At 49.4% G+C, this 71,707-nt stretch overlaps 1 protein-coding gene and 1 long non-coding RNA gene across 5 annotated transcripts in view; one reads left to right on the top strand and one right to left on the bottom strand.

Moving 5' to 3' along the window:
* LOC135973260 (mediator of RNA polymerase II transcription subunit 15-like) overlaps nucleotides 1-5,105 on the top strand; it is a 43,977-nt gene extending 38,872 nt beyond the window's left edge. For all 4 annotated transcript variants that reach the window (XM_065555858.1, XM_065555859.1, XM_065555861.1 and 1 more), the window contains 2 exons: nucleotides 1-3,798; nucleotides 4,395-5,105. The exon at nucleotides 1-3,798 is cut by the window's left edge. In XM_065555858.1, the coding sequence (XP_065411930.1) occupies nucleotides 3,261-3,798; nucleotides 4,395-4,897 (1,041 nt within the window). In that variant the 5' untranslated portion in view covers nucleotides 1-3,260 and the 3' untranslated portion in view covers nucleotides 4,898-5,105. The remainder of the gene's footprint in view (nucleotides 3,799-4,394) is intronic.
* A 32,347-nt stretch (nucleotides 5,106-37,452) lies between these two features.
* On the bottom strand, nucleotides 37,453-67,983 carry LOC135973259 (uncharacterized). The gene is made up of 3 exons (XR_010590070.1): nucleotides 67,848-67,983; nucleotides 37,973-38,119; nucleotides 37,453-37,895 (listed from the first exon to the last, which is right to left on the bottom strand). It is a non-coding gene; the product is annotated as an uncharacterized LOC135973259 (long non-coding RNA).
* Between the last annotated feature and the right edge of the window lie 3,724 nt (nucleotides 67,984-71,707).

Below are 71,707 nucleotides of genomic sequence, written 5' to 3'. Positions count from 1 at the left end.
CCTGCTGTGCTTGGGGCAGCAAAAAAGCTAAAGCTGCCAGCCCCCTAATCATTTTTGTTGCCCTCCTCTGGTCTCTTTTCAATTTTTCCACATCCTTCTTGTAGTGTGGGGCCCAAAACTGAATACAGTACTCCAGATGAGGCCTCACCAATGCTGAATAAAGGGGAATGATCACGTCCCTCGATCTGCTGGCAATGCCCCCACTTATACAGCCCAAAATGCCATTAGCCTTCTTGGCAACAAGGGCCCACTGTTGACTCATAGCCAGCTTCTCATCCACCGTAACCCCTAGGTCCTTTTCTGCAGAACTGCTGCGTAGCCACTCAGGCCCTAGTCTGTAGCAGTGCATGGGATTCTTCCGTCCTAAGTGCAGGACTCTGCACTTGTCCTTGTTGAACCTCATCAGATTTCTTTTGGCCCAATCCTCTAATTTGGCTAGGTCCCTCTGTATCCTGTCCCTACCCTCCAGTGTATCTACCACTCCTCCCAGTTTAGTGTTATCTGCAAACTTGCTGAGGGTGCAATCCACGCTATCCTCCAGATCACTAATGAAGACATTGAACAAAACCAGCCCCAGGACCAACCCTTAGGGCACTCTGCTTGATACCGGCTGCCAACTAGACATGGAGCCATTGATCACTACCCATTGAGCCTGATGATCTAGCCAGCTTTCTATCCACCTTATAGTCCATTCATCCAGCCCATACTTCTTTAACTTGCTGGCAAAAATACTGTGGGAGACCGTATCAAAAGCTTTGCTTAAGTCAAAGAATAACACGTCCACTGCTTTCCCCTCACCTATGGAGCCAGGTATCTCGTCATAGAAGGCAATTAGGTTAGTCCAGCATGACTTGCCCTTGGTGAATCCATGCTGACTGTTCCTGATCACTTTCCTCTACTCTAAGTGCTTCAAAATTGATTCCTTGAGGACCTGCTCCATGATTTTTCCAGGGACTGAGGTGAGGCTGACTGGCCTGTAGTTCCCTGGATCCTCCTCGTTCACTTTTTTAAAGATGGGAACTACATTAGCCTTTTTCCAGTCATCTGGGACCTCCCCCGATCGCCATGAGTTTTCAAAGATAAACTTCCTTGAATGTTAAATACTGATTCAATCTTTTCTAGGTGGGGCTGGGAGGAGGAAGGACTAAGCTAACCCCTGGCCATGTTGCAACCCCATGGGGAAAAACCAAGAATAGAAAACAAAACCGGTGCCTTAACCCAATAGCCATGTTGAGCAATCACTCCCAGTCCATCCCAACAAACTAGAGCAGAAGCCTGTGCCTTCACAACCAGATATGTGCTAATGAAACAAAACAGCGGCTTCCATCCCAGTGACTACCAATAATGAAGTAAAACAGCAGTGGTCGGGTGGCCATGGAGAGAAGGAGGGCAAAAGGCTAGCAGTGAGCACAACAGCAGTGAGACTGCTTCTATGCACCCTCCCTGCTAAGATGTTATGTCCCACAGGACGCACTGGGTTGTAGCACCAGCTGGGAAATAGGGCCTGTTTTAATGAAGAATAGTAGTTGTTTCCAAATAGTTATTGTAGATAAATATTTTACAGACATGAAAATGACAGCCACATGAAGGAATGATCAGCTCAACCATTCATTAATGTTCATGAGTCTCTCAATAGTACATTACCAATCCATTGTATCTATTATTCTCTTTATAGAGAGGGTTTTTGCCCAGTTAAGCACAGGCTCCTATATTGTGGCAACCCACAACTGCATGGTCAACATGTAGATTATTTATCTTAATGAGCCTATTGATAATTCCACCAGATCAGAAGGAGAATCTATTTTTGGTATTCAATCTTCTATTCTTGGGAGCGAAGTATTTTGATTTTAATATATTACAATCTATGTTTACTATAGGTGAGAATTAGCCTTTCCAACAGTAAACCCTTCCTTCAACCTTTGTCACATTGCCTGTGATAAACTGCCACTGAAAACCAAATTTTAAATAAGCGTAGTTAGCGTGCAAACAGGAGCAAGGAACATGCCACTTCTAGTTTACCTCTAAAAAGAAAGGTCAGGAGAAAATTTTTAACAATAAGAAATTTCATATCAAAAACAATAATAAACACGGGGCAGTAGTATAGCTCTTTAGAATTTCAAAGCCCTTGGCTTTTCAGCAATAAATCCGCACAACATCTCTCTGAGTTCAGTAAGTATCTCCATTTCACCAATGGGGAAACTGAGGCAAAGAGAGGTTGAATTACTTGTCCAAAACCACCCAGTGAGTTATGGGCACAGCTAGAAATACAGTCTGGGAGCTTCCAATTCCCTGGTCAATGTATTATGCCAAAACTAGAGTTGCTTTTTGAAAAAAAACTTACCTTTTTTTTTTTTTAAAGTTTCAGGAAGGGGGGAAAGGGTAAACTGACTTTTTTTTTAATCTTGTATCATTCACAAAGTAAGATCTCTAGTTTCTCCAACATCTGAAATAGTCACTATAGCTAGTAAAGGGATTGTCTCTTTTCATTTCAAACACAGAAGTATTAGAAGACAATGGCTGAAACCTTTTGCAAACAGCTGCTTGAGAAGCTGATTAACCTTTGCAATCTCTGCCCATGTCCCCATTCAGTACTGCAAATAGTAGAGGTCTGGGATTGTCAGGTTCATACTGTATGCTCCTTCCCTCCCGTGAAAGAGACAGGTGGTCTCAGCCGTTCAAAATACCCAGCCACAAATACCTACTGCGATTTAAAAAAAAACCCCAAAGCTCAGCTGTGCAAAATTCCAAGAACTGTTCTAGCCCATTCATGTATCAGGGGGTAGCCGTGTTAGTCTGAATCTGTAAAAAGCAACAGAGGGTCCTGTGGTAAGAAGTGAGGTTCTTACCCACGAAAGCTTATGCTCCCAATACTTCTGTTAGGCCTGGTCTACACTACGGGTTTAGGTCGACTTTAGCAGCGTTAAACCGAATTAAGCCTGGACACGTCCACACAACGAAGCCCTTTCGACTTAAAGGGTCCTTTAAACCGGTTTCTTTACACCACCTCCGACGAGGGGATTAGCGATAAAACCGGCCTTTGCGGGTCGGAATTGGGGTAGTGTGGACGGAATTCGACGTTATTGGCCTCCGGGAGCTATCCCACAGTGCTTCATTGTGACCGCTCTGGACAGCACTCTCAACTCAGATGCACTGACCAGGTAGACAGGAAAAGACCCGCGAATGTTTGAATTTCATTTCCTGTTTGCTCAGCGTGGAGAGCACAGGTGACCACGCAGAGCTCATCAGCACAGGTAACCGTGATGGAGTCCCAGGATCGCAAAAGAGCTCCAGCATGGACCGAACGGGAGGTACGAGATCTGCTCGCCATATGGGGAGATGAAGCAGTGATAGCTGAACTCTGTAGCAGTAAAAGAAATGGAAAAGTATTAGAAAAGATCTCCAAGGCCATGAAGGACCGAGACCATAACAGGGACACACAGAAGTGCCGCGTGAAAATTAAGGAGCTACGGCAAGCTTACCACAAAGCCAGAGAAGCAAACGGAAGGTCCGGGGCAGAGCCGCAAACTTGCCGCTACTACGCGGAGCTGCATGCGATCCTAGGGGGTGCAGCCACCCCTACCCCAACCGTGTGCTATGACTCTCTCACTGGAGAAACACACAGGGAAGACGGTTCGGGGAACAAGGAAGATGAGGATGGAGGTACTGTAGGTAGCTCACAGCAGCAAGGAAGCGGAGAAACCGGTTTCCCCAACAGCCAGGATATGTTTGTGACCCTGGACCTGGAACCAGTAACCCCCGAACTCACCCAAGACCCTCAGGGCACACAGGAGACCTCTGGTGAGTGTAACTTTGTAAATATTTGTAAACATTACAAAAAAAAAGCAAGCGTGTTTAATGATTAATTTGCCCTGGCAATCGCAGCCAGTACATCTACTGGAAAAGTCTGTTAACGTGTATGGGGATGGAGCGGAAATCCTCCAGGGACATCTCCAGAAAGCTCTCCTGGTTGAAATGGGGTGATTTTATTAAGGGGACATTCAGAGGCGCCCGTTCCTGCTCTTCTGACCAGAAATGTTCCCCGCTGTTAACCACGCGGTGGAGGGGAGGGGTGAAGTGATCATCCCAGAGAATCGTGTGTGTGTGTGTGGGGGGGTGGTTTACTTGTGTTTGTGCTGCATGTTAACCGGGAAACCGCAGCCCCTCCTTTTACATTGAAAACCCATTTTAAATGGACAACCCAATTCATCCTTGATATGGGAAATGCGCTGCTGTTTGCAACCTTTCCCGCATGTTAAGAAGGTTAAAAAAGCCAAAACACTGTGGCCTACCATGGCTGCCTGCAAGCCGAAATATGCGACCTTGTAATGAAAGAGTGTACCCATTGTTCTCTAAAATGTGTCTTTTTTAACCACCTCTCCCTTCTCCTCCACCAGCTGCAAATGTTTCTCCTTCGCAGAGGCTCGTGAACATTAGAAAGAGAAAACGTAGGACGAGGGACGATATGTTCACGGAGCTGCAGATGTCCTCCCACGCTGATAGAGCACAGCAGAATGCGTGGAGGCAGTCAATGTCAGACATGAGAAAAGCCCAATATGAACGAGAGGAGAGGTGGCGGGCTGAATCGCGGGATGAACAGAGCAAGTGGCGGGCTGAAGACGATAGGTGGCGTCAGCTTGCAGACAGACGGCAAGAGGCAATGCTCCGTCTGCTGGAGCATCAAACTGATATGCTCGAGCGTATGGTTGAGTTGCAGGAAAGGCAGCAGGAGCAGAGACCGCCGCTACAGCCCCTGTGTAACCAACAGCCCTCCTCCCCAAGTTCCATAGCCTCCTCACCAAGACGCCCAAGAACACGGTGGGGGGGCCTCCGTCCACCCAGTCACTCCACCCCAGATGATCGCCCAAGCATCAGAAGGCTGGCCTTCAATAAGAGTTAAAGTTTTAAAATGCAGTGTGTCCTTTTCCATCCCTCCTCCCCCACCCATCCCAGGCTACCTTGGCAATTATCCCCCTACTTCTGTGAGGAACTAATAAAGAATGCATGAATGTGAAAAAACAATGACTTTATTGCCTCTGCAAGCGGTGCTCCAATTGGGGAGGGGAGGGTGGGGTGGGGTGGTTGGTTTACAGGGAAGTAGAGTGAACCGGGTCGGGGGGGGGAGGGGTTTGGAGGGTTCATCAAGGAGAAACAAAGAGAAGTTTCACACAGTAGCCTGGCCAGTCACAAAACTCGTTTTCAAAGCTTCTCTGATGCGCACCGCGCCCTGATGTGCTCCTCTAACCGCCCTGGTGTCTGGCTGCGCGTAATCAGCGGCCAGGCGAGTTGCCTCAACCTCCCACCCCGCCATAAAGGTTTCCCCCTTACTCTCACAGATATTGTGGAGCGCACAGCAAGCAGCAATAACAATGGGGATATTCTTTTCGCTGAGGTCTGAGCGAGTCAGTAAGCTGCGCCAGCGCGCTTTTAAACGTCCAAATGCACATTCCACCACCATTCGGCACTTGCTCAGCCTGTAGTTGAACAGGTCCTGACTCCTGTCCAGGCTGCCTGTGTACGGCTTCATGAGCCATGGCATTAAGGGGTAGGCTGGGTCCCCAAGGATCACGATAGGCATTTCAACATCCCCAACGGTCACTTTCTGGTCTGGGAAGAAAGTCCCTTCCTCCAGCTTTCGAAACAGAGCAGAGTGCCTGAAGACGCGAGCAGCATGTACCTTTCCCGGCCATCCCACGTTGATGTTGGTGAAACGTCCCTTGTGATCCACCAGGGCTTGCAGCAGCATTGAAAAGTACCCCTTGCGGTTTACGTAGTCGGTGGCTTGGTGCTCTGGTGACAAGATAGGGATATGGGTTCCGTCTATGGCCCCGCCACAGTTTGGGAATCCCATTTCAGCAAAACCATCCACTATTGACTGCACGTTGCCCAGAGTCACTACCCTTGCTATCACCAGGTCTTTCATTGCCCTGGCAAATTGGATCACAGCAGCCCCCACCGTAGATTTGCCCACTCCAAATTGATTCCCGACTGACCGGTAGCTGTCTGGCGTTGCAAGCTTCCACAGGGCTATCGCCACTCGCTTCTCAACTGTGAGGGCTGCTCTCATCTTGGTATCCTGGCGTTTCAGGGCAGGGGAAAGCAAGTCACAAAGTTCCATGAAAGTGCCCTTACGCATGCGAAAGTTTCGCAGCCACTGGGAATCGTCCCATACCTGCAGCACGATGCGGTCCCACCAGTCTGTGCTTGTTTCCCGGGCCCAGAATCGGCGTTCCACGCCATGAACCTGCCCCAGTGACACCATGATTTCCACATTGCTGGGGCCTGTGCCTTGTGAGAGGTCTATGTACATGTCAATTTCCTCATCACTCTCGTCGCCGCGCTGCAATCGCCTCCTCGGCTGGTCCGGGTTTCGCCTTGGCATGTCCTGGCTCTGCATATACTCCAGGACAATGCGCGTGGTGTTCATAGTGCTCATAATTGCCGCGGTGATCTGAGCGGGCTCCATGATCCCAGTGCTAGCTATGGCACCTGGTCAGAAAAAAGGCGCGAAAGTAGTATCTGATGGACCAGGAGAAGGAGGGAGGACGGGAGGGAGGGAGGGCCGAGTGACGACATGGCGTACAGGTACAGGAACAGGGAGAAACACAAACAACTGTCACACAGAATGGTCCCCCCAAAGATTAAACTGAAAACCCTGGGCTTAGCAGGCCATTGATTTCACGGAGGAAGGGGAAGCAAATGAATACAGAACAAATCTATTTTTTACATCTTAAGCTGGCAGCCGACGGTGCAGCATGAGTGATAGCCTCTCCAGTATGACGATGACGGATACCAGTCATAATATACCATCGTCTGCCAAAAGGCAAGGGGCTGCTGCTGTGTAGCAATGCAGCCCCACGTCTGCCAGCCCCACGTCCGCCAGCACCCAGCATCGCCCTCGGCCTCTTCTGGGTGCTTAGCAGACAATACTGGGCAATTGGCAGAAAATAGTATATTACGATTGGTAGCCATCATCATCGAAACATGTCTGCCCAGGTGGCCATGATTGACAGCCACTCCAGTACGACGACGATGGTTACCAATCATAATATACCATCGCCTACCAAAGGGCAAGGGGCTGGTGCAATGCAGCCCTACGGCTGCCAGCCCCATGGCTATCACTCATGCGACACCGTCTACCGCCAAAAGGCAGTTAGCAGCTGCTGCTGTGTAGCAATGCAGTCCCACGTCTGCCGGCACCCAGAGGACATATGGTGACGGTGAGCTCAGCTGAGCTGAGCGGGCTCCATGCTTGCCGTGGTATGTTGTCTGCACAGGTAACCCAGGTAAAAAGGCGCGAATCTATTGTCTGCCGTTGCTGTGACGAGGGGGGAGGGGCCTGACGACATGTACCCAGAACCGCCCGCGACACTGTTTTGCATCATCCGGGCATTGGGATCTCAACCCAGAATTCAAAGAAAAGGCGCGAAAGTAGTATCTGACGGACTAGGGGAAGGAGGGAGGGCGGGCCGAGTGACGACATGGCGTACAGGTACAGGGAATTAAAATCAAGAACGGTGGCTGTGCATCAGGGAGAAACACAAACAACTGTCACACAGAATGGTCCCCCCAAAGATTAAACTGAAAACCCTGGGTTTAGCAGGCCGTTGATTTGACGGAGGGAGGGGGAAGCAAATGAATACAGAGCAAATCTATTTTTTACATCTTAAGACGACGGTGCAGCGTGACTGATAGCCCTCGGCATCTTTCTGGGCGCTTGGCAGCAAATACTGGGCGGTGTATGACGATGGTCTTCAGGCCTATTGCACGATCGGCTGCTCGGGGAAGACTCTGCTAATGTGCGATGACCCGACTTGTAATAGGACGGTTAACAGTCGTAATACACCATCTACTGCCAAAAGGCAAGCCCCACGGCTGCCAGCACCCAGATCGCCGATGAAGGCTACCAGTCTACTGCACCGTCTACCGCCAAAAGGCAGTTAGCAGCTGCTGCTGTGTAGCAATGCAGTCCCACGTCTGCCGGCACCCAGAGGACATATGGTGACGGTGAGCTCAGCTGAGCTGAGCGGGCTCCATGTTGTCTGCACAGGTAACCCAGGTAACCCAGGTAAAAAGGTGCGAATCTATTGTCTGCCGTTGCTGTGACGGGGGAGGGAGGGGCCTGACGACATGTACCCAGAACCGCCCGCGACACTGTTTTGCATCATCCGGGCATTGGGATCTCAACCCAGAATCCCAAGGGGCGGCGGAGACTGCGGGAACTGTGGGATAGCTGTGGGATAGCTACCCATAGTGCAATGCTCCGGACACACACAATCGGCTGTATACAACCGATTTCAATAAAACCGGCTTCTATAAATTCGAACTAATTTCGTAGTGTAGACATACCCAAAGTCTCAAAGGTGCCACGGGACCCTCTGTTGCTTAGCCCATTCATGTTATAATGGTTACTGAAGATCAACTAGATCTTTACACTAAAGACAAACAATTCTGTCTTCATACAGCACAGGGGTCAAATTGGAAGAAATAGAACTTGGTTGCCTGTTGCAGTAATTCACTCACAGTTACACTAACAGCTTTGCTCCAAGTCTGTGTTTTCCCTTCCCCTCCCCCATTGCAATCACCTGTGCAACACACCAATTTTTCCTTCTCTGGGTACCTGATTTTTGAGACAATAATTCACTCTGCTGCTGCTTTGAGAGCAGAGCGGCTGTGTAATTGAGAGCATGGGTGTAGTTTGGAGGGTGAAGGGGGGCATTGTCCCCCAAACTGCAAGCCTCTGGCAGGTGTGGAATTTGCCCTCCCACGCATGGTGCCATTGGCCTGACTGGAGCGCCCCCTCCCCCCCATTGTATAGAAGTCAAACTATGCCTACTGGTGATGGCACCCACAGCCTTTGGCCCTACCCATACAGCCAGGGCCGGCTCCAGCTTTTCTGCCGCCCCAAGTGGGGGAAAAAAAAAAAAAGACGAGCGGCGGCACTTCTGCGGCAGTTTGGGGGCGGGTCCTCCCTCTCTTCCTCTTTGGCGGCGATTCAGTGGCAGCTCAAAGAGGAAGAGAGGGAATGAGGGACCCCCTGCCAAAGAACTGGACATGCCACCCCGATACTGGATGGAGTGCTGCCCCTTTGAATTGGCTGCCCCAAGCACCTGCTTCCTACGCTGGTGCCTGGAGCCGGCCCTGCATATAGCACACTTCTACTGGGTCACCAGAGCTCCAGTTTCATTTTTGTCTGTTGCAATGCAGCTGGAGAGGCGGGGAGGGGATTATTGCCAAGGGATTTTTAATGTTAAACTCAATAGGAAAAGAAACATTACTAGCACTGATAAATGATGCCTTGTAAGCATTTGTTCTGGGTCATAAATACTGAAGCCACTGAGGTTGCCTAGGAGGGTTTGTGATCACGATAGGTCAAATCAGCTACAACACCAGAGTTTGATAGCTTCATAGAAGAGAAATTAAAAATTAGACAGGCTGGTATCAAATTAACCCTTGTGTGGCCAGCGTCTAGTCTCGGAGTTTGAGATGGTAATCTCAGTCATTCTCAGATTTTATTTGTATTACCGTAGCGCAGAGGAGCTCTAATCATGGACCACGCCCCATTGCACTGAGTGTCGTACAGATGGCCTCTGCCCTAAAGAGCTTCCAATCTAAGTAGTAGTGTTTCAAGAGCAGTCACAATAGTCTTCCCTTCCGCCTTACTTATTCGTTCTTTGTTTATAAAATAGCCAACACCAGGTGATGGGGGTAACTGATTAAAACCAATTTTACTGGTTTGTTACAAAAAGCTCTGGCTAAGTATGCCACAAGTAATGTTATATATGCAATAAAACGTGGGACAAAACTTAATAAAATGTCACTGTGTGAGATACATATGAATGATTGAATACCAGTATAACTCTTATTAACCAGGAAATGATCATTACCCCTTGTCACCCAGTCAGGTACGTACACAACAGGAAGAAAGAAATTTCTTTTCTATTAGAGGGTTTAATAAAACCTACAGTCACTGTCTTCGCATTTACCTTCATTTTTCTTGTATTAGTTTCAGTAGTGAGGGCTAGCTCCTGGAATTCCCTATCAGCTGTTTCGTTGCTAGAACTTGTCGGGAAATTATTTTTCCTGTGACAATTTTTGACAAAATGTCTTTGAAATGTTCAAGATATTCATTGAAATTTTTAAACTAAAAATGTTCAGTTTTTGGCAAATTTTCAGTATTCCAGGTTTTATTTTTTTTCTATGAAATCCCCAAAATGTCAAAAAACAGTTTTTTCACAAAAATTACCTCATCTATAAAAATGAAAATTTTTAATCAGGGAAAAAATAGGGAGGTGTATACAGCATTGGTGAGATTATTGCTGGAATGCCATGACCAATTCTGGTGCCCACGCTTCAAAAAGAGGGCTGAAAAATTGGGAAAGGTTCAGAAAAAAAACACAAGAAAGATCGGAAGTCTGGAAAGCATGGCTTATAATGAGAAACATAGAAAGCTCAATCTAATTAGTTTATCCAAAAGAGGTTTAAGAGGTGTCTTGAACATGGTCTACAACAGTGGTTTTCAACCTGTGGTCCACAGATCCCAGGGTCCACAGAGTATGTCTAAGATTTCCAAAGGTTTCTGCACCACCATTTGAAAGTTTTTAGGGGTCTGCAAATGAAAAAAGGTTGAAATACACTAGTCTACAAGTACTTACCTGGAGAAGAGATTTCTGATGATAGATGGCTCTTCAATTTAGTAGAAAAGGCACAAAAAGATCCAATGTTTGGAAATTGATGCTAGTCAAATGCAGACTAGAAATAAAGTGAGGGTAATTAACTGGAATAACTTACCTAGGGCATGGTAGATTGCCAATCACCATCAGGACTGGAATCTTTCTAAAACTGATCCCTTAGCTCAAAGAGAAGTGATGGGTTTAATGCCGAAATTACTGGTTGAGACTCTGTGGACTGTGTTATGCAGAAGATCAAAATAGATGATCCTAAGGGTCCTCTTTAGCCCTATTTTGGGTTACATATTTATGGACATTAAAATACAATAATAAAACAAGTCAAGCTTTCCTAAATTCAAAAATGAAAATGCTAAGAAGCACCATTATTTTCACAATAGCTAAATACACCTAGGGAGTGCAGAACCTCCTTTCATAGATATACATGATAAATATGTATTTTCTTAACTAGGTGGCTGTGTGATGGCCCAATCCATACCACAGTTTTCTCCCAGAGAAGCCTGTCAGCTGTAGGACTCCTGTGGGAGGGAAATGGGGGGGGTGAGGTCCCAGCCAGTCGCAGTCTCTTTGGTGGGAAGGGAGTGGATGTGGGGCAAGACGTCCTGACTGGTCCCAGTCTCTCCAGTGGGAGGGGCATGGGGGAGGGGGGCAGAGGTTCCATCTGGTCCCAGTCTCTCTGTTGGGAGGGAAGTAGAGGGAGGAGAGGTCCCAGCCAGTCCCAGTCTCTCTGTTGGGAGGGAGGGGAGGGGTGGAGAGGTCCCAGCCACTCCCAATCTCTCCCATGGGGCGGGAGGTAGAGGTCCCAGCCGTTCCCAGTTTCTCCAGTAAGAGGGGGGGTGATGTCCCAGCCGGTCCCAGTCTCTCCGGCTGGTCCCAGTCTCTCTGGTGGTAGGGGAGTGGGGGGGGGGGGGGCAGAGGTCCCAGCTGGTCTCAGTCTCTCTGATGGGAGGGGAGTGGAGGCGGGAGAGGTCCCAGCCAGTCCCAGTCACTCCGGTGCGAGAGGAGGGGAGAGGGAAAGGTCCCAGCCCATCTCTCTCACCCGGGGCCAGTCTGTGGAGAGGAAAAGAAGCAGTGATTGAAGTTGTCAGCAGCTGGCTGGAGCAGGGACAGTGGCTCCTCCTGGAGCTCCAGCCTCTCGGGCCCTCTGGACCTGGATTCCTGCTTCCCAGAACCCCAGACTCCCATCTCCTCACGCTGCCTCGTCCACCTCTTCCATTTCCAGGCCCAATGTGGAAGGAGAGATGATGGCTCAGCAAGGACATTCACCTGAATTCATTGTAGTGTCTATGGCCAGGGGAGGGTCTGGCCCCCCTGTCCCCCCCCCCATTGCACCCCTGCCATCACTGCTTTGTGCTGGGTGCTTCATGTGCATTGGTGGGTGGTGAAATTCAGTGCCTGGTCTCTCATCAGTGCCTTCCCCTCAGAGCTGGGAATGCAGACAGCCACAGCCGCCCCCGCCTCCCATGCACCAGCAGCTGGCGAGCACTCAACACAGAGTGTCTCTCCAGTGCTTTCTGCTGGGAGCCCATGCCATGTTAGCAGTCTTCTGGAGCCCTGCTCTGAGTCCCACGGGGTCACTCTGTGCCGGGGGAGGGGAAAGGAGGGGCTCTGTGCTTCGTGGGCTGTGGCTGGAACCTGGGGAATTTGCCCCAAAGAAATAGACACTGTAAAGCTTTTCAAAGCTATTGAAGTTTCAGATTAACAAGGCCAGAATCAGAGGACAGCTCCTTGGGGAAATGCCATTCACTGCATAGCGATAGCCCCAATACGCCAGGGAAGTGAGGCGAAGCTTGGAAACCTGGAGGAAAGCTCCGGCGCACTGAAACATAACAGTGCTTCGAGGCAAGGCCTCCACCGCCCAGAAACAGACAGGCAAGGACACCAAAGGGCAAGAGCCACTGTCTCAAAGCGCTCAAGTGCCATTGCAAAGACCTTCTCAGGGCAAAACAGGCCAAGGCCTCACCTGGCAAAGTGCCAAAGGGAATCACCAAACCATGGTTAAGCTGATGGGCAGGGAAGAACAAGGCACGCAGACGACTCATGAAAAAGAAACCCTAAGCCCTGACTGGAAAGGAAGGAGTCTGAACAAACAGGGCCGGCTCCAGGGTTTTTGCCGCCCCAAGCAGCGCAAAAAAAAAAAAAAAGCCATGATCGCGATCTGCGGTGACAATTCGGCGGGAGGTCCTTGGCTCCGAGCGGGAGTGAGGGACCGTCCACCGAATTGCCGCCGAATAGTTGGACCTGCCGCCCCTCTCCGGAGTGGCCGCTCCAAGCACCTGCTTGCCAAGCTGGTGCCTGGAGCCGGCCCTGTGCACAAAGATCCCCAAAGCAGGGCCCTGGGGTCTGAGCAACTCTTGAACAGGTGGAGTGACTTTGCTGACTGTGATCAAGAAGGAACTTACTAGAATATTAAGTAATCCAGTGTCTGGAGATCCAGGGAAACGTGCCACCCCCAGAGGGGAGAGAATTGGCTTCCCTAGGGGCCAAACTCCGTTATGCTTGGGAAGTTCCACCGTCTTGCTCCAGGAATGAGAATCCTGCAAGATGAGCTGGTCAGAGAAGCAGAATTCCAAGGTAAGTAATTTTCTGTTGTTCTCCCTGCACCTTGCTTAGATGGCTCAGAGATGCAGCCCTTCTTTCAATCTTATGCGTTTTCCAATGTACATTGGCTCTCCGGCTGCATTGTACTCCACACATCAAGAGTCTACCTTTCTATAATATGCTGTGCTGAGAAATTAAAACAATACATGGACTCTGGCAAGTGACCTGACTTCATTACTGATTTGCTTCCAAACAGGGGATGACACCTCACTCAGCCTTGTTCAGAAGCTTCTGGGCCACACGACTTATTGGGCTTCACATGTTATGTAGCAAGCGTCATCTTTTCTGCCATTATCTGCAGATCTGTTCAAGAAAATCTATTCTGTCTAGCTCTTCTGATTCAGGGGTGTATAGACCTTCCTGAAAAGTCTGGAATAAGTGTTTAATCCTCTGTATCTTGCTAGTAAATTGCCATTTGTGCATGATTTCTCCAACTTCTTTTGAGCTCTTTTTTTTAATAGTTGTGCCAGCAATGAGTCAGGCTTGAGTTTGCATTGTCAGACAATCTACTGCTAGCTGTTTGGCTAGAAAACTCAGTTTGTTCCATGAGAATGGTGTTTAACTGCCCTCTAGTGGTAATTCATTGTGTCACTCTCTCAGGATTTTCCCCGGTTTCAATTACTTCTCCACAACATCCTCTTTTAAATCTTTCCCTCTAGTTTCTTTATTGGGAGTTTTTTGTTTGTTTTTATTTCTCTCTTCCAATGCAGTTCCAGGCCTCTGACTTCTTAGTGCATTTAGCAGGGTTCCATAATGTATTTTCATTTACCACTTCATTGTCATCTTCTTTAACAAAATCTTATAAGCATTCCTTATTCCATTCCTGTTGTGCTGCAGTATTAGCTCATTCACTCCACAGCTGAAAGCTCATTTGGGCTTGCTAATTACAAGTTAACCCCAGTTGCTTTGCTTCTGATTCCAACAGCTATTTTATTCTGAGTTGGTTGCTTGGTTGGATTTTCAGTAGATAGTACATCTTTCTACAGATTAATTGTCCTTTTTCAACTTACGTTGTATGTAGTGTTATAGGCGGGTCGATCCCGGGATATTACAGAGATACCTCACCCACTTTATATCTCTTTCAACTTCACATTTTATTTAGTTATTTAGTTTACATAGACTATATTTTGGATCAGTTTCTTTTTCTTTAGCCAAACCATAAACATTAATTTACAATCATGTTGACTGTGGATGGAGGGAGGAATAACAGAAAATGCAATAAATTCAACTGAAACAGGATTTGAATTCATCACAGTCCCTTCTGAAATGTGAAGCAGACATTTATATCCACTAGGCAACACTGCTTTGGATTAACTTCCATGGCAATTAACAGGTATTAAATGAACCATGGCAGGACTCCTGTTCTGCTTATTGAAAGAAATGGAAAGGAATATTGAAAATTACAAGGGAAAAGTATATACAAAACTGAATACCAGCATTCACAGACAGTGCACCATTCATTGGTTCATATCAAGATCTATGTGTATGCAAATATTGCAGACTTCATGGACCATGTGTTTGCTTCCCCAGCAAAAGAGGGAGAGCAAATGAGTGTAACTGAAGGAAGAATTTGATGAAAGGAATTTTCCTATGTTTTGCTGTCCATAAAGCAGGCAGCTTGTGAAATGATTTATGGCGTGATTAGCTCCATGACTAACCAGACTAAAGTCCCAACAGTCAATGGTGCCATGTAGCTACTTGGTTATTAATTAACTGTACTGCAGTAGTGTTTAGAAGTCTAAAGAGAGCCCCAGTGCGGTAGCTGCTGTACAGACAGGTAGTGAGAGGCAATGCGTGTCCTGAAGAGCTGCCTTTCTAAATAGACCAGACAGATGCAGGGTGGGAGGGGGAGAGGCTGCACAGAGAGAGGAAGGTACTTGCCCAAGGTCACCCAGTAGGTCAGAGTCACAACTGGAAATAGAACTCAGCTTTTATAAATCCTAGTGCTGCACCCTCTCTGTTGGAGGACTAGGTTGCCTCTCAGGTTCCCCCGCCCCTCCTACCCCCATGGGCCCCACCCCATGGCTCCTGTCTTCGTGGGGTTTCTTATCTCTGTTAGCTCCAAAGAGTCTCAGTCTATTCCAGTTTCATTACAGAAAGTGTGAGACTTGGCTGTGAGAGACCCTTCAAGTGGGAGTGAACCAGGGAGAAGGGCCATAAGCAAGGGATGATGAGGGGCAATATTTAGTTGCGGGGAACTCTTTGCTGGGAGCCTGTGATGGGATGCTCATCCCACACAAGGCCTGAAGAGGTTAAGGTGCATAGGTGGTCAATTAACTGCCCAGGCTGCACCTGGAGGAGGAGCCAGGGACCCCAGCTTAACTAGATGAGGCTCAGCTGGCTGAGAACAGGAGTGGGCTGTATAAAGCCAGGAGCTGAGAGCAGCCAGGGGCTGCAGGGAAACCGTCTGCAGTTACTCCTGGGAGAAGGGAAGTGTGTTCGGGACTATAGAGGGAAGTCCACAGTTACTCCCTGGGAGGAGGGAGTTTGGTCTGGCAAACCTGGGGGCAGGCAGAAAGGCAGGAAAAGCTCTGGGGAAAAGCAGCAAGGTACAGGATAGTGCAGACCTTGGCTGCTGATCAAAGGGTCCCTAAGCTGGAGCCTGGCATAGAGGGGAGGGCCTGGGTTCACCTACTAGCTGCTGGGGAGTGGGCTGCAGGGGACAGTTTGCCCCAAAAGGCTTTGATGGCCTGGGGTGGGGGGAAAGGGGCATAGTGATCTGGCTGGAGAGCTAAGTCACAAAGAGGAAGCTGCAGCCCCTGGAGCGAGAGGGGCCGCAGGTGCAGGTGAGAGAATTTGACAGGTGGATAAACTGCCGGAGGAGAGCGCAGCACCTGGCAGGAGCTAATCCCCAGAGCGGCCAGAAGGAGGCGCCCCTAATAGTGAGTGGACCCGAAACAGGGCCACCAAGGGGGATTTTGTGTTTGGTCCAGTTTTATTAAAGATCTTGGTTAATGCTATGGAAAAAGGTGTACCAGGCATATTATTCTTTACAAATGCTGTTAATCTGAGAGCACGGCAAGCCCAGTTGGGGGGGTTAGACAGATGGGCAGGAAAGAGAAGATATCTTACTCTGTATGTTTAGGGAGAAAGGCTGAGGCAATGGTGAGGCTGCTAGCCTGGTACTTGGGAGAGCCCCGTTCAATTCCCTCCCCTTCCGTAGACGCCTCATGGGTCTTTAGGTAAGTCACGCAGCCTCTCTGGGCCCCAGTTCCCCGTCTGTGCAATGTGGATGCCAGCATTGCCTGCTCACAGAGGTGCTGTGGGATAAACCCATTGAAGAGTGTGAGCCGTTCAGACACTACGCTGATGGCAGCTGGATATGTACCAAAGCTAGAAATACAGCCAAGGAGAGCACACCCCAGTACATCTGGGGGAGCGTGACTTTAAGACTACAACTTGAGGGAGAGAGCTGGAAAGTAGCAATGCTGAAGGCAATCTCAGGAATAGCAGATAATACGCTAGGGATGAGCTTGAAAGAGATCCCCATCACCCGCCCCGTGACTTTGGGCTGTGTCTGCTTGAAGGATCGGGTCACAGAGCAGAGAAGTGATAGCTCCAGTCTGGCTTCCTCTGGTGGGACTGGAGATAGGACTTTAATACCGTGTTAAGTTCGGCCCAGTCTACACAAGGAAATTAGATCAGTATAAGTACATCATTCAGAGAATACTCCACACCCCGGAGCGACGCCGTTAAACAAACCTAACCCCAGTGTAGACAGCATTAGGTTGATGGAGAATTGTCCCGGGGAGGTGGATTACTTATGCTGATTGGAGAACCCCCCCCTGCATAGGTAGTGTCTTCACTGAAGCGCTATGAGGGCTATGTCCTCCCACTTTTTACTGGCCAAAAGGGCGAATGAAGGGTGGGGGGGGAGGAGGAGAGGGCGGAGAGGAACAAGCAAGAGGCAGGGCCTCAGGGGGCAGGGGCAGAGGCGGAGACTCGGGGGGGGGGAAGGGACAGGGAGGAGCCTGGGGGAAAGGGGGTGATGCAAGGGCAGGGCCTCGTGGAGAGAGGGGTGGAGCAAGGGTGGGGCCTTGGGGAGAAGGGACGGCATGGGGACCGCGCCTCAGGGGGGAAAGGGCAGGGCCACAGTTCGGGTGCCGGTGGCCCCTCCACTTTCAGGGACCTTCCACCACTCCTGGGCACCGATGCAGCATTTTAAGTGTAGACAAACCCATAGTGCATGTGCCTAGTGTCTCATTGGTGCATTTTCTAAACTGGACAAACTAATCATGTATTCATAGGTTCTAAGTCCAGAAGGGACCCCAGTGAGCAGCTAGTCTGGCCTGTATCACACAAGCCAGAGAACTCCCTGTTCTGGCTGATTATGAATAATTGGGCCTGGCTCTCTTTATGAGGCAGAGAGGATGCTGTGCCAGGTTTAGAGTCGGAAGAAGGACCAGGCTTAAATTTTGTCTGGCCTGCATCAGCGCATTTGTTGGCCAGGAGGCCCCCACCCATTCCCATGCTATCACTGCCCAGGGTGTAGGCTGTGCCAGCCGGTTCTGCACACTTCATGCAGGCTTGCATATCCTGCTCCAAGCACACTTGCTATTCGCAGGGACCTACAGCTTGGGCTGGGCACATCCCAGGAAGTGAATTGAATGATACGGGGCAATGTGAGTGGAGAGGAGAGTCAAAGAAGAGCAACAAAATTAACGAAGAGGCTGAAGCATTTTACTCATTAGGGAAGAATTGAGGCCAAAATTCTCACACATGGCTGCTTACTATTAGGTACTTAGCTGATGGGACATACATTGAGGGGCTGCCTTTGAAAATATCAACCTAAATTATGTAAAAATTAACATAAGAACGGCAATACTGGGTCAGACCAATGGTCCACCCAGCCCAGCATCATGTCTTCCGACAGTAGCCAGTGCCAGAGCTTGAAGGAGAGTGTACAAAACAGGGCAATTTTGGAGAGACCCACCCCGTCTTCACCTCTTGGCTTCTGGCAGTCAGAGGTTTAGGGTCGCCATGAGCATGGGTTATATCCCTGACTATCTTGGCTAATCTTGCCCAGACCTGAAGAAGAGCTCTGTGTAAGCTGTTGGTGAAAGGGACAAGCTTTCGAGAAGTTGGTCAAATAAAAGTTATGACCACACCCACCTTGTCTCTCTAATATCTTGGAACTAACATGGCTACCACAACACTGCAAACATCTTGGCTAATAGCCATTGATGGACCTATCGACCACGATGATGGACCTTTCATTGGTTAAACTATAATTGCCTGCAAGTATTTGAAGAGCATGAACACCGAAGCGATAGAGGAATTGTTGAGGACAGTGAAGGTGTTAACTAGGAGCAATGGGATGAATCAGAAGGAAGAAAAACTTAGGCTGTCTGAAAACGTTTCCTGGTGCTATTAGACTAGGGAATAGTTTCCCAAGGGACGAGCTGAAGGTCTCATTATTTAAGTTCTTTTTATAAGTAGATTAGACAAAGCACTCAAGGATGTAGAGACATTCCAGCAAAAGCTAGAAGGGTGGATAAGATCCCCTAGTGTATGGCTTTCAGTCTGATTCCTAGAACTGTTTGGATAAAACACGGAATTTGCTTGTTTGATAGTCTCTCCCTTTATTAATATCCCTCACAGCTCCCTCTTCTAACCACTTCTTTACCCTGGTACTCTAAAAAGAGTCAGAAGCACTGTGGTTTGTAACCTATCATTTAAATCAGCTTCTGTATCAAATGACTGGAGAATACCTAATGTGACGCCAATTTTAAAAAAAGGGCTCCAGAGGTGATCCCAGCAATTACAGACTTCAGTACCAGGTGAACTAGTTGAAACTATAGTAAAGAACAGAATTATCAGACACATAGATGAACACAATGTGTTGGGGAAGAGTCAACCTGGTTTTTGTAAAGGGAAATCATGCCTCACCAATCTACTAGAATTCTTTGAGGGGGTCAATAAGCATGTGGACAAGGAGGATCCAGTGGATATAGTGGATTTTCAGAAAGCCTTTGACAAGGTCCCTCACCAAGGTCTGTTAAGCAAAGTAAGCTGTCATGGGATAAGAGGGAAGGTCCTCTCATGGATCAGTAACTGGTTAAAAGATAGGAAACAAACAATAGGAATAAATGGTCAGTTTTCAGAATGGAGAGAGGTAAACAGTGGGATCTGAACTGGGACCAGTACTATTCAACGTATTCATAAATGATCTGGAAAAAGGGGTAAACAGTGAGGTAGCAAAATTTGCAGATGATACAAAACTACTTAAGTCCAAAGCGGACTGCAAAGAGCTATAAAGGGATCTCACAAAACTGGGTGACTGGGCAACAAAAATGGCAGATGAAATTCAATGCTGATAAATGCAAAGTAATGCACATTAGAAAACATAATCCCAACTATACATATAAAATGATGGGGTCTAAATTAGCTGTTACCACTCAAGAAAGAGATCTTGGAGTCTAGTTCTCTGAAAACATCCACTCAATGTGCAGTGGCAGTCAAAAAAGCAAACAGAATGTTGGGAATCATTAAGAAAGGGATAGATAATAAGACAGAAAATATTATATTGCCTCTATATAAATCCATGATATGCCAACACCTTGACTACTGCATGCAGATGTGGTTGCCCCATCTCAAAAAAGATACATTGGAATTGGAAAAGGTACAGAAAAGGGTAACAAAAATGATTAGGGGTATGGAATGACTTCCGTATGAGGAGAGATTAATAAGATTGGGACTTTTCAGCTTGGAAAAGAGAAGACTAAGGGAGGGTATGATAGAGGTCTATAAAATCATGACAGGTGTGGAGAAAGTAAGAAGGTAAATAAAAATAGGCAGCAGATTTAAAACAAACAAAAGGAAATATTTCTTCACACAACGCACAGTTAACCTGTGGAACTCTTTGCCAGAGGATGTTGTGAAGGCCAAGACTATAACAGGATTCAAAAAAGAACTAGATAATTCATGGAGGATAGTTCCATCAATGGCTATTAGCCAGTATGGGCAGGGATGGCGTCCCTAGCCTCTGTTTCCCAGAAGCTGGGAATGGGCAACAGGGGATGGATCACTTGATGATTACCTGTTCTGTTCATTCCCTCTGGGGCACCTGGCATTGGCCACTGTTGGAACACAGGATACTGGGCTAGATGGACCATTGGTCTCACCCAGTATGGCCGTTCTTATGGTCTTATGCTCTTACGGTCTTTGGGTCTCTCCAATTTTAGGTCTTGAGCCTTCCAGTATCACCCCAGGACTCACCTTGGTCCAGATCCGCAAAGGTATTTAGGCAATTAACTCTCATTGGAATCAGTGACAGTTAGGTGCCTAAATACCTTTGAGGACCTGCCTGAGCATCCTTTGAATGAAAGGAGATTGTGTCCCAGCTCCCCAGCATTCTCAGCAAAGCCCATGAATTGCAGGGCTCCACATATGGGATAAGTTCTCCAGTTCTTGCGATATTGCTTTCACATTCCCATCTGATCCTGACCACCCTCCTCTTCCTGTTCTTGTACACTATTGTCCTCTGATCTGCCCCTTCTGGAAGCCCCCCCTAGAAATATGTTGCATTAAAAGATTCATTTCCTTTACTGCAATAGAGAAGCTATGGTAAGAATTCATTGCCAGATTCTTAGAGTGGCAGGAAGACATGAGACTGCGACATTGCATCTCGCTACTTTTCATTGAATCATAGACTCATAGAATCATAGGACTGGAAGGGACCTCGAGAGATCATCTAATCCAGTCCCCTGCAGTCATGGCAGGACTAAGTATTATCTAGACCATTCCTGATAGGTATTTGTTTAACCTGTTCTTAAAACCCACTTTTTCTCTTCTCCTGCCACAGAAAGCCTTCGTTTTCGGGTTGGTCTGTGCCTTTTAGTGTATTGGACATTCTCTGCTTGCAGCTGCTCCTATTTATCTTTTTCGCTGAAGCCGACTCAATTTTTGTTTAACCTCAAGCCCTGCCACCTTCTGCAAGCTTCCCATGAGAGCTCACAAACTGAAGCAGGGCCAGTCGGAACCAGTACTTGGATGGGAGTTGCTAAGGCAGAGGTTCTCAAGCTGTGGTCCGTGAGCTCCATTCAGGTGGTCCATGGATAGTTTCCTCTAAGGTGTGCGCCTGGGCGGCCACACACAAGAAAATGAAGGGCCAACCACCTAATTAATGAGGCCACGCAGGTGTGGCTCCACTAATTAGGTGCCTGGATCCTGGAGAAGATGCACATGTAAGGTGAGGTGGTGGCCATGGGGGGTGAATAGGGGGTAGGTGGCAGAGGGCAGTGCGGTGAGAAGAGGGAATGGGGGGGAATTTGGGACTTGCAGGGCAGCGACGGCCAGAGAAAGAGGCGACTTTCCCTAGCTCCAGGGCTGCAGCTGCTGGGGAGAGACGGCCCTCCTTCCCAGCCTCAGCTCTGTGGCTGCTGTGGCGGGGGGAGACCCCCCTCCTTCCCAACCCCAGCTCAAGGGCTGCCACGGCAGGGGAGAGGCACATCCATTGCATTAGAAAGGTAAGACTACTGATATTAAAATATGAGTTGTGTGCTTTTCTTTGTAGAACAAAAAAATGTTAATTATTATTAAGTTTTTTTTTATACAGAGCTTTTATCCAAAGCGCTTTACAATAGTTAGCTAATAGTACAAACAACATTTGGAAAGATCATTAAATGGTCCGCCGACATGCTCAGCAATTTTCAAGTAGTCCGCAAAAAATGTTTGAGAACGCACTGCACATGCGTCTGACAAAGTGGGTATTCACCCATGAAAGCTTATTCTCCAATACTTCTGTTAGTCTGTAAGGTTCCCCAAGAAGGGACGAGGTTTGGCGATCCGGGGGGGTGCTTTTTCCTATAATTTAGGATGAACCAATGCCACAGCACGGCACTGAGGGCAATGTGCTGCCTTTCAGATGAGACGTAAAGGGAAGGTCTTAACAATTTGTGATTAGAGCATGTTCACAAAAAACCCCAAGGTGTTAATCCTGCTGACCAGGCCAAATTCCATCTCAGATTATTGTTTTCTGCTTACCTATCTTCCCCCAGCAGTTACAGTAGGCCAGGGTATTCTTCCCCTTCCTGTCCCAGTTATGTAGTCTTACTGTTATTCAGCTCTACATTTCAGAACAGAGGTGGCAGGGGAAATAGATCCTATTTATAGTTTGTTTGTAAAGTATTTTGTGATGAAACATGGAGTCTGGAGTGGAGGGTGCTGAGATGGAGGCATCTGAACCCCCCTTCCATGGAGAAGAAGGAACACTGAAGCACAACATATCTAGTGGGATCAACTGGACCGTTGCTTCTTCCTTCTGCCTACTCCATGTAAGTCTTTTATTGTTATTGGCCGTGCAAGTGGAATAGATACTCTCAGGTTAAAATTCAGATATTACATAAAACATCCTCACCAGTTTTGCTGGTAACAACATAGTTTATAACAGCTAGTAGCTGAAACCCCGTGATGTCACATGAGTGTGGCAACTGGGCCAAGTAATCCATGATTTGTTCAGTCTCCCTCATACAACCAATGAAACTACTGCATATGCATTAGCTGTTGAGTAAGGGTGGTGATTGGTTGAGTCACCTCTGATATCACAGTGGTCTAGGACTTTAAGCATGGATACATGTCTTATTTAGCTGTACATCACACGGGTGTAATTTGTAAAATCAAAATGACCGAGAACTTAAAAGTTGGATGGTAACAGACCATGAATCCCAGTGATGACTGAACCTGGTGATATTCTTTTTTTAAAAAGAACTCTCAACCATTCTTGTAGCTGTTTCCATCAGTTCACGTTGACTCAATAGACATCCTAGGCTTCAGAGTGACACACAGACAGAGTGACAACCCTGGAAACTTATTATATAGATTTTAAATTTTAAAGATCTAGGGGAAAATCCTGGTGCCCAATGAAATCAGTGCCAAAACTCCCATTGACTGTAGTGGGGCTAGGATTTTACCCCTAATTTCCTTACTGATGTGCATGCAGCTGATTTACCTCATGCATTTCCCACTGCCTGGACAATAAAAATAGATGAGTCACTTTCACTTTTTTTTCTACACACATTGACTTTCTGGTTCTCATATTTTAGCAGGATGCTGCAAGGCACAGATTGCAAACTCTACTGGGGAAAAGTCATTCCTTTGGGGAAAAGCTGTTTCCTTTGAAACCAGAAACCATTCTATTGACATTTGAGTTTGGTAAAAGGTCAGATGTGGGGTCTAATTTACCTGGATGGAGTCCCTTCAACCAGGTCAAATAGAAGCAATTTCAGAACTTCATGTTAGTTCCAGGCCTTCAATTTGATTGACTACTTGAAATCAAATAGGGCGAGAATATTACAGAACTCTCTTTGGGCATTCTAGTGCTACTGGAATTATAAAGATATAGTGCAACTAAAAATATTTCTTTGTCATCATTAATAATTTGAAACACCCAAGATCACTTCCTGAAATCAAAGTATTTGTGTGTGACAAGCAATTGCAACATCCCACAAGAATTTGCTTGGGAGTTAAAGGCAGCCAAATCTGGGCCATATCCAGCTTTGGAGATCAAGTTGGCCGTTAGCCCAGATCTGTGAGTCTGAGCATCTTAGAACCTCACTTGAGCTATTCAAACGTGGTGGTTGTAAATGTTTATCTTGTGCCTATTTGGCAGACAAAACGTACTGTACAGAGCGATTACATTAGCAGCAGGTGCCTTCCTGTATTTGGAGGCCACATGTTGGGGATGGCACACTTTTCATAGTTAACGTAAATGTTTGTAGACTTCATCCCTTGTTGTTTAACTGAAACTCTTTGAGGCCCCAATGAGTGAAACGAAAGCTGTGCAAATAATGAATTTTTTACGTGGCTAGAAATTCTGAAAAATAAAAACATTGTTTGGGACAAACCAAAAATGATGTTTTTTTGTGAATATCTGGCAAATCAAAAAGCTGAAAAAAATCATTTGGGGGTCAAATGAAATATTTAATTTGATCCCAAATGAAATGTTTTATTTCAATTTTGAATATTTTAAAGATTTTTATTTTTTAAAAATTGACGGAAATGTCAAAATGAAGTCGTTCCAAACCAAAAAATCAAAATGTTTCAACTTTTTTGGATTTTTTCCCCAACACAAACAAGGTGGTGAAACTGACACAAATTCACAAAACAGTTCAGCATTGCTGAATTTGCATTTTGTGGGGGGAGGGAGGGGAAGGAGAGAAGTTTTGGTTGAAAAATCTTGCCAAGCACTAGTTCAAACACTTATGCACGCACTAACTTTACTACTGGAAATAGACCCATTCTTTCAATGGAATTTCTCACAGTAGTAAAGCTAAGCATGTGCTTTAGTGTTTTGCAGATCAGGGCCTGAATGAAGACGCAACGACTCTGTCCTTAGAAGAGAGACCTCTTCATGAGTGCTGAAAAGAGTCTCATTCCAAGAGTTGCCATTGCTTTGCTCCCACAAGCCAAAGAGGAGGTCATTAGCAGCTGTAAGAAAGAAACCGAAGATGATTGGACTGGATCTGTGTCTCATCTGGACAGCTACTTAAGACACTCAGTATGTTGCAATTTCAATCCATTCATATCTATGTAACAATTTCATACATCATGGTTTTATAGAGGATCAGTACATTGGAAATTCTTTCCTTCTCACTTGGTTAAAACCGAGCTTTTTGTAGAACCTGGAAATGGCTTTCAGTAACTACTTTGTGGAGTGTTATTTTTTTAAACCTGTAGCAAGCTTCTGTTTGCATTTTAATTCTTATTTACAATGTTTTCAACATTTAAACACTATATGTTTATGTTATTTTTAAATGTAGAAAAATGTGTGCAATGGACACCGAGGCTAAGTTCTTGAACATGGGTGCTTGAAGTTGGCCTCTTCAGTACATATTTAAATACCTAAATAAATTGCCTGCTTTCAGTGTTCAGCGATTTTGAAAATCAGACTAATTATAAAGGCGCCTAAATATGGATTTAGGACCTTAATTTTAGGCCTTATTTTTTAAAATCTTGGCCATAACCTATCCAAAATATTCTCCAACTAGAATTCTCAGTGCTATGCAAAGCATGAAAAATAAGCAGAACTTTATTTTACATGTGCAATAATCAACATTTTATATGTACAGTCTTGTTTCTACAAGTGAGGTGAGTGTATGTGCACAATAAACTGGCATGTAAGTGTTCAAATCCAAAATTATATGCACTGTATTTGCTTTGCATGTGAAAAATGAGACCACTAATCAAAGCACAACAAAAATATCTGGGTACAATGTGTTCTTATCTGTGTATTAATCATTTATATACGTATGTACAATAAATGGCCAGTTACATCACTCAGGTCCATAGTTCTTACTCCCATGACTATAGCCTGAATATAAACTGTTCTTTACTACGCAATGAAGAGCACTTCCTCCCAACAAACTGTTCCTGCAAAGTGCTGAACCATCTGCTTAATGACAACAGGAATTGGCTGGAATCTTCATTCCAGACTTTACAAACTAGACTAAATGGGGAGGGAAATCATGCCACACCCATAGCCACAGTGCAAGAGCTGTAGGTTCTATGTTAGTCATAGGTACATAGTTTCCACGCCAGAAAGGACCAATATGATCATCTTGTCTGACCTGCTCTATAACACAGACCCTAGAACCTCACACACTAATTTCTGCCTTAAGATCATAACGTCTGTTGCAGCTGTAGCATAACTTTTAGAAAAATACTGTCTTGATTTAAAGACGTTAAGTAGGGTGACCAGACAGCAAGTGTGAAAAATCGGGACCAGGGGTCAGGGGTAATAAGAACCTATATAAGAAAAAGACCCCAAAATCAGGACAGTCCCTATAAAATCAGGACATCTAGTCACCCTAACGTTAAGTGATGGAGAAGCTATCACATCCCTCAGTAATGCCAATGGTTAACTAGTCTGAATTTGTCTAGCTTCAGCTTCCAGCCATTGGATCTTGTGCCCTTTTCTTCCAAATTAAAGGGCCCTTTACCCATGTAGGTGCTCATAGACCATAATCCAGTCACTTCTTGACCTTTTCTTGGATGAACTAACTAGATTGAGCTCCTTTAGCTCACTTGTCTCACTTCAAGGCATGTTTCCTTGAACCTCGAATCTTCCTTGTAGCTCCTTCCTGATCCCTTTCCAATTTGTCAAACACCCTTTTAAACTGTACACACCAGAACTGGACTCGTCTGCTCGTTAACAAACATGGAAGTACCCTAGCATAGTGATACAGTCACTGTTCTGGCCGCAAAGATTGCAAAGTGCTATCTGAGAGGTTGAGTCTAAGTTCTGATTGCTCAAGACTGCAACAAGGTGTAATTAGGATGACTTTGACCAGTCTGATTAGCCAAATGTTGCACATCAAAATGAGGAATTGCACAGACCTTAAACATATCATCTTTCCCAAGTTGTTTTGTCGTTTTTACATAGGTGGTTTATTGGTTGTGTGGCCATTAATGCACAAACTTGTAGGGAGTGTGGCACATGTTGTGCTGCTATTTTATGATATGTAATACCTGTGTAGTATGTGACATATAGGTATATTTTCAATGTTTTACTCAGCAGTTCATGGAAAAATAGCCACACATTGCGAAATATTTCCAAAGCATATGCAATAGTGTTACACATTTGTGTGTAGAGAGAGTTTCACATTTAAATGTTCAAGATGTCTACATTTTTCCTATATATGTATAGATCTGACCATATCCAGCTGGCTTTATTTATATAAATCCTCTTGCTGACTTTATGGGGACCACTCACACAAATAAAATGAGCAGGTATATGGCCCACAAAGGACTGATACTTTCCTGTAAGAGTTTTGTTAAACTATTGAACAGGCTAGCAGGTAACCTTTCTCAGGATGGGCAAGAGGGGCTTGGCTCCCCACTCCTGCAATGCTACTTTTTTATGTACTCACTCACTTCTCAGCTTCTCTACAAAGAGCTAATCGCAGTGGTTTTGTGGTGCCAGAGGTAGCTCCCTCCTTCCCCCTCCCTAATTCCTAATTTATAGTTGTTGCTCTACATCTATATCAGCCATATGAAGAAGAAGACTTATTTCTGAGTGGTGAGAGTATCTGACATCAGAGGTAAATTGACCAATCATGATTCTTCCTCTCTCCTCTTCCCCACTTCTCATATTTCCAGGAGGAGTTTCATATCATAGGTCAATCAGCCAGTCATTCCAAGGTGGAATTGTGACATCATCCCGCAATCACCTGCTCCTTTCCTGATGGGAAGTGGTGGGACTGTGACATCAGAGAAAGGTCATCTCTTCTCTTCTCCTGGGGAGGGTTGGAAGATTGGCTATCACTGGTGGATCATCCATTGGCGAGTGGTGGGGGAAGTAATGAGGTCATGGGTTTTTTCGGAGACAAGCTGAATATTGATTCACTTCCCCAAAAACAAAAACCCCCAACATGACAGCCCTCCAGGTCCCTGGCTTTCAAATGGCACCATCCACACTAAGGTGGAGAAACACTGGAATCTTCTGCCAGAAATTAATTCAGACACATATGGGAAATTGGAGCTGTGTGAACTCTACAGTTTCTGTGGGGTTTAAATGCAGAGCCTCTTGGATGCTCAGGTCAAAATCCAATCCATATGTCCAAGGAAAATCCCCTTCAGCCAACCTCTTCCCCAGGCTCTCCTACCTGTAATGTCTGCTACTCCCTGCTCCAGTTTGGAGGCTGAATGTCCCTCTGCACCTTCCCTTGTTTCCATAGGAGGGTTTCCTGCTCCTCTACAGCTCCCAGCCTCCAGCCAGCTCCGTAGGAGACTTTGCCTTCAGTGGTGTTAGAAGGATATTTTGAATTGGAGGCAGGACAAAGCACCCCCTGAGCTTATAAGGAGCAATGTTTAGATGTGTGCTTTTCACAGTGTTCAATCTGGTGAGTAAAGGGTTAATTCCATCTCTGTGTGCACACCTGGGCTAAGCTGATGCTGGCAGGGGTTCAGCATTTGTGAAGAGTGAGGCAGGAATGTTGAAGTAAATGGCGTAGCTGGGCCTTTGGAGATGGAGCTGTGTAGAAGAGCCCGTGGCTGATGATGATGATGAGTGTGCTGGCTTCTCAGCTAGCAAGGCGGCTGGTGGAGCTCTCACTCTTTGGCCTCTCTATACGTCTGTTAGTCTATAAGGTGCCACAGGACACTTTGTCGCTTTTTACAGATCCAGACTAACACGGCTACCCTCTGATCTATGATTGAGTCAATTAAGCTGTTCAGCAGGGAAATCCAGAGGGTTGCCTGATGATTTTTCATTATCTAACAGGGGAGTTATATACATAGCAATGACAATGGGGTACTGTTTGGAACAGGTGAGGGATTTCTGACTAATTCCCTAAACTGTATTGGAGAGGCTCTGTGGTAACAACACCTGGCCCTTTTCATCCACCAATCTCAAAGTGCCTAGATCAGTGCCTGCTGCCACCCTGAATCACATGGACTGGGAAAGCTCTTTCTCCAGACATTATCAAGGTATCAGAGTAGCAGCCGTGTTAGTCTGTATCCACAAAAAGAACAGGAGTCCTTGTGGCTCCTTAGAGACTAACAAATTTATTTGAGCATAAACTTTCGTGGGCTACAGCCCACTTCTTTGGATGCATATAGAGTGAAACATATATTGAGGAGATATATATATACATATACAGAAAGCATGAAAAGGTGGGAGTTGTCTTACCAACTCTGAGAGGCCAATTAAGTAAGAGAAAAAAACTTTTGAAGTGATAATCAAGATAGCCCAGTACAGACAGTTTGATAAGAAGTGTGAGAATACTTACATGGGGAGATAGATTCAATGTTTGTAATGGCTCAACCATTCCCAGTCTCTATTCAAGCCTAAGTTGATTTTATCTGGTTTGCATATCAATTCAAGCTCAGCAGTTTCTCGTTGGAGTCTGTTTTCGAAGCTTTTCTGTTGCAAAATTGCCACCCGCACGTCTGTTATTGAGTGACCAGACAGGTTAAAGTGTTCTCCTACTGATTTTTGAATGTTATGATTCCTGATGTCAGATTATCAAGGTAATTACTCAGGTGTGACACTGAGTCATTGGGTAGCACACTTTGTTGTTGTTCTACCCCTTGATCCCTCCAATAACCATTCCCAGGAGCCCAACTCAGTTACTTTGTTAGTCTCAGACCAGCCTTCTCCTCGCTTTCCACCCCAAGCAACAAAGCAGCTGGAGTTGGAACCAGAAAAAACAGTAGAAAGCGATGGCTGTAGAAGAGAAAAGGTTGATCCTGACCAAGGAATATTAGCTGGAAATGACAGGGCAGGTTTTGGTGCCATGGCCAACGTGACTAAGAGCCCTGTAAATCAGTTATTGTCTGAAAAGGATCAAGTGTTACCAGAGCCTGAAACTTTAGAAAGACCGTCTGTGAAAGAAACTTGTGAGGAAATGGTTTTGCCCTCCCAGCTGCGGAGGATTTGTTTGCAGCATTGGGCAATACACACAACAAACAGATTCTGTTAGAGACAATACTTCCCAGGTGAGGATTTTACTAAGAAAGAAATAGGAAACTTCCTGGGAGACTTGATTTGCAGAATTGTTTACAGGGAGCAGACAGGAGCATTGCAGATGTACTCCAGCAATTTAGGGGTTACGTGGTTCTCCACTTATATGCACAGGAGCTAAACTAGAGTCCATGTGAGCTCCTGTACTACTGTTGGCTAGAAGTGCACAGTAAAATGTGACATACTGTTGCAACTACTGTTATATCCTACCCTGTGTTTGATTAGTTTGCAGACAGAAGCTGGGCTGGAGAGCAACTGGAGAACAGTTAGTGAGAAGTGTGCTAGCTTCCAAACTGCCTCAGCCACTGTTTGCTCTCTCACTCTTGGAACTTCTTTCATAAAAGTGGAGGGTTTTTTTTTAAAGGAAATGTCAAGTACCAATGCCTCGTGATTTTTCAATACACACAGGCAACAGACAGTCTGCTCCTGCAGCCAGGCTCTGGCTGTAATGAAGTGAAGGGGCAGGGATGCTCTTTCCTTCCCAGGGTGCTTTTAGGAAGGTATCCCTAGAGTTTGCAGCCTGTAGCACTGAGCTACAAGGGAGGGAGGGATAGCTCAGTGGTTTGAGCATTGGCCTGCTAAACCCACAGTTGTGAGTTCAGTCCTTAAGGGGGCCACTTGGGGATCTGGGGCAAAATCAGTACTTGGTCCTGCTAGTGAAGGCAGGGGGCTGGACTCAATGACCCTTCAAGGTCCCTTCCAGTTCTAGGAGATAGGATATCTCCATAAATTTAAAAAAAAATTAAATTTATTTAAATTGGGCTATTCTCAACCAGGGATACACATACCCCTAGGGGTACATGGAGGTCTTCCAGGGGGCACATCAACTCATCTAGATAGTTGCCTATTTTTACAACAGGCTACATAAAAAGCACTAGCAAAGTCAGTACAAACTAAAATTTCACACAGGCAATGACTTGTTTATACTGCTCTATGTACTGTACACTGACATGTAAGTACAATATTTGTATTCCAATGGATTTATTTTATAATTATATGGTAAAAATGAGAAAGTCAGTGATTTTTCAGTAATAGTGAGCTGTGACACTTTTGTATTTTTATGTCTGATTTTGTAAGCAAGTAGTTTTTAAGTGAGGGGAAACTTGGGGATATGCAAGACAAAGCAGGCTCTTGAAAGGGGTACAGCAGTCTGAAAAGGTTGAGAGCTGATGGGCTAGTCCATCACAGGGCTCCCTCTAAATATCTTGCTTGGACTTTTTTTTTTCCCCCCTTATCCTGTTGTCACCAAAGCATTCGCAAGAACATGGCTTTTCACTTATCAGGGGGTAGCCGTGTTAGTCTGTATCCACAAAAATAACAAGGAGTCCGGTGGCACCTTAAAGACTAACAGATTTATTTGGGCATAAGCTTTCGTGGCTAAAAAACCTCAGATGCATCTGAAGAAGTGAAGTTTTTTACCCACAAAAGCTTATGCCCAAATAAATCTGTTAAGGTGCTACCGGACTCCTTGTTGTTTTTGTGGCTTTTCACTGTGGCTTAACTGAGGATTGAGTCCTGGGGAGCTGCACAAAAGTTTCTGCTCCCAAGTTTGTAATTCCTAGCAGTTTCCAGAGATTATGGGCATCTCCATCTCTTTGCTGAGATCTGGCAGCAGCCAACGGAAGCCGGAGGTTTGCTGCTGTCACTGCTTATGCTTGCCCAGACTCAGAGTTTGTTGGAAACAGATAACCAGGCAGGCCAAGAGTAACTGCTGCTGTCGCTATGCAGCCCATTGCAGCAATCTCTCATGCAGTCTAGCCAGGTATTGCCCTTTAAGGGAACTGTGAATCTGGAACATCATGGAAATCTCTCACAGTCAGGCTCTGCCCACGGGAACAACACAGTCCCCACTCATGCAGCATATCCAGAACGCTGCCTTTCCAGGATCCCTCTCCAGGGGGTGATGAGCCATCTGTCTCCTGCTATCAGACCCAGGAGGCAAAGGAGGCTGTCTGACAAACACATTGCAAACCTGAGCAAAGGGTGCATGTTGGCGCGGTTCTGGGTACCTCCAGCTAACCCGGGAATGCCTGCATAGCGAAATCAACACCATTCCAGTGGCCAACGGGTACCAAGGAGAAAGGTGCTGGCTACTACTGGAGCTGGGTTACCAGTCTGGAGGCGTCTGATGGGGGATGCAAATGTTATGTTCTTTTAAGTACACAGACATACATTAATAACTCATCAGTGCCTTTGCACAGGGAAAGCCCAGGCTTAAAGGGAAACAGACGCAATAAAAATGTTGCTAATAATAGCTCTGATTAGTAAAAATGGAAGGAATTTAAAGAAATGAACATACTTTTCTCCTGTGCACTCATATGTTCCTTTTGTACTTCACTTACATGAGACTGATCGGTTTCACTTCCTATTCACGGTCCGTTTCTGAGTCACATGCACTAGCCTAGATGCAGAAAAGAAGGGTTGATTTTCAGGACATTTTGTAAATGATGAAAATATTTCTCTTCATTCTGTTAGGTTTCGGAATTAAGCAGCTGACGTGTGCTGGGGCCTTTGATGAAGGGCTCTATAAGTGACGAGCATTTCTGGCATCATTTAGTATAAATTCCTTTTCTACAACACCAAAAATCCGGGCCTAGACCTGAACCTCTGTGAGACAGGGACTGTATGTTCTGTGTTTGTGCAGCACCTGGCCCAGTGGGGTGCTGGTCTGGGACTGGGGCTCCTACGTGCTACCACAATAAATAATTACAATAATAATACTTGACAATGTCCCTTTCAATAGAACGGCTGATTCTAGCTCAGTCCCCTGTGCTCTGGCTTGCTAGCTATTGCTGTTGAGAGGTGTTTGGACAGCACCTGTGCCTACTGCAATACAAATGATAAGTTTATGGCTAACACTTTGTTATAGCAACTCGGAAATGTGGGTGACTATGTAATACATTATGACTATGTAATACACTGGTTTAGTGTATTCAATCATGTTTTCTTCCACTGGCTGGCTTCTGGAAGGATATGACCGGGCTGCTCACTGACCTTGAATGGAGTGGATCCCGTAAGTCACATGCTACAGGCTTATACTTTTGGTGCTAAAAGGTTCTGGATTCAGTTTCCGCACATCTGTATGTATACACCCCAGGTGGGGCTTGGACCCCAATGCACAGCAGAGAATCCCCACCAGCGTATCATGTAGGGAGAGTATGTAGTGTCCGTGCTAAGAGTATGTGACTGTGTTTCCTTCGAGTGCAGCGGTTTTCAAACTTTCTGAGCTGAGCCCCCACTTTGAGTTGCACCCCACAACCAAAACAAAACTAGACACACGCAAAAGTATCCTTGATAGCCTGTTCAGAAACCTACCGGAGACCTTAGCACAGCTTTAATTACATTATCTCCACCTGGACGTTTCAAATGCACAGTGACCAATGGCCCAGCCAAGGCTTCCTCCACAGCAGATTGCTTCTACTTTGCAGCCAGGCTGCACCACTAGGGCAGGGCCAATACCAGCCCTTCTGTCCCTCTCCATTCGGGTTTTCAGGTGGGGGAAGGCATGTGCGACGGTCTCTGGGGGCGGAGCCAGCGCTGGGCGCAAAGGCTGCTGGGAGTGGAAATCAATGTAGCCCACAGCAGATGTTGACCCTGACGGACCCACAGGCTGGGTGGCCCGCTAAGGTGAGACAGGGGTGGAGGTGATGCTCCCTCCCGGCCCCCCATGGGGGCTGGTTCGAGCCGCCTGGCATCACCATTCGCCGCCCCCCTGCCCAAATGTTCCTCCACGTCCCCTGGGGGGGATGCATCTCATAGTTTGAAAACCTCTGCGCTAGCCATTAGTTTGAGCCAGGATACAAGCCAGCTACAGACTCGATGCCAAGAAAGTTGCTCCATTACTTCAAGTGACTTGTACTTTTAGTGCTGCGGATCCCAGATTCGAGCCCTGCTATCGCCCATTGTGCCGGTCACAACGGGGGTCTGTTACAACATATTGATTCTTAATGTTTTTTCTCTTGCCACAATGGCTGCAGATCACTGCTCTAGGCCAAAAGAAAAGCCTAGCAAAGGGCTGGCTAAAAACTGGCATGTGACAAGTCTATTTCTATACACCCCCTCGGACTGTCCCCACAGGGTTGGCAACTATGGCAGAGTTAATCAATCAGACTGCATATGTAAGTGAGCACATCTCAAGTTAGATATGTTCAGTGCAGGCTTCACTTTGCCTCGGATGAGTCATAACCAGACTGCCAAAGACTACCACTGCAACAGGGCATGCAGTAGGTCGGGAGTGCCTTGTAAGGTACTAGCCCAACAACAGAGTGCCTGTAACCACTGGAGACTAGCCTGTCTTTGCACCCGCTAGCATGGCTTGTTGCTATTTGAGTACGGCTCATTTATTGTAAGTTTGACGTTAAAAAATTATGAGTTCTGCAGCTTTTCCTTCTACTCTGACTGTGACCCTAGTCGATGGAAAATGGAAAACAGCAGAGAAGAGGCTCTGGATCCCTCTTCTCTACCATTGTAGGCCTGGTTCAAAATCACTCCCGCCCCTCGCAAACCTGCCACACCAGTTAGCCATGTCACAGGGGCAGCTTGAACGACTTTAAGTGGACTAGGACCTGGTTCAGAGGTGACAGTTCAGCGACAGGATCCCGTTTGGCCGGCCAGCTCTCGCAATCTGAGTCACAGTGGAGGGGCGGGAGCGCGATGAGAAAAAATTTATATTTCAATTCACAGGTTGCCTCCACTGCCCAGACGTAATCCAGTGCAGCATAACTGAAATGTTACTACCTTAACAATAGGAAGTTGCTACTCACAAGAGTAGGATGTTTGCTCGCGCTCCCCACCGAATCTCCCAGACGTGCTACTTCACCTGCCTTTGAGTTCCTTTTCTCCTGCTTGTTGGGAAGAGAGCATGAGGATTGACTGTTTGCAGAGCAGGTGCATTCACTGGATTTTGTTTCGTCTCACGCGCCCCCTGCTGCCCAAATCACAAATTGAGCCAGAGCTGGGTGAGTTTGATGAGTGTTTGGGGTTACAGGAAGTTTTCGGTTTGTGATTCATCTTCCATTCATGGCTTCGGGGATTTTTTATCGTTCCGGAGCCTGCGCGTTCATAGAATTTACTCAACACAACTAGATCATTGGTTTCAGTCCCGCATCCTGCCTTTATGCCTTTGTGATACTTCTGCGAAAGGCAACCCCCACCCTCAACATGATGCATGTGGCCAGTGGGTTAGTTCCTTCCTGACTCCTGCAGTAATCACTTTGTGCCCAGATGCATGAGAGTTGATGAGCTATGTCTAACGTGTAATATAACTACCAGTGTTCTTGTTGCTCACCAGCTAGCCAGCCCTTCTAAACTCCAGTAACACCATCAGGGTGAGTTCTATAGCATGACTACATGCTGGGGGAGACATATTTCCTTTTGTTTGTTCCTACTAATTTCATGGACTGCCACCTTGTAGAATAGCAGAATGTCAAATAGCCATCAGTCCTTTGCCCTTAGAGAGCACCTTTCATTAGAAGATTGAAAAGTGCACAGGAGCTACTTCCAAACAAGGCAAATTCCCGACTCCCACTGATTGCCTGGGAGATCTGTTTGACCATGGACCACAGTGTCTGGCCCAGCTAGAGCAATGCAAGGGGAACTAAGCAATGTCAGGAATCCTGGGCATATTGTCTCCCCTGCCACTATGATTCCATGCACTGCACCACTTATCTCCGATTCCAAATGCTGACATGATGTGAATTACACACATTGCATAGTACATTCTGTAAGTTACAAGCCCAATTACCTGGCCACTGAATTGGTGCCAAAAACCTTTTAATTACACTTAAATTGCCACTTACTGAGTTTCTGGTGAAGCAAGGAAAGTTGCTCATCAGCCCTTTTTTAGATCCCCCATTATTCCACAGAGCCCCCAATCACACTAAGATATTGGTATGCAAACTCAATGGGAATTGCATCTCCTGGGATGAATGGGTCTGGAAAGCTTTTTAAGATACCAGGGCTCACTTTGCTCCTCTCAGGGATGTTTCTGAGATACAGTGCAGGTGAAAACATGGTATTGTCCGTGCAGCCACGCTCAGCCTTCTCCTTTGCATCACAGGAAATGAAACAGGAGTCAACTACATCTGGAGAATCGTCTTTAACCCTCAAACAATTGGTGCTGGAATCACCCTCTTCCCCTTGCAGCCAAATCCAGGAGGGACATTTAGTGACAGTGGGAGGCAGTGCTGCATGAGTTGGCTGATCCCAGCCCTGTCTGCTGGCAGCACCATCTCCCAGCCCTATCATTGAAAGGGCTGTGGACCCCTCATTGCTGATCAGTGTGACCCCTATTTAGCTCTGATCTGACCTGTTACAATTTGGTGTGGTGTCACACACACACAGCAAAGGCAGAATTAGTTCTGCTACTGTGCCATGAACCCTAATGGGCATCAAGGAACAAAGCTGGCAAGCTTTTGCCTTTATATTTACAAAGCAAAGTTGACGCCAGCTATACAGCAGTCACCACAACCCCAGGGGGCATGCCCACCTGCTCCAAGGGAACATGTCCATCAAAGCTAGGCAGTCTTCGATCTCACCGACCCGCTGTTCTCCTTGCTGCTTTCCCCTACCCCCTTCTTCAAACCCTCATGCCAGCCAAAATGCCAGCTGAACAATGAGCCCTGTTAGAGGCCCCTAGGAAGAAATCCACCCAGGGATCCCAAGCATGACAGCAGGGGAAGCCCCAGGAAAGGCCAGCTCCCCGCTATGTACTACCAGCACCAGTCGTGTACAGAGACAAGCATGATCTGGCATGCCCTGCTCTTGTGGCTGTGGTGTGACCCTGCCTCCTCTCACTTGCAGTGCAGCTGTCACTTGAAGTATATGTCTACACTGAGCCTGGGCTCTGACTCAGATCTCTGCCCAGCCGCGCTCCCAGCCACACACAAATCAGCCTAAGTCAGCTCAGCAAGCATTCAGGGCCTTGCTAGGGGGATGGGTCAAAGCCTGAGTCCCGTTGTGACCCAGGTCCAAGCCCTGTCAGTTTGCAGTGTGGATGCAGCTCAAGCCACAAACCGGAATCAGAAGGTCTGCCCAGCACAGAACGGCTGCGTTAGCACAGCTGTGAATCCCGGGTCCAGCACCTGTAAGCCCAGGTTCACAATGCAGTGTGGATGCTCAAGCCGGGGCTTGGAAACACCCAGTCCACAAGCACAGGTCCTGCAGACCTGGGTTTACAATGCAGCATAGATGTACCCTATGAGTCTGTGCAGCATGCTCCAGGGGGAGACCCCAGCCTAGGTCTGGCACTTCTGAAAGCTAGCGCAGCTGGAAGCAACCTTGGCTTTGGTCCCCTCGGTCAGCTCCATCTGCAGGGCCGGCTCTAGCTTTTTTGCTGCCCTAGGCAAAAAAGCCACCCCCCGCCCCCGCCCCCCAGCACGGCAGGGGAGGGCGCTGAGCCAAGCCGCGGGCCCGCAATCCCCGACCGGCCGAGCGCCGGGGGGAGGGCGGCGAGCTCCACTCTACCCGGCGGTGGGAATGCCACGGGGAGGGGGGCGAGCCCAGTCATGGTCCCGCTCTCGGGCCAGAGTGCCCCGCCGCGCCGCCCCCCTCCAGGCACCGCCCCAAGCAGATGCTTGGTGGGCTGGTGCCTGGAGCCGGCCCTGTCCATCTGGGGTGAGATTTACCAGCTACCTGAGCGGGAGAGGGGTGTTATATTTTTTACTTTATACAGGTGAAGGGAGAAGGCTTTGCCAATGCAACATCAGGAAGCCCAGGCAGTCTTTCTCATCTGCCCATATTGGAGGCAAGAGGGAACACTGGATGTTATTTATCCTTTTCTCCGGGGGAGGTCCTGGACAGAGCTCTGAGAGGCAGGAGCAGCCACGGGGTGGGACACTGATTGTTGCATTGATGCTCATTGGAAAGAAGGCAGGTGACTAGAAAGAAGATCTTTGCACTGAAATGTTCTGCATTGCGCCCTGTGTGGACAGAGGTCTCATTCATGTCTCTCACTCACCTTGTTAATAGGAATGCTTAGCTCTTCTCTAGCATGCTCCACTCAGAAAGCCCGAGTGATGTACGCAGACGGCCGCTGTCATTATTTGAAGGTAACAGACTTCAGACATATAAAAGGCTGTTCTAAAGACGATGCTGATCAATTGTTCTCCAGGGTCACTGAAGACAGGACAAGAAGTAACGAGCTTAATCTGCAGCAAGGGAGATTCAGGTTAGATATTAGGGAAAACTTTCTAACCAAGGACAGTTAAGCCTGGGAAGTGATTACCTAAGGAGGCTGTAGAATCCCCATCACTGGAGGCTGAACAAACACCAACAAACCATCCATGTGGCTAGGCAGCGTGGTACCCATAAATCCATGATGCAGTGGCACCAGGGGTCACGTGTTGGATGGATGGAGGAGTGCACTGTACATCTGCAAGGAAGAGTGCAGCTGTTTCCAAGAGCAAGGCTAGTGACAAATATGTTGTTCAGTACATGTGAAACAGATTCTTTGGGATGCTCTAGTGCCCCCATGCTTTGGAGCAGGGACTTGACATTTGGCAGGGAGGTGGCCTTTGTGTCAGTGATGTGTCTTTTGCCAGCCTTGTGAAAATCCACCCAAATTTGGCCCAGTTATAAGCCTTTGAAAAATATCCCAGTTAACACATGCTTAGCGGGGACATGCTAGAGCCTTGTAGCTAAATTCCCCAAATGTTCCATATGCACTGGGCATGTTCCAGCCTTGGGCTGAGCAGGACTTTCCCTACATTTGCAGTTCTGGGCTGAGGCAGGCTGGGTGGGGGCCAGACATTGGAACTGAGAGCAGGAAATTTGTCCCCCCCTGGGATCTCAATGTCCCTGTGCTACGCCAAGGCAGCATGGAGGAGGAAGGTTCCCTGAGTCAAATGCAGAGGGGATAAGGAGCCTGCTGGGGGGAGATTGGGACTGGAGTGGAGAGGGAAACAGGGGCTGGGAGTTGGACAGGGGCAGATCAGGACTGGCCGGGCAGGGAGACTGGGGGGAGAATGGAGGGGGAAGACTAGGAGCCAGTGGGAGTGGGACTGAGATTGGGTGATAAACTGGGAGAAGAGACTGAGACTGGCTGGGCAAAGGTACTGGGAGAAGGAGGGATGAGGGGGACACTGAGATCCACTGAGGAGCCCAGGGATGGAGACTGGGAACCAGTGGGAACATGGAGGCCATGGAGCAAGGGGGAGAGAGATCAGGACGAGGAGTCGGGGTGGGGAAGAGACAGGACAGGGGCAGGTTGGCAGGGCCACCCAGAGGATTCAGAGGGCCTGGGGCAAAGCAATTTCAGGGGCCCCTTCCATTAAAAAAAGTTGCAATACTATAGAATACTATATTCTCGTGGGGGCCCGGGGCATGGGGCAAATTGCCCCCCACCTCTGGGCGGCCCTGCAGGATGGAGGGTGGGGCAAAAGGTCTGTGTCCAAGATTCCTGAGTCCCACCATTCCTGTGCTGTCAAAGGTCTGTGAAACCCACTGGCAAAATGTCCAATCCTGTAATCCAAAGAGAGGCTGACAACCTACTACTGCTATCAGTTACTTTGTTAGCTCAAGTTGCAGAAGTCCATGCAGTGGATCTAAAGGTGACACTCCTGCTGATGACAGTGGGATTTCTGTTTAAAAAAAATACCCACACAAAACTGTGTTTAAAAACATTAAGACTGCAAAGTCAAGCACTCAGAAGTTAGGAAATGCCTGAATCAAGGTAGCCTGTGCAGCCTTAATTCGGCCCGCTTGTGCATATAATTTGTGGTACTGACTTTAATTACATGGTCACGTGTTATTTTTTCCAGTTACGAAGGATGGTGATGGGAAGGGATTAGTCCGATCTCTGAATTTCCTGCCTTTTATGGCTCTGGAGCCTCCAGGATCACTTCCCTCATGGGTTAATTTCCCAGTGTAACACAAAGAGCTTCATGAATAAACCACCAGAGTTGCTGATGGCTAAACCTCACACCTGCACATTCTAATTGGTCTGGAAGGGAGAGAAGGAGAGAAGACGGGTCAGCGTAATTGGTGCCCTCCAGACAGTACAAGCCAGGAATTAAGGACTTGGCTGGCAGGAGGTTCCACAGTGAGCCAGAACTGGGCCGTACAGACCTGACAGCAGAAAAAGAGGCTGAATCAGTCACTCGACTCTGGCCCAGCCATCGGCATGTCAGGTGGGAAGAAATCAGAAAGGAGAAGGAACGTATCCCTTACTCTTTCCCCTTCTACAGGGAACATCAGGGGGCAAGATTCTGGTGCAATCCTGGAGTCGCTCCACTGAGTTCATGGAAATTACTCAGGGATTCTCTGGGTCACGGAGATCAGACCTTGATCCAGAGCTAGGGAACCTCAGCATTACAGAGATAATATTGTCCCAGTGAAGAGCTCTAATAAGGAGTAAAATTCCCACCCATCTGCCCCTGCAGTCTCAGCCTTAACGTCTCATTGCATGGGGGGGGGGGGGGGGAGAATGGGGGTTTAGGAGCACACCTCCCATTGACAGCCATTGTGATTCTTGTCTTAAAGTCCTCAGATGCCTTTAAACTCACCCCGCCTTGTTCTGAGTATTAGTTATCATTGGTATTGTGGTAGTGCCTAGAGGCCAGGGCCACACTGTGCTAGGCGAGGTACACACATGAACCCTGACATGGACCCTGCCCCAAAGAACTCAGACTCTAAGGGTACATCTCCACTGCATTATAAATCCAGGTCTGTGGACCCAGGCTGTGGACTCAGTGGTTCTAAGCCCATGCCTGAGCATCCACACTGCATTGTAAACCTGAGTTTACAGATGCTGGGCTTAGGTTTCACAGCCATGCTAATGTGTCCGTACTGTGTTACGCAGACCATCTGACTCAGGGCTGCAAAATGACAGGGCTTGGACCTGAGTTGCAGCAGGACTTGGGCTTTGACCCACCCCCTAGCAGGGTCTTAGGACCCAGGTCTTGCATGCTTGTCGAGCCGAGCCAGATTGATTTGTGTGTAGACAGAAGGGGGGCTTCGGTTCAAACCTGAGTCAGAGCCCGGACTTAGTGTGCAGTGTAGACATAACCTAAGTTATTCCAATTGCTGAAACCAATCTGATCCCCAACCACAAAGAGATCCTCCCACTCTGCACAGTCAAACCCCTTCCTCCACTCCCCACCAAAGCAACTGTCTCCTGCCCCTCCAATGGCCTCCCACCTTTACCCCAGCCCCACTTTGCAGGGGAGAGATGGCTCAGTCTCTCCTTACATGCCATTTTGGTAACTTCCTGCACAAAGCTTGGCTGTGTTTGGGTGAGAAAAGGCGGCTGAGCATTGTTCATACACACAGACTCCCCGCCTCCTGGAAGGAGCTGCAGAGACAGTGTGAGTGTTGACTTCACCTCTGACATGAGCCCCTCTGCCAAAGGGACACATCCGGCCCAGTCCCCGGCAGTCACTGCACGCCCATGCGCCAGGGCTTCCAGAGGCTATTGCTTGGGCATGTCACGCTGCCCTGATCAGTGTCCTATAGCGAGGGGGGCAGTTAGCCAGAAGCCACCTGGCCCCTGCGTGCAGGGCTGGCTCTAGCTTTTTTGCTGCCCCAAGCAAAAAAAAAAAAAAGGGCGGACTGCCGAAGCAAAAAAAAAAAAAAACGGCAGCCGCAGGGAGCGCGTGGAGGGTGGTAAGGCGGCTCGCAGGGGGGTGAAGGGCGGTGCCTCGCAGCCCAGCGAGAGGGGCTCCCCCCTCCGGCCTCTCCCGGCTGGGCAGACAGAGCCCCCGGGGGCTGCAGGAGGTGCTGGCTCAGCCGCTCCTTTAAAGGCGGCTCAGCTGGGCTGGGCTCAGAGCGGCGCGGGAGGCGGAGGCCGGAGCAGGTGGCGGGGAGTGGCACGGCCTGGGGAGCCCAGCAGCACGGTGAGCAGTGGGGATCACTAGTTCCTGCACCCCAGGGCCGAGAGCTGTGCCCCTGCAGGGCTGGACTGGGACTGGCGGAGTGCAGGGAGCTGGCCGGGGGCTCCGGAGCTGCGGACCAGGCTGCCAAAGCAAAAAAAAAAAAAAGAAGAACCATGGCAGGGCGGCTGGAATGTGCCGCCCCAAGATTGGCCGGAATGCCACTCCTTACAATGTGCCGCCCCTGGCACGTGCTTTCTCGTCTGGTGCCTGGAGCCGGCCCTGCCTGCGTGTCAAACCCCAAAGTCGCTGTGTGGATCTGAATGAGCCAGTCACACCGAATGTGCCCTCTCCATAGCCAGGCACATTGTGACCTGGCCTGGTGTCACCAGGCAGAGGCCCAACAGGGGTAGGTGCTGCCTTTTCCCTGCCAGCTCATCCCCGTCTGAAACAGAACTGGCCCATGAGCACTGGGTGAGCCCCCCCTTGCACTGTCCTGCCAAACTGATGACTGCACTGCCACCATGTGGCCGGTTTTTCCATTACACCCAGTTGAAACTACAGCAGCTTTCTGTTTGATTTAAAGCGATGTTTCTCCCGCCCAGAGTCCCAGCCAGCGTGTTTTAGATTTTAGCAGTAGTGAGCCCATAACTTGGTGCCTCTACCAATGGGTTCTTCAAACTAGCAGAGCAAGGTATAACAACATGCAACAGCTGGAAGCTGAAGCTAGACAAATTCAGATGGATAAATTTTTAACAGTGAACGTAATTAACCATTGGAACAATTTACTAAGGGGCATGGTGGATTCTCGCTCACTAATAATTTTCCAGCCAAGATTGGATGTTTTTCTAAAAGATCTGCTCTAGGAATTGTTTGGGAGCAGTTCTCTGGCTGTGTTATACAGGAGGTCAGACTAGCTGATCACAATGGTCCCTTCTGGCCTTAGAATCTATGAATCTATGGTCACTCCCTTTTTGTTTTTTATATGCAAGAGAGAAAAAGAGGCTACATATGCATGCCCCACCTTCCTTTTTCCAACCAACCATGCTTGCCAGCCCCATTAATTCCCAGAGAGCAAGAAGGAGCACTCTTTTGCTTCCCTGGGTTTGAAGGTGCCTCTTGAATTTCACATTTGATCTATTCAGCACTTTATTTTAGCGATGCCCAAAGCGTGGTTATTTGCGGTCCATGGAGTTTGGTTTTATCTGTAAAATGTTCCCCCCGACACACACATACACACACACCTCCTAGTGGTCAAGGTGTTGTGCAAAACACAGACCTAGATTTCCAGGACTGTGCATGCAAAAATTATGCATACATTTCCACACGTGATCCACAAGCACCATTATCACGATTGCACATGTGAATTGCAATAACTACACAAGCAACTGGCCTGCCAGATGTCTTCCTGGTCACTTGCATGTGCGTTTAATACAATGGCATGCCCCAGCACAGTCACTGTGGGTGTAAATTAGGCTCCCATGCACAATTACATGTGTAACTCTGTAAACCTTGGCCAAAAAAAAATACAAAACTGTAATTAAAACTATTATAAAGTACAATAAAATATTTGCTTTTAAAATTATTCCACTGAAAACAAGACAAGGGTAAGTTGTCTCTAACACATTCGCTACCCCAATCTTGACATGAGCAGAATCATCTAGAATGACAGCTCAGGTCAGTGTCCAGGCTCATTCAACCTCTGGCCAGTGGCACCAATTCAGATATTTCTTGGGGGGGAGGGGCATTCCAGTCCCTGCCCCTCCCCCACTGCTGGCAGGAACCCAATTCTGGTCCCCACTCATTCCTGCACTGAGATACCAGGGCTCCCTTGGCCAGGGAATCTCCCCTCTGTCTGACCCACACAGTGCAAGAGCCAGCACCACCAGGAGTCAAGTTCTGAGTGGCTCCGCCATACAGGTCCAAATCTCCATGCACCAGATCACATCTGCATGGAGGAGCAGGTGGGTGAAATTGCAGTGGTGCTGCAACCATGTGGTCGGAGTAACAATATGGGCCACTCTAGTACGGTACCACTGCTTAAAAGTGATCAGCCGATTCCCCCCTCCCACCCCCCCAGCTCTGGGGCCTATAATACTTTGAGCAAATGCGAAAACTTTGGGGAAGGGAGTGTTCCCACCGCAGTCCCTAATTTGTACCACTGCCTGTGGCCTCTCTGCAGAGATGGGCGACAACAAAGCACACTGTAATGGTATTTTTCATGATGTGGACACCTGGCCAGTGAGCTGGGGCCCCAATTACTAAATAGTCATCAGGATGATAAGAGCATTGTTCACACCCAGATGGGCTGGGTTTGAACTAGCAACCTCGGGTTGAAATGTTCCATGCTATCTTGTCACTCCCTAACACAGGTAGCTGAATGCACTGCCCTGCAGTTGGGTTAAGGAAGTGGAGCCAGCAAGTGGCAGAGTTTGGGGAGTGGTGACAGAGACAGTCTCCACACAGAGCCAAACCATCCTCCTTCTGTTGACCCTCCACACCAGCCTGAAGATTCCCCATTGCATTGTGTATGTCATAAAGAGCTATGTGTCAGGGCTAGAATGTCCACAGCTCCCTGATGGCAACGTCCAAGTCATCCCTGGAAGCAGCATCCTAGGTGCATTCGCCTACCAACATCAGAGTTGATCACAGACCGGATTTCCTATGCTATGGACTCAGGGTACTCTTCCATGAAACAGGGAAGCTATGCAGGGACCTGGAGTGCAGGACACGGTTTGCTGTATCACTTCTCTTGGCAACAGGTTAGTGGGTCCACACAGAATTGCAGAACTGTGCTGGTGTGTCCACACATGGAGCCTTCCAATCAGGGATGGACCAGGGCGTTTGTAGTGCTCAGCACCGATGCTGGGAGCAGGAGCTTTTGGGTAATTTCCACATGTGAGATACCGCATGGTGCACAGAGCATTGGCTGAAGTTCTCGTCCCAGGTGTTTCACCCAGTTGCATAACCAGTGCTTATAAAATGTATGAGCTGGATATTGTACATCTGCTCTAGTGGCTTCTTGCAGGGGTTTTTGACTCAGTGTAGACAGGGTCCAGAATAACACGGCAGCCTCTCTCTGACTGGCCTGCTCACTGGCTCAATCATGAGTTTAATGGAACTCAGTTCTGAATTATCTGCCTGGCTTTGGTTTTTCTATAGCAGTGGCCGTACTGGGACTCTCCTCCCTTCTGGCCAGCATCTGGCCCGTTCCCATGCAGTAAACTGGAAAGGGCAGAAGGATCATGACCCCAGTCTGATTACTCAGCCCCTGTGTTCCAAAGCAGGTCATCGTCAGTGAGTCTATAGCACGCGGCACATCTCCGAGCCAGGCGATCAGCTGTTCACGCCTGTCACTGGCAAAGGCACCACACAGATACAAAAGCAGAGACCTTGGTGGGCTCCACACTTCAGGCTTCATCCTTTGAGTCCTGCCCGCTGCTGTGACATCTTCTGAGCTGTGCCAAGCCAGTCCCACTGGATAGCAACAAGCTCCGCCACAGCAAATTCAAAACCGAAACCCAGCATGGGCAAGTGGCCACTAGGAAATCACACTGCAGGTCTGGGGAGCTGGCGAGAAAAGCCAGCCTCCTCTTTCATCGGCAGCAGTGGAGACGGGGCTCTGTTGTGTGCCTCCAAAGGACGGGCCAGCAGCCCAGTTTATTGGGGGAGGCACAATTCCATGGGGCAGCCGAATTGTGCAGCTAGTGTAGAGCTTGATTTCTAGACTAGTGTGGAATGCGGAGACACACTGTTGGGTATAGGTCAGAAATGAAGCCACTGGAGTAGTTCAAAACCTACAAGAACTGAGCCCACTTCTAGAGCCAGAGTCAGTGGCTTAAGGCTATTCGGGACATTATAGATCCAGATCTGGACTTACTTTGTACAGTACTCTGCTGATAGTGGAGTGACTTACTCAGGATCTCCCAGATACTGCTGATGAACACAATGGGGCTCGCAGATACTCCCGTGACCTTGAGCCTGACACAGCTCTAGCAATGCACAAACATTATCCCTTCCTTCTCCAGACCCCTTGTGAGCCGGATAGGTCTGTCTTTCCCCATCAGTGACCAGAAGTGATTAACCCATGCGTGACTGGAGTCCCAGGGGAGCCATCTGAGGTCACTCAATTAGGGTGAACTGCAAAGAATGGGGCAGGCAATCCCCAAAGCTGGTGGATATTCCAATACTTAGATTTACCAAGCCAGCACAAAACAGCTTCTATAATACCTCACTGGTTACCCAAAAGCCAACAACACAGTTCCCTTAAAGTAACCCAGCCTCAGGCCTCCACCCAGATACCCAAGTCAAATATGATGAGGATTACTGAAAATCTTATTCATCATATAAAAAAGTTCTACCAATCCCAAAGGATCGGACACATTACCTCCCAGGTTAATGAATATTCCAGATATTACCCAAATACATGCTTACAGCCAATTCTTATTAACTAAACTAAAATTTATTAAAGAAGAAAAGAGAGAGACAATTGGTTAAAAGATTAGTATATATACAGACATGAGCACAATTCTTGAGATTCAGATTCATAGTAGAGATGGTGAGCTTTGTAGTTGCAAAGAGTTCTTTCAGAATTAGTCCATAAGTTTATAGTCCAAATTGTATTCAGGGTGGTCCAGTCAGAGCTGGAATCTCAATCTCATGTCTTGAGCTTCCCCTGGATTGAAGCATCAAGCAGATCTGAGATAAAAAGGATTGGGACCCAGGGGTCTTTTATACAATTTCAGGCCCTCTTGTTACAGCTTGGAGTCCTTAGGCGAGCAATAGACACTCATGGGGACTTTGAAGTGGACCCATTTCCTAAGCATCACCGGTAACACTGGTCTACAATTTTTGAGAAGTCGTCTGCTTCAGAGATAAAATGTGCTATTTATTATGTATTTTGATGTGCTGAATTCAAATATGACAATTAAAACAACTGATTGGCTACTGTTTCTAAGATATTTAAGTTTTTACATTTTATGTCTATGTATATTGTGTAGATAGTAGAGTTTTAATCATAAATTGTAAACCTAGGTCTTTTCATGTGTTTATGGTTGCTTTACATGATAATATTTCACCTGTCCTGTTTATGTAACACTTTAAAAATCAACAAAAGGGTTATATAAATAAAATGTATTATGAAACAAAAGGAAAAAAACTATTATGTACATAGTTTAGTCCTATTCAGTGTCTACTCGGCGCTTCTTGGCTTGTCTCTTATATTGATTAAATGGAGCATCTCTTGTCACTGTCCAGCAATAGTCTGCAAGCATTGATGGGCTCCATTTGCCCTGACAGCGTTTCTCCATTGTTGCAATGTCCTGGTGAAATCATTCGCCGTGCTCATCGCTCACTGCTCCGCAGTTAGGTGGAAAAAAATCTAGATGAGAGTGCAAAAAATGTATCTTTAGTGACATGTTGCAACCGAAGCTTTTGTATGCCTTGAGGAGGTTTTCCACCAACAACCTGTAGTTGTCTGCCTTGTTGTTTCCGAGAAAATTTATTGCCACTAACTAGAAGGCTTTCCATGCCGTCTTTTCCTTGCCACGCAGTGCATGGTCAAATGCATCATCTCGAAGAAGTTCACGAATCTGAGGACCAACAAAGACACCTTCCTTGATCTTAGCTTCACTTAACCTTGGAAATTTTCCACGGAGGTACTTGAAAGCTGCTTGTGTTTTGTCAATGGCCTTGACAAAGTTCTTCAACAGACGCAGCTTGATGTGTAAGGGTGGTAACAAAATCTTCCTTGATTCAACAAGTGGTGGATGCTGAACACTTTTCCTCCCAGGCTCCAATGACTGTCGGAGTGGCCAATCTTTCTTGATGTAGTGGGAATCTCTTGCACGACTATCCCATTCGCAGAGAAAAAAGCAGTACTTTGTGTATCCAGTCTGCAGACCAAGCAAGAGAGCAACAACCTTCAAATCGCCACAAAGCTGCCACTGATGTTGGTCATAGTTTATGCACCTCAAAAGTTGTTTCATGTTGTCATAGGTTTCCTTCATATGGACTGCATGACCAACTGGAATTGGTGGCAAAACATTCCCATTATTCAGTAAAACAGCTTTAAGACTTGTCTTCGATGAATCAATGAACAGTCTCCACTCATCTGGATCGTGAACAATGTTGAGGGCTGCCATCACACCATCGATGTTGTTGCAGGCTACAAGATCACCTTCCATGAAGAAGAATAGGACAAGATCCTTTTGACGGTCACGGAACATGGAAACCCTAACATCACCTGCCAGGAGATTCCATTGCTGTAGTCTGGAGCCCAACAGCTCTGCCTTACTCTTGGGTAGTTCCAAATCCCTGACAAGGTCATTCAGTTCACCTTGTGTTATGGGGTGTGGTTCGGAGGAGGAGGATGGGAGAAAATGTGGGTCCTGTGACATTGATGGTTCAGGACCAGAAGTTTCATCCTCTTCCTCTTCCTCGTCTGACTCAAGTGAGAATGATTCTGGTCAGTCTGTCCCAGGCCTTCAGAGGGGAAGGTCTGTCTCCAGAGCTGGGAGGCCAGCACCACGGACAGCGCAGTGCAGGCCAGCTCGAGAGAGTGGGAGAAGGCCCTACTCCATAGCCTGCCAGGCGGCAGGCCTGGGAGGAGGAGGCCTAGCGTAGAGAAGGGCTGTTGGGGAAGCGGTCCAGAGGGATAGTCAGAGGAGGAAGGAGAAGGAAGACAGCGAGACTGTCGCCCGAGGGCCTCTGGACCGGGACTCAGAGTAGTGGGCGGGCCTGAGTCCCCCCCCCCCTTTCCCCCCTTTGTTTGCTGTGCTGCCCTACGCACAGCCACAGGCCGCAGGGAGCGGCCGGCCAGAACCACGCCAGGTCCTGGACCGTGAGGATCAGACTCGAAGGTGTGGGGCTGTTGTTTACCCCCCCCCCCCGGAAGGGGGTGTGAATGGACAAAGGGACACTGTCGGAGGACAGTGTTCAAGAAGAGGACGCCGAACGTTGGGAGCAACGCAAGTCCGTGCACCCCACAAAGGCGAGACAACAGGTGGGACGCCACCCAAAGAGGGCGCTCTACTGGCTCAAACTAATTCCCCGAGACGACCAGGAGGAGGCGCCGCAGCGGTGAGCTACTGACCCTGTCACACATGGTGGAGAATGCGGGCATAGCGGTCCGCCCCTGATACGAGGGGCCAGCGCCAAGACTGTGGACTATTGCCCAGAGCAGTGCCTTGCGCAGACAGACGGTCGACCCAGATTGTGGGTGCAGACCCGGACCCACCAAAGGGGTCCAGAGTGTGGGGGTTGAATCGGAAGTAGCCCGCTGAACCCCAACATGGAGGCTGAGAAGCTGTTAAAGTGGATGCTAGAAAAGCAGCAGGAGCAGTCGGCCCAGCAGCACCAGCAACAGGTGCAAATGCTGCAGCAAATGACTACTCAACAGTAACTGCTGATGACGCAGCCCCAAGAACATCAGCAGCAGCTCCTTCGGGAGCTGGCCACCCAGCAGCGGGTGCAGCAGGAACATTTGGTGCAACAGATGGCCGCACTATTACGCCCGGCAGGAGACACCCCTGCCGCCCCCATGGGAACCGGACTGGGGGATACCTCGGGGGCACTACCGATACGCCTCACCAAGATGGGGCCTGAGGACGACCCAGAGGCCTTTCTGGTGACGTTTGAACGGGTGGCGACCGCTGCCCGGTGGCCCTCAGAACATTGGGCCATGTTACTAGCCCCTTATTTGACAGGGCAGGCTCAGGCCGCATATTGTAGCCTCGACCCCCGGGAAGCGCTCGAATACGCCCGAGTGAAGGCGGCCATCCTAGACCATACCGGCATTAGCCCGGAGACCTACCGACAACGTCTCCGCAAGGAACAATATCCTCCGGGGGCCCGACCCCGCGCCGTGGCCCAACGCATCCGGGACCGCTGCTGGAGGTGGTTGAACCCAGAGGGCCTGACGGGACCCCAGGTGGTGGAGATGGTAGCCTTAGAGCAGTTCACCCAGATCCTACCCCCGGGAGGGAGGGCCTGGGTGCGACGGCATCGACCGGCCACCCTCTCCGCAGCGGTGGCCTTAATGGAGGACTACTTATCGGCCGAGGGGGCGGAGGCGCCACCCCAAGTGGCCGGGAGCCTTGGTCGCAAGGGCGGAGCAGAGAAGGGGAACTCTCGTGGGGCAGGAGCCTCCGAACCATTGGCAGGCAACGGCCATGGGCATCCGAGGCCTCCCGACCCTGAACCCCGACCCAAGTTACTACCGATGACGACTCGGAGGGAGCGACAGCCCCCGGAGCGAACAGGCCCCCCCGGAGGAGGCCCAAGCCCAGCTGAGACCCGAGAGAGGTGCTGGGGCTGCGGTCAAGAAGGACATTTCCGGCGAGATTGCCCTTTTATGGACTGCAGCTACAGGCAAGCCTGGATGGCCGGACAAAGGGCACGGAAGAGAGGGGTAGGAAAGTTGATAGTCCCTGTCCAGGTTGAAGGGAACCCCACAAATGCCCTTGTAGACTCGGGGTGTAGTCAGACCCTCATACGAGAGGGGCTGGTCCCGAATCTCAATCTTTTGGGGCCCCCGATCTACCTACAGTGTGTGCATGGAGACATCCGCCAGTATCCCACAGCCTGGGTTAAGATGGGAGTAGGCTGCCGAGAGGAGGGTCTCCGGGTAGGAGTGGCCCCCAGGCTGGCCTACCCGGTGGTGTTGGGACGGGATTGGCCCGGCTTTGGAGAGGTCCTCCTGAGATATCAGCCGCCCAAGCCCCGACCAGACAGGACTATAGCACCGGGAACGGGGCTGCTCGGGCGCAGGCCTAGGGGTGACCCCGGCGAGGGGACCTCCTCGACGGCGGAGACCCCCATGAATTGTCCTGGAGACAGGCCCTGTTCGGTGGAGGACGCCCAGGTAGAATTAGAGCATGACGGGGACTTCTTACGGGAGCAACGGGAAGACCCAACCCTAAGCCGAGCCTGGGAACAAGCCACCAACCCTGCTATTGAGGGGGACGGGACGCTACGGACTCCGCAGGGCCCCCCTTTGAGGTATGGCAGGACCGCCTGTACCGAATAGCGCAGGAACCCCAGACCCGGGAGACGTTCCGCCAGCTGTTGGTCCCCCGGAGACTGCGAGCCGGCCTCCTCCACTTAGCCCACGCGAACCCTTGGGCTGGACACCTGGGGCGCGAGAAGACCCTACAGAGGGTGGCCCGCCGGTTCTTCTGGCCAGGCATCCACCGGGAAGTGGCAGACTTTTGCGCCTCGTGCCCAGAATGCCAACGAGCCGGACCGAAAGGGGTAGCCCCTGCACCCCTGGTACCCATGCCAGTCGTGGGGGTACCCTTTGAGCGGATTGGGATGGACCTCGTCGGCCCCCTTGAGCGAAGTAAGACAGGGAACTGCTTTATAGTAGTAGTCGTGGACTATGCAACGCGCTATCCCGAAGCCATTCCCCTAAAGACAGCGACGGCACCGACCATCGCGAGTGAATTGGTAAAGATTTTCGCCCGGGTTGGGATACCCGGGGAAATATTGACGGACCAGGGCACCAATGTGTCCTCCAAGTTAATAGCCGAGCTATGCCACCTCCTCCATATACGGACCCTCCGGACATCGGTGTACCACCCGCAGACCGATGGTCTGGTAGAGCGGTTCAATGGTACGCTAAAAGCCATGTTGCGGAAGTTCGTGGAGGAGGACCCCTCGCATTGGGACGCCTTGTTGCCGGCCCTGCTATTTGCAATAAGAGAGGTACCCCAGGCCTCGACGGGGTTCTCGCCTTTCGAGCTCTTATATGGCAGGCAGCCCAGGGGAATACTGGACCTCCTGAAGGAGGAGTGGGAAACACAGGAAACGCAGGTCCTTGGAACCACACAATACGTGCTACAACTCCGGGAGCGACTCCAAACGCTAGGGGCCTTCGCCCGTGAAAATCTGGAACGGGCCCAGGCATGCCAGGAGCACCTCTATAATCGAGGGACTAGAGGGAGGAAATTCACCCCAGGCGATCGGGTGCTGCTTTTACTGCCCTCTGCAGAGTTGAAGCTCCTAGCCAAATGGCAGGGTCCCTATGAAGTGATCCGACAAGTGGGGCCAGTCGATTACGAGGTCAGACTACCTGGTCGACGCAAAGAGACGCGTATTTATCATATTAATCTTCTAAAGGCCTGGAAAACCCGGGAAGCCCTGTTCCTTGGCCCGTCCACCCCAGATTCGGAAGTTGGACCCCTAGCAGGGGACCTTCCTGACCCCGGACCGGCCACGTTGGGGTCAGGCCTCAGCCCCAGACAAAGGGGGCAACTACAACAGGTGGTAGAGGAGTTTCCAGACGTTTTGTCGGCCCGCCCGGGCCGGACGACTTTAATGAGTCATCATATCGCCACCGACCCCGGGAAGAGGGTGACGGATAACCACCGACCGTTGCCCAAGAAAATGTGGGATACAGTTCGACGGGAGGTAGAGACGATGTTGGAGATGGGAGTGGTAGAGGAGTCGACGAGTGAGTGGCGAAGCCCTATTGTCCTAGTTCCGAAACCAGACGGGACGATTCGGTTTTGCATCGACTTCAGGAAGGTCAACGCTATCTCCCGTTTTGATGCCTATCCAATGCCGAGAGTGGATGAACTGTTAGAGTGCCTCGGGGGAGCCAGGTATCTGTCAACCTTAGATTTAACTGAAGGATATTGGCAGATCCCACTTACGCCAAACTCCCGTGCGAAGACGGCCTTCCCCTCGCCTTTCAGCCTCTTCCAGTTCGTAACCATGCCGTTCGGGTTACACGGAGCGGCGGCCACGTTTCAAAGCTTGATGAACAAGGTCCTCCAACCCCACGACCAATACGCGGCGGCGTACATAGATGATATTGTGGTTTACAGCCTCGACTGGGAGAGCCATTTACACCACCTGGCAGCGGTGTTACAAGCCCTCAGAGCGGCCGGCCTAACGGCTAATCCGGCAAAATGTCATTTAGGCCAAGAAGAAGTGACCTATCTGGGATACACGGTAGGAGGGGGGAAACTAACACCCCTGATTAACAAGGTACAAGCCCTCCGAGACGTACCCGCCCCCACGACGAAGAAACAAGTACGTCAGTTTTTAGGACTAGCTGGGTACTATCGTCGTTTTGTGCCAGATTTCGCATCTATAGCCGCTCCCTTGTCAGACCTAACGAAGAACTCCCAACCTCGACAGGTACAGTGGACTACACAATGTGAGCGGGCCTTTAACACACTCAAAGAACGGCTCACTCAAGAACCAGTACTACAACACCCCGACTTCACGAAGGAGTTTATACTACAAACAGACGCTTCTGAAGTCGGCCTGGGCGCAGTACTCTCCCAGGAAGTAGACGGGGAGGAACATCCCGTACTGTATCTAAGTCGGAAGCTGTTCCCCCGGGAAAGACATTTCTCAACGATAGAGAAAGAGGCCCTGGCGGTACGGTGGGCTATCGACGCCCTACGTTACTACCTGCTAGGGAATAGTTTTAAATTAATCACAGACCACGCCCCTTTGCGATGGATCCACAGCATGAAAGACACGAACGCTAGAATTATGCGGTGGTACCTCGCCCTCCAGCCATACGACTTCCAGGTGCTCCACCGCCCGGGTAAGGCCCATACTAACGCCGATTTCTTCTCCAGGCTAGGAGGGCGAAGAACCGGACCAAGGAGGGGGATCCTTAGTGCAGGGGGTGGTCTGCGAGGGGGCAGCCAAGCCCCAATCCAACTGCCGAGGCCCTAGACAGTTAGCCCTGACGGCAGAGGACCCGTCACGCTCGTACGGGGTGTGTCCCAAATGCACAGAGAGTGCGAGAGGAGGGAGCATACCCCAGCCTAGGCAGGCAGCCGTGGGAGAAGAACCCAGGCGGGAAGCCCCGGTGGAGGACCAGCCCGCACTCCTGGAACCACCGAGGACTGTGACTTCTCCAGGTCGAGAGGGAGCCTCACTGTGGGAGGGACCAGCAGAGGCGGTGGACCATGAGACCCATGGAGAATCAGGAGACCCGTGGGACACTCCAGCAGCTGAACGGATAGGAGGCAGTTTAAGGGAATCGACGGACTGGTACGTCGGACCCGGTAAGCCTCAGCGTGTTTCGGTGGGACCCCCCGCTGAGGCGGAGGATAGGCCGGGTTGCCCGGTGACAAGGGCTAATTTCCGGGACTTTGGACCAGTAGGCCATAGTGCCCGGTAGCAAGGGCTAAGTTCCTAGACTTTGAGCCGATAAGCCGAGCCGCTATGGGACAAAGGCGAATTTCCGAGCTCTAGGCCATTAGGCCGGTTAGGATACACCCCCCCCCCCAGGAGGGTTCTTAAGGGGGAGGGTGTGTGCTGGGGCAGCTGCCCCACGCCCAGAGAGGGTGGGCTGCAGCAGGCCTAGGCGCCTGCGCAGACGCGCAACCAATCAGGGAAGGGCTTACAGAGAGCCAATCAGAGGACAGATTGGGGCCAGCCAATCAGGGCCCGGCTTAGCTGTATAAAAGACTGCCCAGAGCAGGAGCGGTCAGTCTGTCCCAGGCCTTCAGAGGGGAAGGTCTGTCTCCAGAGCTGGGAGGCCAGCACCACGGACAGCGCAGTGCAGGCCAGCTCGAGAGAGTGGGAGAAGGCCCTACTCCATAGCCTGCCAGGCGGCAGGCCTGGGAGGAGGAGGCCTAGCGTAGAGAAGGGCTGTTGGGGAAGCGGTCCAGAGGGATAGTCAGAGGAGGAAGGAGAAGGAAGACAGCGAGACTGTCGCCCGAGAGCCTCTGGACCGGGACTCAGAGTAGTGGGCAGGCCTGAGTCCCCCCCCCTTTGTTTGCTGTGCTGCCCTACGCACAGCCACGGGCCGCAGGGAGCGGCCAGCCAGAACCACGCCAGGTCCTGGACTGTGAGGATCAGACTTGAAGGTGTGGGGCTGTTGTTTACCCCCCCCCCCCCGGAAGGGGGTGTGAATGGACAAAGGGACACTGTCGGAGGACAGTGTTCAAGAAGAGGACGCCGAACGTTGGGAGCAACGCAAGTCCGTGCACCCCACAAAGGCGAGACGACAGGCGGGACGCCACCCAAAGAGGGCGCTCTACTGGCTCAAACTAATTCCCCGAGACGACCAGGAGGAGGCGCCGCAGCGGTGATTTACCGACCCTGTCACACCCAGTCATAGATTTATTCATAGATCCAGTCAAAGATGTATTTTAGTCTTTTCTGGTTTAACGTGAGATCCCTTCCCTTCACTTATCCTCCGCCATTCCCTAACCCAATAGCATATCTTGAAAACTAGAGCCAATCAACAATTTTAAGCATCATTTTCGTTCTCAGTGACTCAGAATTAGTAAAGTTTGACTACATTTATTTCAGAAGCATTTTGGCTGTAGAGCAGTGTAATTATCCACACAGATTAACATAAGGCGATTGCCTGTTTTTCCACTATTCACAGATGATTTGCTATACATTTCAAAGAGAAATGAATACAGTGATATCCTATGTTTACAGAAGGCTAGGACTATAACAGCGTTTAAAAGAGAACTGGATAAATTCATGGTGGTTAAGTCCATTAATGGCTATTAGCCAGGATGGGTAAGGAATGGTGTCCCTAGCCTCTGTTTGTCAGAGGATGGAGATGGATGGCAGGAGAGAGATCACTTGATCATTGCCTGTTAGGTTCACTCCCTCTGGGGCACCTGGCATTGGCCACTGTCAGTAGACAGGATACTTGGCTAGATGGACCTTTGGTCTGACCCGGTATGGCCGTTCTTATGTTTTTATGTACAGTTCATTTATAATTTAAGGTGTCCTTTTGAACTCTGAATTAACAGAATACAGCATAGACAGGGACTGTTTGATTACATTGTTGACCTCTACCAATATATATGTAAATACACAAACACAAATATTATCTACCCATATGTCTTTAAGGGTGAATTTGAGTCATTTATCCTGCAGGATGCTTAACCTTTTCCAGTCATACGTCACACCGTGTTAACCCAGAGACTCTGTGGCAAAGCAGGATTCAGACTCCAGAATCCTCACTCCTCCCTCTGCTTGTCTGCGTAGCCTTGAGGGAAAACAAGGCCCCAGTACGAGTTGTGCAACGCCCGGCTCTCAAATGGCAGCAGCGTACCTGCTCCTTGACACTGGCCATGAGAAAGCACAAGGAAATGTGGCACTGCTGCTTACCAAGGTCCAGCCCAGTATGCACCTATGGACCCAGGCCGGGAGTCACAGTGAACAAGGGGAAACTCCTGCAAGTGGAACGTAGCAGACCTGGGTGGGTTAACGGTTAAACTCAAGCCCTCTGAATCTAAAAACATGAGCACTGGCTGATCTCCAGAACCCAGGCAAGGGCTGGGGCAGACTCATAAATGTCCAGGTATGGTCTAGTCACGAGAGGGCAACAGAGAGCCACAGGGGGTAAGTGCGTGCTACCACAAGAGAATTGTTGGTGCCCCCGGAGGCCCCAGTCCCCACTGGCTTATAGCCTCCACTCCCTGCCACACGGGGGAGATCTGTAGATGGAAGGCTGCCTCCGCGCATGGGTCTTGCAGGGTGTGCAGCATATTAGCAGGACAGCACAGGTAAGGCTTGTGGCCCAATGTTCTCTACCCACTGCGTTGAGACATAATGCTTGGGCCGTGCACAGACTTCCCTTCCCCATCATAGGTCTGTATCTAGCTAACTAGCTATCCCCATACATCCCCTCTATCTTATCTATCTATCCCCATACATCCTATCTATTCATCCATTCATCCCATCTATCAATCTATCTCCATACATCCCATCTATCCATCCCCATAAATCCCATCTCTCTATCTCTCTATCTATCCCCATACACCTCTATTTATCTATCCATCCATCCCCATCCATCCCATCTATCAATCTATCCCCATACATCCTATCTATCTATCTATCTATCTATCTATCTATATATATATATCTATCTCCGTAGATGGCCCTCATCACGGTGGTGTCTGATGCTTCAATTCACCAAAGCACTTCAGCGTTGCATGTTGAAGTCAATGGGTATGTCTACACAACAGCTGGGAGAGGTCATTGCCAGTTCAGGTAGATGTACATGATCTAGCTCTGACTGAGCTAGTGTGCTGAAAATAGCAGTGTGGCCACAGCAGCGGGAGGGGCTAGACACCCAAGTTAGGGTGGCCAGGTGCCCAGTTTTCAACTGGAAAATCCAGTGGAAAGGGGAACCTTACAGTGTCCACACTGACTGGACACCGAAAGTCATGTTACTGTGAGTGGGGGAGGTGGGGAGTCACCAGGTCACCACCTGCGCCAGCCCCTACTCATCCAGGGCCACCTCCTACCTTCGTCGGTCGGCTGCAGCTCCCAGCCCTGGCTCTGCAGGCAAGTCCCTCCTGATCCGGGCGGGGGTGGGAGGGGAAAAGCAGCGAGTGATGGGGGGAGGGCAGGGAGGAAGAAGAGTGGATGGAGGCAGGGCCTCAGGGAAAGAGGCGGGGCGGGTCCTCGGGGGAAGAGCGGGTAGGGGTGGGATTTGGGGGAATGGGCGGGGCAAGGGCAGGGCCTTGGGGGGAAGAGGCAGGGCACTCCCGTGGGAGGTTCCGGCACTCCTGCTGGAGTGTCCAGTTTTTAAATATTACCAAATTGGCAATCCTAACCCAAGTACAATCCCACACAATAACCTAGGCAGCTAGCCCGAACAACTGCCCGTGCCACCGCTGCCACACTGCTAGCTCAGTCAGAGCTAGTGGTGTATGTCAACCCTGCCTCGGAATCAACAGTATAGAAGATGTACCCAATGGGATATAAGCATGTGCTGAGTACAAAGCATAAGATAGTTAAGCACTGGGGCAGCTTACCAAGGGAGGTTGTGGAATCCCCATCCCTGGAGGTTTTTAAGAACAGGTTGGACACACACCTGCCAGGGGTAATCTAGGTTTACTTGGTCCTGCCTCAGCACAGGGAGAGGGACTAGATGGCCTCTTGAGGTCTCTTCCAGGCCATTTATCTTATTCTATGATTCTGGGAGCTTTAAATTAAGCACATGCTTAACAGCTGGAGCTTGAGTGCCTCTCCATACTTAAGCCTGTAGTCTGTACTCCCTGGGTTATTCAAGAACATGGTGATTTCACATGGGGGAAAGCTACCAGGAGATAATGAAGAATAATGAGTTCAGAGACTGTTTGCAAATGGCAACATGTTTTTCTAACCATGTACTCCTGCCCCACTGACACTGTGACACAGATCTGCACGCATGCCATACCCGGAAAAGCTAACGTTTGCATTTGGAAGCACAGGGCTATGCCAGTTCAGAGCCTTGGCTCTGAAATGCCTTTATGGTTTTGATACCGTGCATTGGCTGATTGGGGCGTGTGGAATATTGTCGCTGCTGGGAACAAGCTCAAGGGCTTTGCTGGTCCTTATACTTCCTGTCACAGGGTGCTTGGGCCCTGTAAGGGGAGGTGGGTCCCAGCCCACCTGGGACAAATTTAACTCATCTCTCCAAGTGGGGGGGGGAATGAGTAGTAATGAGTGATATCATGTGACAGATGGTTCATGTGGCTAAAAGCAGGTCCCTGGCTGTAGGTAAGAGAGGCCTGGGGAAGCATAGGAGGAAATAGCTACTGGAGTGGAGCTACCACCTGGAATGGGGCCTGGAACAAGGGCCTGGCTCCGGAGAGTACCTGGAGCGCATGTTCCCGAAGTGGATTGGGGAACCGAAGACGAGCCCCAGAGAGATGGGAGCTGGGTGTCAAGATGCTAGAGACAGGAGCAGTCGCTAAGCCGTTTTCAGTTAAGTCTGCAGCTTTGGGGGCGTGGGTCAGCCCCGGGTCTGTGTTGCAGCAGATTAGCGTGTCTAGCTCAACAAGACAGGGTACTCGAGGCCCAAACTGGCAGAGAAAACGGGCTCAGAGGTAGTCTCAGCACATCAGGTGACAGTCCCAAGGGGGTCTCTGTGACCCCATTTTACTCTGTATAAAGCTTATACAGCAGAGGTGGCCAAACTACAGCCTGCAGGACCATCCTGCCCGGTCCTTGAGCTCCTGGCCGGGGAGACTAGCCCCCAGCCCCTCCCCTGCTGTCCCCCTACCCCCACAATTATGCCGCCGCGCGGGGAGTGCGGCTGGCTCCATCCGGGCAGCACGGTTGCCAGACATGCTGCTCTGAGTGGCATGGTAAGGGGGCCGGAGGGTCCCGGGGGGGCAGTGAGGGGACAGGGAGCAGGGGGTGGTTGGATGGGGTGGAGGTTCTGTGGGGGGGGCGGTCAGGAGATGGGGAACAGGGGAGGTTGGATAGTCGTGGGGTCCTGAGGGGCCTGTCGGGGGCGGGGGTGTGGATAGGGGTCAGGGCAGTCAGGGCATAGGGAGAAGTGGGGGTTGGATAGGGGATGGGGTCCTGGGGGGCCTGTCAGGGGGCGGGGGTATGGATAGGGATCAGGGGAGGCAGTCAAGGGACAGGGAGCAGGGGGGGTTGGATAGGGGGTGGGGTCCTGGGGGGAGCGGTTAGGGGAAGGGGGTCCCGGAAGCGGGTGGTCAGGGGGCAAGGTGCAGGGGGGTTGGATGGGTCAGAGGTTCTGAGGGGGGCAGTCAGGGGGTGGGAAGTGGGAGGGGTCAGATAGGGGGCAGGGGCCAGGCTGTTTGGGGAGGCACTGCCTTCCCTACCCGGCCCTCCATACAGTTTTGCAAGCCCAATGTGGCCCTCAGGCCAAAAAGTTTGCCCACCCCTATTATACAGGATAAACTCATTAATTGTCCACCCTCTATAACACTGATAGAGAGATATGCACAGCTGTTTGCTCCCCCAGGTATTAATTACTTACTCTGGGTTAATTGATAAGCAAAAAGTGATTTTATTAAGTATAACAAGCAGTAGCGTAGCTGGGGGGGAGCGGCCGCTCCCCCACTGAGCACAAGTGGCGCCTTGTCAATTTCCTGGCATCTTTGTACTCACCTGGGGGAGTGATAAAAAAAAAAGGGCACCACCCGCTGCGGCGCTTTTATTTTACTCACCCGGCGGCGCTCTGGGTCTTTGGCGGCACTTCGGCAGCGGGAGCTTCACGTGCACCGGGTGTTCGGCGGCACTTCGGCGGTGGGACCTTCACTCGCTCTGGGTGTTCGGAGGCACAAGCTTCACTCGCTCCGGGTGTTCGGCGGCACTTCGGCAGCGGGAGCTTCACTCACTCCGGGTGTTCGGCGGCACTTCGGCGGCGGGAGCTTCACTCGCTCCGGGTGTTCGGCAGCACTTCGGCGGCGGGAGCTTCACTCGCTCCGGGTGTTCGGCGGCACGAGCTTCACTCGCTCCGGGTGTTCGGCGGCACTTCGGCAGCGGGAGCTTCACTCACTCCGGGTGTTCGGCGGCACTTCGGCGGCGGGAGCTTAACTCGCTCCGGGTGTTCGGCGGCACTTCGGCGGCGGGAGCTTCACTCGCTCCGGGTGTTCGGCGGCACTTCGGCGGCGGGAGCTTCACTCGCTCCGGGTGTTCGGCGGCACTTCGGCGGCGGGAGCTTCACTCGCTCCGGGTGTTCGGCGGCACTTCGGCGGCGGGAGCTTCACTCGCTCCGGGTGTTCGGCGGCACTTAGGCGGCGGGAGCTTCACTCGCTCCGGGTGTTCGGCGGCACTTAGGCGGCGGGAGCTTCACTCGCTCCGGGTGTTCGGCAGCACTTAGGCAGCGGGAGCTTCACTCGCTCCGGGTGTTCGGCGGCACTTCAGTGGTGGGACCTTCAGTGCCGCTGAAGACCCAGAGCGCCGCCGGGTGAGTAAAAGTGCCGCAATGGGTGGCGCCTTTTTTTTTATTGCTCTCCCTGTTCCCTCCACCTGGCTACACCACTGATAACAAGTAGGATTTAAGTGGTTCCAAGTAATAACAGCCAGTTACTAAGCAAAATAAAACAAAACACGCAAGTCTAAGCCTAATACATTAGAAAACTGATTACAGATGAAGTCTTACCTCCAGAGATGTTCCAATAAGCTTCTTTAGTGTGCCCTTGTTGCCAAGAAGGCTACCGGCATTTTGGCCTGTATAAGTAGGGGCATTGCCAACAGATCAAGGCACAGGCGCCAATAAAAGTTAGCGCCGGTGGGTGCTCGCGCCTCCCCATCCCCGGCCCCGCCCCAGACCCGCCCCGACTGCGCCCCCTCCCTGCCCCTATTGGACCCCTCCCTAAATCCCCACCCCGGCCCAGCCTCCTCCCCCAAGTGCACCACGTTTCCGCTCCTCCCCCCTCTCTCCCAGGCTTGCCGTGCGAAAAGCTTTTTCGCGGCGCAAGCGTTGGTAGGAAGGGGAGAAGCAGGACTCGGTGGCGCGCTCAGAGGAGGAGGCAGAGATGAAGCAGAGGCGGAGGTGAGCTGGGGCCGGGGGGCGGGGCGGGGAGCTGCTGGTGGATGCTAAGCACCCACCAATTTTTCTCCGTGGGTGCTCCAGCCGCAGACCACCCACAGAGTCGGCACCTATGGATCAAGGAATGTGATCATTCCCCTCTATTCGACATTGATGAGGCCTCATCTGGAGTACTGTGTCCAGTTTTGGGCCCCACACTACAAGAAGGATGTGGAAAATTGGAAAGAGTCCAGAGGAGGGCAACAAAAATGATTAGGGGCCTGGAGCACATGACTTATGAGGAGAGGCTGAGGGAACTGGGATTGTTTAGTCTGCAGAAGAGAAGAATGAGGGGGGATTTGATAGCTGCTTTCAACTATCTGAAAGGGGGTTACAAAAAGGATGGATCTAGGCTGTTCTCAGTGGTAGCAGATGACAGAACAAGGAGTAATGGTCTCAAGTTGCAGTGGGGGAGGTTTAGGTTGGATATTAGGGGAAAAAAAATCACTAGGAGGATGGTGAAACATTGGAATGGATTACCTAGGGAGGTAACAAAGCCCTGGCTGGGATGATTTAGTTAGGGATTGATCCTGCTTTGAGCAGGGGGTTGGACTAGATGACCTCCTGAGATCCCTTCCAACCCTGATATTCTATGATTCTACGATTCTTTCACAGACTGGACTCTTTCCTAGTCTGGGTCCAGCAATCACTCACACCCCCGTAGTTACTGTCCTTTGTTCCAGTTTCTTTCAGGCATTTCTTTGGGGGTGGAGAGGCCATCTCTTGAGCCAGCTGAAGACAAAATGGAGAGACTTCCAGGGCCTTTTATATTCTCTCTCTTGTGGGCGGAAACCCCTTTGTTCTTCTGTGCAAAGTCACAGCAACAAGATGGAGTTTGTAGCCACCTGGGCAAGTCACATGTCCATGAATGATTCAGCTTTTTGCAGGCCGACGCCATTGTTTACATGTTAGTTTGAACATTCCCAGGAAAGCTCAGATGTGGATTGGCGTCTCCCAAAGCCCACTGTCAGTTAAGTGTTTCTTAATTGGGCATTTACTGAGAATAGTCCTTTCTCAAGACGCTGACCAAATGCTTCACTGAGGCTATTTAGAATCAAACACATTGAGATACAAGTACATAGCCAATATTCATAACTTCAAATACAAAAATGATACACACATACAGACAGCATAATCATAACCAGCAAATTACAACCTTTCCACAGACACCTTACTCGACCGCCTTTGTACAAGATTTGGTGCAACTATAGGACCGTGGTTGCAACAATGATCTATATGGTCACAATTCATGTAAATAACGTCACAGTAACCGTTACACTTTCATAAAGCAGAAGGACCCACATTTGGGCCAATTCTTCTTTCAGTTACACTGATGTAAATCTAATGTAACTCCATTAAAACTGATTGAGTTGCTCTAGATTTGCAGCTGTATAAATGAGATCAGAATCAGGCTGTATCACCTTCTTGCTCCAGCTAGGAACATGTCATAACTGGCCATGCCCCCTTTCCTTGGAACCATCCCTTCCTCTGCCTCTCTGCCAGCCCTTCCACCTCTCCAGTGTGACTCTGCTTTCTGTGGACGCATCCCCTCAGCTGCCATTCTGCACCTCCCATCATCAGTGCAGCAGAGGCCGTTGCCTCAAGCACTGTCAGCTCTGAATTCAGCCCCAGTCTTTAACCTGGTTACAACAGCTCCATAAACCAGACCAAAGCACGATCTGCAGTAGCATGGTCAGGACACTACAATATTATAACACAGCATGGCCTTCCTACCACCAATAGAAAAATCCTTCTTGAGGGTCTATTCTCTTCTTTCAGACCTAAGGGGAGACATTTTGTGTTGCCCACCTCTCATTAGCTCACACCAAAGTAAGATTCAGATAGAAAATGTGGGCAGGAGACAGGGGTTTGTTCAGCTAAATATCCGCTTGCAGGTCAAATCCTAGTTCCCTGCTGTCTCTACAACACAGGCCTGTAGGCCCATTGCAGCTACCACAGTCAATGACTCCGCTAGATCCTTGGGAATTGTCGCTGAGAGAGAAACCAGTGCAAAACAAGGTCATGAATATGAACCAAAAACACCCCACAAGAGGGCAGTGTAGGCACAAGGACAGGGAAAATGGCTGGAGCAGGGGAGCTGGAAAAACAACACAGCTCCTTGCTATGCTCATTGTCAATGAACTGGAGTGTGGAAGGAGCAGGTGCCAAAGAACCATTCATCAATGGGCTCAGGATCCGCTCATGAAGGAAACCGGACATGGCTGGGAAACCATCGGGGCTGGTCCAGGAGAGTTCCACTTCCTAGTGCAGGGGTCGGCAACCTATGGCACACGAGCTGATTTTCAGTGGCACTCACACTGCCTGGGTCCTAGCTGCCGGCCTTGGGGCTCTGCTGCCGGCCTGGGGTTCCATCTGCCGGCCCCCTGCCAGCTGGGGTTCTGTCCACTGGCCCCGTTCAGCCCACTGCCGGCCTGGGGTTCTGTCCGCTGGCCCCCTGCCAGCCGGGGTTCCATCCACTGGCCCCACTCAGCCCGCTGCCAGCCTGGAGTTCCGTCCGCCGGCTCCCCTCAGCCCACTGCCGGCCTGGGGCACCGGCCTCTGGCCCCCTGCCAGCCGGGTTTCTGTCCACTGTCCCCGCTCAGCCCACTGCCGGCCTGGGGTACCAGCTGCGGTCCCAGTTGTCAGCCCCGGTCAGCCCGCTGCCAGTCTGGGGTTCCATCCGCCGGTCTGGGGTTCCGTCTGCCGGCCCCCTACCAGCCGGGATCCATCTACCAGCCCTGCTCAGCCCACTACCGGCCTGGGGTTTCGTCCACCGGCCCCCTGCCAGCCAGGGTCCCGTCCGCTGGCCCCGCTCAGCCTGCTGCCGGTCTGGGGTTCCGTCCGCTGGCCCCGCTCCTCCCACTGCCGACCCCGGGGCCCGGCCACCGGTCTAGGGGGCTCCGCTGCTGGCCTAGGGTCCCGGCTGCCAGCCCAGGGCTCTGCAGCCGCCCCCAGCAGTTCGGAGGTTTTGTTCAATGATTTTCCAAATAAAGATACATTCGTATCTAGAATAAAAGAACTGCCTGTCTCTGCCAGAACAGTTGTGAGACGCATAAGCGAAATGGCAGAAAACATAAACGAAAATCAGACGACTGCATTAAAAGACACAGCAGTGTTTAGCATTGCAGTTGATGAGAGCATAGATATAAACAACGTTCCCCGTTTGGCAGTTATTGCAAGATATTGTGCTTCTAATGAAACCCAAGAGGAACTTTGTTGCCTAAAACCCCTGCATGGCACAACAAAGGGGGAAGATATAGTGGAAAGCTTTGTAAACCATTTTTAAGAACGAGGAGTTGACATCAGAAAAATATTTTGTGCTCCTGCCATGGTCAGAAAACAGAAGGGATTTGTAAAGTTACTTGAAGATCAAATTGGCCGCCGGACAGTCAAATTTCACTGTATCAACCATCAAGAAAACCTGTGTGCTAAAATTTCTAATTCAGAGCTTAATAATGTGATGAATACAGTGGGGCAATTTGTGAATTTCCGTGGTTGCTCAATCTGCTTTGACTCACAGACAGTTTCAAGCACTGCTAGACGAGATGGACAGTGCTTATAACAACATTCCACTTCACAGCAACGTTCAGTGGCTAAGTTGTGGCAAGATTTTGGTGAGCTTTGTAAACTGTTTTGATGCAATCAAGGCCTTTTTGTCAGAAAAAGGACAAAACTACCCTGAACTGGATGATGACAAATGGCTGTGTAAGCTCATGTTTCTAACTGACATCACTGCTCACCTAAACAAACTCAACCTCTGTCTCCAGGGTGCAGGGCAAACGGTTCTGGATCTTTATGAAGCCTGGAAGGCATTTGTTGTAAAACTAGCAGTTTTTTCTCAGGCTATTCGAACTTCGACTTTCCGCTACTTCCAACACATAAAAGAGCTATAGATATGTTGCACTGTCGGTGTTGATGAGATTGGAATGTACATGCAAGAACTGGAATCAGAATTTTCCGACAGATTTCAAGATTTCCAGTGATTTGGCCCAATGCTTTCTTTTCCAATTAAACCTGAAAAGTTCAACGAAAGTGACTTGGATTTGTCTGTATTTCAGTGGATGGATGTTGAAGATTTCGAAATGCAGCTCATTCGGTTAAAAAGCTCAGAATTGTGGGCATCAACGTTTGGAGATCTGAGGAGTGCACTTGAAACTACGGAGAGAGATCATGGGGCCTCTATTCTGACCTGCTGGACATCCCTGCCAATGGAATTTAACTGTTTGAAGAAAATTGCGTTTGCAATGCTTTCAGCATTTGGATTCACATATCTGTGTGAACAGGCATTTTCACACATGAAATCTGTTCTCTGTCCCTCTCGGAGCAAGTTAACAACTGATCACTCAGAAGCCTGTGTGCAGCTTAAAGTATCCAAATACGTGCCAGACATTGGAAAACTCAGCAAGGAAAAGCAAGGGCAAGGATCACACTAAACTGATAAGATCTGCATTTTAATTAAATTTTAAATGAAGCTTCTTAAACATTTTAAAAACCTTATTTACTTTACATACAACAATAGTTTAGTTATATATTATAGACTTGTAGAGGGAGACCTAAAAACGTTAAAATGTATTACTGGCACACAAAACCTTAAATTAGAGTGAATAAATAAAGACTTGGCACACCACTGCTGAAAGGTTGCCGACCCCTATCCTAGTGGATAAGACACTGAAATGGAAGTGGAGTAAATGAGAAAGAACAAGGGAGGTGCAGTGTGAGCCCCAAACACCCACACTCCATCTGTCTCCCAGTCTCTTCATTACCCACAGGCAGCCGGCCTTGTGCTCCCTAGAGCCAGGCTACCTCTCTGAGCAGCTGTCCATGGGAGATGGACGGCCTCCTGGGGAGTGGGAGCTTCTACCCACCCTTCTCATCAAGGGGTGCCAGAAGGGAAGCGAAACTGGGGGCTCAGTCCACACAGCCCCTTTTTTCCAAAGGGCTTTCTGAGCAATCTCTACAGATCTGCTTTCCCTAGGGTTGTGGGAGGAGCTGATACCACAAACACACCTGCATAACTTCCCAGCGTCCTGACCCACTCCCACATTCCCCCAAAGGGGAGGAAGCACTGGGAAGATGCTGTCAGGGCCTTGTCTACCTAGAAATTGGCCTCAATTTTAGCCAGCAGTGCCCAGCCACCCACTGCTGTCGCTGTCCTGTGCAAGCATTAAGGATACGCCGGGTGAACCACTATATGCCACTAGTTGCACTGAGGCAACTTACACTAGTTTCAAGCTGCACCAGCGCAGAGCACCGGGGTAGAGTTTGCACCAGGGCAGCAGGGACAGCCACCAAAGGCAGAAATCGGGGTGGATCCCCAGCAAGGACAGAGTCTCAGAGCCACTGAGGTTTGTTCCTGGAGGAGGAGGGGATTGAGGGACAGGGGATAAAGCAGCTGAAGTCAGGAGATGTCGACCCAGCTGGGCTGTTCCTGTGCTTTTTGAGTTCTCATTAACATCTCTGAAAACCCCAGTCTGTCATTATCCAGGAAGGGGCAGCAGGAGACCGTGTGGTCTATGACGTCCGGATCCCTGAATTCTAGTTCTGGCCTGCTTTGTGACCTTGGAGAGGTCACTGCACCTCTCTGTGCCTCAAGCGATCCAGCTGAGAAGCTGGTCTGATCATGCCCGCCTACCTCATACCTTTGTGATTGTTGCTTACCCAGCCTCCAGAGACCTCAGCAACATGGTAACTGAGGGCCACTTGGTGTCTGAACAGCATTGCTCTGGGGAAAGGCAAAGCCCTTTAAAGAGAATGATCTGAAATGGGAGGAGGTGGCGCAGAACTTTATTAATAGACAGTGTTACCCTACATGTCATCATGGGTGATATAAATAGGAAGGGAGTCTGGGAATCAGCATCACAAGTGAACAAGCAAAGCAACATGCCTTTAGCCAGGGTGGCAATCTCCCCAGTGTCACTCAGCTTGAATGTCCTTGTGGATCAGGAGGGGGCAGAAATGCAAAGGGATCAAAGATTGTATCCTGCTTGCATGTGCAGAATGCTGCTGGTGGGTACAGAAATTCCCTGGGTGACAGGTCCTTGAGCAAATGGCACAGAGTGATTTTCCAAAACTCAGACTCAGAGCTCAGTGGTGTTTGTGGTGACCCAGATATGTAAAGTCTGCAATCGTTAGCTGAAAGCGGCTGGCTTCCCTTCAGTTACTAGTAGCACTGTTATACTAGGACAGGCACAAGAGGCCAAACAGTAGTGACAAGTCTGAGTCATCAGCAGAGCAAATGACACCAAATAAAATCAGGCTCCTGAGAGGACAGATGTTAAATAAGGTCTTCCACAACTTGTGGTCATTAAGGATTTCAGCACATGTTCTATTCAGGTTGATAATTCCCATGTCCCAGCCAAATTCCAGGTCAGGTAGTTATATAGTGCATCTCAGCAATTCCAGGTGGATGCAGGATTCTTCTTCACTTCCATTCCTAGTCTGTTGTATGGTGCAGTTGTGTCTCACCCCAGAGACAGCTGAATTTCAGCGGTGAGTGAAATGATCCCTGCATATATCCAGCACAGTGGTGTTGAGAAGCTTAATTAATTCATTAAGATTTGTAAAGCACTCCGAGATCTTTGGATGAAAAGGTTTTTAAGAAGTGCAAAGTATTGAATATAATATCTATTCTCAAATGCTCACTTGTCTACCTTCCAGGAGCTAGTTGCTATGAAATTTTGGCCGTGGGCATCTACGTATCCAGTCTTCTATGAAAGATAATGATTTGCATATGGACCTGTAACTTTTCAATCAACAGAATGTAAAAATCCACATGAAATACCTCCCTCCCCATCCCACCCCTGTGATAATTGTGCTTCTTGCAGGATCTTGGAAATATCCAAACACTTGAGAAAAGCTGAAATCTCTCTTAGCTCAGTCCCAGTTTGCACCATCTTCCTGCCCCAGACAATAACTTCACGTGAGTATTAAAATTCCTCACCCACACGCATTCCTGGGAGCGTCATGTGTAACACACCATTCCCTGGAAAATACATGCATGATAAAAATCTTACCAGCTAAAGATGTGGTTGCCAGTTGTCCCACACTGAGACCCTCAAAAGGTCTCTAGTGGTTTCTCTTTGATCTCAGCACTGACTGCTCATCTGTCCTGCTTGTGAAGACTGGAGCTGGGAAGCCTGGGGGAGCCATGCCTAGTGAGGAAAGGGAAAAGGGTTTAACAGCAAATAGCAGATATTTAGAGGCCTGCAAATCTGCGGATATCCGCTTTATATCTGCGGACCATATTTGAGGCTCGCAGATCAGATGTGGATACAGATACAGATGCAGGGCTCTACATATATTTAGCTCCATATCAGTGTATATAAGTGTATATTACGCTCTCATCTTAGAGCCCCTGGGCGGGATTCCTCAGAGGAGCAACCTGGCCTACTGCTTCTTTCTTCTCCCCTATATTTTCCCCTTGTTACTGTCCCCATTTATTGTCCCTCAGAGGAACTGCAAAGGGAACTGGCTCCCGAGGGTTCCTTCAGCCCTTGCAGGTGAAATTCCATTTGCTCCAGTGGAACTGCACTCGCTTGCTCCAGGTCTGAATCCAGTGCTCGGAGACCATTGGTTGGAAGGTGCTAATGGCCTCCAAAGCAAAGCACCATCGCTAGTATAGTGAATATAATTCATTTGTATTCACATTCGGTGCTAGCTGAGATTCGTACCCTCCCCGAAGTCTCCCTCTCTGTACCATGAGGGCTGGCGGAGCCCATGGATTAGCAGTGATGGGTGAAACTACAATGGACCACTGCTGTGTAAGTGTGGGGAATTTTTCAGTAGTCTGTGATCCCCATGCCAACCCTCCACTGATTCCTTCCAGGATCTTATTCAATGCAGCGGAGGAATGGGGCGAATCTTTGACTCTATGTTGTTACCCAGCCTGCTCCCTTCAGGATCCTCTCCTGCCCAGGATTCTGGGTTGAGTTAATCTATGGCATTTGTGACTCCATCTCAGCAGAGAGGGCTGTTGTCTTGTCCACACTAAAGCAGTAAGCCTTTCGTGGCACAGGTCTCACATCTCCGCTGCTCATAGTAGGGATGATATTGTCCTTTCCAATGCACCCACCAGGTGCCCCAGAGGGAGAGAACCTAACAGGTAATGATCAAGTGATCTCTCTCCTGCCATCCATCTGACAAACAGAGGCTAGGGACACCATTCTTTACCCATCCTGGCTAATAGCCATTAATGGACTTAACCTCCATGAATTTATCTAGTTCTCTTTTAAACCCTGTTATAGTCCTAGCCTTCACAACATGTAAATGTTTCGTTGTACTGGTATAACTTAAATTGGTTTAAAACCCGATGTAAGTTAAACCAGTGCAAAACCCTGTATGGACACTCTTCTATGGGTTTAAACTCACTGTGTTGGTCAAACTTGCAGGTGCAAGCTAAACAGATCTAAGCCAAGTTTAAATCAATATAATAGCATCCCTACATAAACTTGCTCTGTTTTATCTAAATCATTTTAAAATCACACCTTAAGGCTTGTCTATCAGAAGAAGTTGCACTGTTATAGCTTTCCTTTTTCCGGAACAAAACCAGTACAACTTTGTGTGTAGGCCAGACCCTTGATTCTCTGGTAGTAGTCCATCAGTGATCCAATGAACAGGATCCACAACCCAGTTCCAGGCAGGGTTTGTAAATACAAGCTGATTTTATTGGTGAGTCAGAGAGAAAATCACATAGTAAAAGGGGTGGTTTAAAAGGGAACGCTCTATTAGACGGGTCATAATGCTGTGTCCTTGACCCCAAAGTTAAAGAAAGGCTTTCTGTCTCCAAACATCCCAGTCTGTCACATGTCCCAAGGAAGTCTGTCTCCCCGTCCTAAGGAAGGGCTATAATTTAGAGTCTTTCTCTTAGCTACGTGTTAAATCTAAATTAGTTTTTGGCATTAAATCATAGCCCTGTCGCCAGAGCAGGATGGTAAAACCTGTTTGAGCCCTGTTCCAATGGCTTCTGCCTTGTTATTCCCACCACCTTCCATTTTGTGTGTCAGCTAAACGCTTCTCCTGTTCCCAAACATGCAGGAACATTTCAGCAACATTCTGTTTAAAGGGCAAACTTTTTTCTTAGTGCCCAGCTTGGATAACTAGACTGGGCCCTCTGGCTGTTTATGGGAAAGAGGGGGTATCCTCCTATCTGCCTCACAGAACAAGAGTAGAAAACATTGGTTCCTCTGGGAGTGGGCTCTCCACACCTACACAAGCAACATCTGCTCACAAACTGCAGCCACATACATACAGACACTGCCACAGTCTTCAGGAGGATTGAACCAAGATTTTAAGCAATAAAAGTACAACCTCCTACCACTTGACCTACAGAAATAACTCCATTATCACCCACTAAGTACAGGTTATTATCCTCACACTGGAGTGAGTCATCAGGAGTCATAGTCATGTGGACCAAGCTAGTGTATTACATGTAATCATGAAAGTATTTTGTTCAATTGAATGCCTTACAATCCATACCTTTGACCTATTTACCTGGACAAATCAGAACGCTGCTTGGCCAAGATTAGTGCTCCAATGTATTTAGGTGCAGATTTTCTGATAACAGATAAGCTCCGAAATGTAATACAAAACTCTAAATCACAGATCTGGCTATATGTGGTCTGGCCTGTGGACACGTGAGAACTCTACTGCCCTGAAGAGGAATTTGGGTGGACATAAATAGGGGCATGACTTGGGGCCAAATGTTGAGGAAATGGACTCTTAGGTTTCCTCAAGTGAATAACAATGTGTGTGTGTGTGTTCTCATGCAAAAAGAACATGTGTGGTGCAAGCCATGGAACACGTATGAGCAGGTAGGGAAATGTCCGAGTGCTACTAACAGAAATAGCTGCATGCAAGTGTTTGGGCAAATAATGGAAAATGTGCATACAAAAAGACATGTGTGCACAAGGAGATATGTATTTGTGCAACAAACAGAATATGTATGTGCACATGTAATCCACGGTGAGGCTATGTTACATGTACCCATGGGCAGAGGATGTGAGTCTGCTACACAGCTCCAGTCTGGCTCAGACTTTTGGCTCTGGAGGTCCCCGGTTCAATCAGTGGGGTGTCAGCCAAGATGGCAGGCATCACGAGGGGCCTCGTGCAGCCTTATGTAAATGTGCAAGCCGCAGAATCTGCCACCTATGTAACCTGAGCCTGGCGCCCCCAAATGTGACCAGCAGCTGCCCGTTATGAGGGCTCTGCGTGCCCACATTCGGGCGCTGCGACCTGGCATGCGCGGTTGCTTGCCGCCCTCAGCCGAGCTTGCCCATAGCTAGAGCGACGTCTTTGTGCGAAGTCCATATGCAAGTAACGGGCCGTGGGCGTGCAAAGCACGGGGGTGTGCCGTGCTCCAACCCCGCCTGCAGCCCGAGCTAGAGATGTGCCCGAGTGCCCGACTACCGCCCCGTCGCTGAGGGTCCCGCGCGCGCACAGGACCCCTAAGGCCACCGGCGCTGAGGGGTCATGGAGGCAAGGGACCGTTCCCGCGCGCTCCCGAGCCGCGTACGCGCCCAGCGCGCTCCCTGCTGTGACGCAGCCACCTCCACCACCCGCTTCTAGGCAGTCAGGTGACTCCACCTTCTTGTGACGTCAGCTCAGCAGTGGCGTCTGAGGCAGGTGGCAAGAGGGCGAGTGAGAGAGCGAGAAGCGGGGCTGCTAGGCGCGCAGGTATCGTGAGGCGGCGAGGGCTCGGCTCGGGGCGGGCGGAGCCCTGGGCTGAGGGGAAACGGAGGGGGGGCCCGGGGGAGCTCGGGGCGGGGGGAGGTGAGGGAGCTCTGGGGAGGGAGGTGGGTCTAGGGGAGCCCTTGACTGAGGGGGTGAGTTGGGTTTAAGGGAGCCCTTGACTGAGGGGGAGTGGAGGGTGTGGGAT

This window comes from Chrysemys picta, chromosome 8 (genome assembly GCF_011386835.1).
Source record: "Chrysemys picta bellii isolate R12L10 chromosome 8, ASM1138683v2, whole genome shotgun sequence".
Lineage (NCBI taxonomy): Eukaryota > Metazoa > Chordata > Testudines > Emydidae > Chrysemys > Chrysemys picta.
The sequence above is the reverse complement of the archived record's forward strand: the minus strand, read 5'-3'. Positions and strand labels throughout refer to the sequence as shown.